This window comes from Notolepis coatsorum (assembly GCF_963971535.1).
Source record: "Notolepis coatsorum genome assembly, chromosome: 17".
Classification (NCBI taxonomy): Eukaryota; Metazoa; Chordata; class Actinopteri; order Aulopiformes; family Paralepididae; genus Notolepis; species Notolepis coatsorum.
In genome coordinates, this window is record NC_140181.1 from 110,908,700 (window position 1) to 110,980,788 (window position 72,089).

At 44.3% G+C, this 72,089-nt stretch overlaps 1 protein-coding gene across 1 annotated transcript; it reads left to right on the top strand.

The window, feature by feature from the left end:
* The first annotated feature begins 20,738 nt into the window (after positions 1–20,738).
* On the top strand, positions 20,739–45,797 carry LOC311244549 (uncharacterized protein). Its single transcript, XM_084334123.1, has 7 exons — positions 20,739–21,039; positions 22,117–22,182; positions 22,955–23,036; positions 23,134–23,212; positions 28,018–28,084; positions 36,106–36,254; positions 42,627–45,797. The coding sequence occupies exons 1-7, from the start codon at positions 20,929–20,931 to the stop codon at positions 44,053–44,055; spliced, it is 1,983 nt and encodes a 660-aa protein (XP_084190249.1). The 5' UTR covers positions 20,739–20,928; the 3' UTR covers positions 44,056–45,797.
* Positions 45,798–72,089: the final 26,292 nt, after the last annotated feature.

The following is a 72,089-nucleotide window of genomic DNA, read 5'->3' on the forward strand; positions in this document are numbered from 1 at the left end:
CCTAAATCAAATAAAATGGGGTCGTGGTATAAAACAGTTTGAGGAGCCCTGAGTCACAGCGTGGACAGTTCAACAGGTTCATCAGCCATCTTATCTGTAATTGTTCCACAATCTCCTTTCTCTCGTTCCCTTCTGGCTCTCTCTTTCACACACACACACACACACACACACACAAACACACACACGTGTACATCGACGCACAGAAAAGCTCTGTTCTCTGAGGCTGCAGTTATTATCCACTGCCATCAGCTCAACAGAGAGGTTTAGAAATATATATACATTTAAATAAATAAAAAACGTTTCGCCACGGGGACAGACACAGCTGCCCTCTGAGAGCTGGTGGAATGTCTGTTATTTACAACCATGCTGGAAAGAAGGACGATAGCACACACACATGCACACACACACACACACACACACACACACACACACACACACACACACACACACACACACACACACACACACACACACACACACACACACACACACACACACACACACACATTCTTCACACATAAGCCTGACACCCCATGTACACAAATCCATTACTGGCTTTCCTACAACAGCCATTTACAGGCAAATAAAGGGTATTAGTGTAAAGGCTTTCAAATCTGTCACACATCCAGTTAGATGGTCACAGCTCCAGAGAGGCATGAAAGAATCGATAAAGGCAAGAAAGAAAGTGAAAAAGGAGTGAGATTAGCCATGTAGCTCTGTGCACTCACTGGAACGCTATAGCAGGCTAATTGCTTGGAGACCAGAGCGCGGAGCAGGGATTGGGAGAGACATGGCGGCTGCTATCGATTGGCTGACGTCGTGGCGATGTACGCGGGGGACCCTGGTCCCCTCTTCTCCCGCATGAGTCACCTCTTATATGGATGTTCCGACTGAGGGCTGTCTTTGAACTAAAGAAATTCTTAGTCAACAAATAGCTAATCGATCAATTGAATAGACAAATCTCTAGATATGTGTGCAACAGTGTCAAAGGGCCTCTTTAGATTGTGTACTTGCCAGAGATGTGCTCATCATTTCTCAAGAAGTAACTCATTCAGCAGGGAAAGGAAACACAAGAATCGACTAAGTCTTGATTGGGTGACCAAATCGACCGGCGACAAGGAGGCAGCACTAGTTCTGACTGAGCGGGTGCTAATTGGTATCAGCCAGTGGTGGAAGAAGTACACAGTTCCTTAAGTAAAAGTAGATCCATTGACAAAGTGTGTGTGTGGTCCACTGATGCTCGCTCTGATTACGTGCTCTTGGCGTTGGTAGGCTTCAAGTTTGAAAGTGCATAATCCTTGTACATTCTTGCTATGTTTTCTATGCAAAATATTTGTCTTCAAATGGTAAATGGTGCATTTATATAGCAGCTTTTACCCAAAGCGCTTTACAATTTGTTCCTCGCATTTTACCCGTTCACTCACACATTCACACACGGCAGAGCTGACCATGCAAGGTGCCATCCTGCTCATCGGGAGCAGTTAGGGGGTTAAGTGTCTTGCTCAAGGACACTTTGACACGCTGCTCGGGAGGAGCGGGAATAGAACCGGAAACCTCCAGATTACCAGACGACTGCTCTACCTCCTAAGCCACTGTTGTCCTTTCAAAGTAAGTAGTATAAGTATAAATTTAGTGGAGTAAAAAGTACAATATTTCCTTTGAAAAGTACAAAGTTGCCTAAAATGAAAATACTTAGGTAAAGTACAAGTCTGTCTGTACATGTCTGTTGAATTTATGCTGTGCCGTTGTTACTGTAAAAATGTAATGATTGTGATGTTGTTATTATTAATGAGACGTTGAGCTGTATGTGTGTGTCGCTGGAATTTCCCCAAGGGGATTAATAAAGGAATATCTTATCTTATGTTATCTTTAAGTACGTCAACGTTGTACTTATGTGCAGAACTTGAGATAAAATGTTACTTTCCACCTGGTATCAGCAGATTATTAACTAGATATGAGGCTGTTGGTCATTGGTTTACTAGTGGGGGCGACGTCCACTCGGCCAGTGATAATTTTGGCAGCTATTTTTAATTTTAGTTTTAGTCTTAGTCATGTGTCAAATGCTCTTTTTCGTTTTCATCATATCTTCATCTATTTTTCGTTTAGTCAAGTTTGAGTCAACTACAGGTCTGAACATTTTAGTTTAAAACAAGCTAACTTTAGTCCTAGCTGGTTAGACTAACATTATTGCAATCTAAGCAATCTAACCTGGTTACATTCACCTGGATTTCCTTGTGGAAGGTCGTTTGAGATTAGTGGTGTTTTTACCCTTACCCTCTTAAGCCTGACTGGTCCGATAACGGGCCCAAGCCATAAATCAATCAAACTCCAGACTGTATGACATAATGTTGCGTTTTTTCTCCAAATGTAGCCAAGAGTAAAGACCCTAATCCTGTAAAAACAGCAGTCATAGTGTATATTTTCAACAATACGTTTGTCAGTGTTATTAATGAAATATCAGTTTGGAATTTTATTCATATGCAAGCTAATTTAGACCAGAAATAAATGCGAGCGGCCATCTTGTTGTAGTCATTATGATGAAGGAAAGACAGGGCTTTCAATGAGCGTCGGAATTTCGAAAAACGACATTACCCAGCTTGATTGATTGATTGATTGATTGAAAACTTTAATTAACAGATTGCAGAATGGGTACAGTACAGTACAGCTCAATACACACAATTGTTAAGGGGATGCAGACCAGAGAAAGACTTTCATCTTGTTTACATCAGGGTCCCCCATTTTCAATTCATAATGACATTTATGACATACACAATATACAGATATAAAAATCTAGCTTGTGCCAACTTCTGTCAATCAAATGACTTGTGGAATAACCTTTTTTATTTCTCTTATTTTTGGAGTTATCTACCACAAAACTGAACGTCATTGGCATAGTTAGTTTGTTAGTTTGTTCGTTTGTTAGCAGTTAGCAGTTAGTTTGTCTACCTTCTGTGAACGTTTAGCAAGAATCCGCGTTGCAATCCGTTGCAATGGCAGATCAGTTTCCATAATAGAAAATAACTGTATTTACAGTAAATTTCATTCACGGTTCTTGCTGCACGCCTGGTGATACTAAATCCAGATTAAACTCTGCCATTAAAAAGAGTAGATTTGGCCCGATCCATAGATATGCAATTTAAGGTAATTTATAGGCCTGATATTCTATATTCTATAATAATATTTCAAATTGCATGAGTCTGGATCGCAGAATTCAGTACTGTACCTACAAAACTTTCTGTTTAATCATCTGCCCTTTATTCATTTTGTGACAGACTCTGGGGTGTTCTGAGTTGTCACTAGATTGGATTTACCAAAATACACACAGCACACAGCAGAAGCAAGTTTAAAAGCAGTTTTAATGTTGTTTAGGGGGAAAGTGTTGATGATGTCTAGCACAGGGCTTGAAACACTATTAAACACTTAAAAAGCTGTAGGTACAGGATCAATGTCTGAGGTGGAGGAGTTACATTCTGAGACAGTTTTGCAGAGCACATCTAATGTGATTCATGTGAATCTTCTCATGGTTAGTGTTACGTGCCAGGCTGTCTGCCACTGATTTGATTTGATTTGATTTTATTAGGGATCCCCATTAGCTGGTGCGATAGCAACCAGCTAGTCTTCCTGGGGTCCACACACAAAAAACATACAAAAACAATTACTATTGCAAAAAACAAAATTATTAAAAGTCAGTACACACAATGCATAATGAACCTACTGTAACAATTAATATAGCTAAAATTACATTTGTGTAAAACAAAAACAAAAAATTACTTTACAGTGTTAAAAACAACTGATCAGACGTCTGTTTTGCTTTTCGCCTGCAGTTGTGCTGAGGTTCCAGATGCATGGCCTCTCTCCAGGGCTCTACGCTAACCTTTTTCACTAGGGGCACAGGTGTGTAGTTAGGAGCACACAAAGAAATTTAGGAGCACCCAAAAATATTTAGGAGCACAGTGAAAATATTTCAAGTAAAAGATTTTTTTTTTAATAAATGTATATTTGTACTGTGCGTGCATGTGTGTAAATTAGCTCTTGCTACAACCCTGCATGTTTACATTTTGTATTTTGTACTTTATGTTCATTAACATGTGTTGTCCCTATCAAATAAACTATCAAATCAAACTACTGCTACAAAAGTAACAGTCACTTAACTTTAGCTTTTGCCCCTTTTATGCATACAATGCCTATGTTTTGGCTGTGTTGCTCTTCTAGAGAAATAATCCTTTCAGGGTTGCCTATTGAAATACTGTACACCTCCAGTACAGAAACATTGTTTATGAGTTTGCGTGTCAGGTAGACCATTGATTGACAGTCGAGTCTGCCAATTACGTCACACCGCTTGCACTCCGGCCGTCCGGCGCTGCAGCTGGACCCTAACCTCGTTCCCAGCTTTATCTCGAGAGATAAAAGCTGGACCCTATTGCCCACCTCTGCTGTTCATAACGCTAGCCAAGTTAGCTGTACACACATACACAGTGGGCCAGTTACTTTGGTGTAGGGTGTTGTGTATGTGAATCACAACGGTGTTCACCGGGCCTTTAAGATGGCACGGTAATGTTGCGACACTGCTGTGATATACCGTAAAGCGTTGTGGTAACGGGAGATGGTGTGTGTGTGTTATGCACTGGTGGAGCGGATTAAATAAACCGTCAAACGTCAAGCCGCAGTCCGGTGCGTTATTTGAATACATAATGTTGGCGACGAGGATGGGATTATGGATTCCCTACTTGCACCTCTCTCTCCGTTCCTCGCCCTGCCTGGTGAGCCACCGGTTCCGTGGATTCACTGGCTGGAGGCGTTTAATACGTTCATAATAGCCGTCGGGCTCGCCGACGCTAACGCTGCTCGGAAGAGAGCCCTGCTCATTCACAACCTAGGAACCGAGGGACAACGGATCTTTAGGACTCTCGGAGCTGCACCGAGTTATGCGGACTGTGTCACACTGCTGTCGGGACATTTCGCTGCTCCACAAAACGTCATGCTCCGGAGGATCGTTTTCCGTCAGCGACGTCAACAAGTGGGTGAGTCGATCCACCACTATGTAGCTGACCTACGGGGGCTGGCTAGCCTCTGTAAATTTGGAGTGATGGAAGATGAACTGATACGGGATCAGCTAGCTGAACATACTAACAACCCTAAGCTCAGGGATAAGCTATTAATGATGCCAGATGAATTGACATTGACAAAGGCTGTTAATATTGCTTTCCATCTCGAGTCAGCAGCAGGTTTGGCAGCACAGCTAGCACCCTGTAATGTTTTCCCCAAACCTCTGATGTTGACTCAAACAGTGGCGCCGTCCGGGGAGTTTCCCGAACCGGTTTTCCCGGATGACAGCCTGGAGGTAAATTTCGCTGCACGCCGGGGTACGGCCGCGTCAACAGCACGCCGGGCCGTGTGTGGAAATTGTGGCTCCTCATCACACCCCAGCCGGGCTCCAGTTTGCCCTGCCAGGGGACAGAGGTGTCAACGCTGTGGCAGGCAGAACCATTTCGCCCGGGTCTGCCGCTCTGCTCCCGGTGCTGATAGCACGCCGCCACGCTCGCCACGTCCACCTACGCCGACAACCATCCATTCAGTGGACGCCACCTCTCGTGCATTTAAATGGTGCACGGTGGAACTGGACGGGGTGGTTCTCCCACTCCTGTTGGATACGGGGGCCTCCAAGTCACTTTTGAACATTTCCACGGTTCGTCGACTTTTCCCGCGCCGGACGCTCACCGCCAACGCAGAGGACCTGTATGGGTATGGACACTCTAAGATAGGAATGGCAGGCACAATCACCTTCACTGTGTGCTATGGGACCAAGGCCCTTCCCTCATTCACTTTCCAAGTGTCTCATCAGGGAGCCAACCTCATGGGCTACGATTTGTTTTGTGGGCTTGGGTTCTCCCTGGTGGACAATACAGGGGCTGACATTCTGTCTGTGGGTTCGCCCTGGCACCAGCGCTGGCCTGCTCTGTTTAGTGGCTTGGGCTGCCTCACTGCGTTTCACCACCAGCCTCTCCTCATCCCGGAGGTGCGTTCGGTGATCCAGCCGCTGCGCCGCCTGCCCCTCGCCCTACGCGACGATGTCACCGCCGAGCTGCAGAAGCTTTTGGATGCGGGCATCATCGAGCGCGTCGACGCTTCACCATGGGTTTCCAACCTGGTGATAGTAAAAAGGAAATTAGGGGGACTGCGTCCATGCGTCGACCTCAGGCAGGTGAACAAAGCGGTGATTCCGGATAAGTACCCATTGCCCACAGTGGAGGAACTGGCGGCACAGTTTTACGGCTCCTCAGTTTTCACCAAACTGGACCTTCGCCAGGGCTACCTGCAGGTTCCACTGCATCCTGACAGTCGCTACCTTACGGCTTTCGTGACACATGTCGGAGTGTTTAGGTATACCCGCATGCCTTTTGGTCTCAGCTCAGCCCCCAGCTGTTTTCAAAAAATAATGGCCACCATCTTCGCCGGCATCCCGGGCGTGGTCGTTTTTTTGGATGACATAGTGGTCCATGGTGCAACATCAGCCATCCACGACGAGCGCCTGGCGAGGGTGCTGGACGTCCTGTCCGGTCACAACCTCACGCTGAATGGGGACAAGTGCACCTTCTCTGTCCCAGTCATCGAATTTGTGGGGTTCCGCCTGTCTGCTGATGGCCTCAGCCCGCTCCAGTCTAACGTGGAGGCCGTGCTGCGCCTGCCTGAGCCGTCCTGCCCAGCGCAGCTCTCGTCATTTCTAGGGATGACAGCCTACTACCTTCGCTTCCTTCCCCAATACTCCACAACCACCACCCCGCTTCGGAGGCTCCTGAAACAGGACGCGGTCTGGGAGTGGACCCCAGCCTGCTCTATCGCTGTTCGCCAACTTAAAACGCAGCTCACCTCACCACCAGTGCTCGCGTTCTTCGATCTGGCGAGCCCGACGTTTGTCACCTGTGATGCGTCCAATACGGCGATCGGGGCTGCGCTGTCTCAGGTCCAGCGGGGCGTGGAGCGCCCAGTGGCGTTTGCATCCCGCGCTCTCTCCCCAGCGGAACAGAAGTACTCGGTGGGGGAGCGCGAGGCTCTGGCCTGTGTCTGGGCGTGTGAACATGTACGTGTACGGACGACATTTTACGCTGCGGACGGACCACCAGGCTCTTACCGCCCTGCTCGCTACATCCGGGTCGGGCCACAAGCCATTGAGGATTCACCGCTGGTCTGAGAGGCTCCAGCCATATAACTTCACCACAGTGTTTACTCCCGGCAGGGAGAATGTAGTGGCTGACCTGCTCTCCCGTGCCACCCCTGACCCGGCACCCAAAACGTGCCCGGATCCAATGGAACCGGAGCTTGTCCTTCAGCTTCACGGCCCGCTCCAGGCCACAGTCTCCCTGGAGGACCTTCAGCTTGCATCGGAGGGGGACTCCACGCTCGCCCAGCTCCGCACCTACATCAGGGGGGGGTGGCCCGTGAAGGTCCCGGAGGTGCTGGCGCCTTTTCATCGGGTCAAGGATGAGCTGTCCTGCTGGAGCAGTGTTTGTGTGGCTCGGGGGCTTCGCACAGTCATCCCCAGTGACCTCAGAGCACGCATATTGACCATGGCGCACGAGGGGCACCTGGGCATCGTGAGGGTGAAGCAGCGCTGCAGGGATCTGGTGTGGTGGCCGGGCATTGACCGGGATATAGAGACAATGGTGAGGGACTGCTCAGCCTGCCTTCTCAGCGGTAAGACGGGGCCGCCGACCCCAGCGCCGCTGCAGCCTTTGCCATGGCCACCCGCACCTTGGAAGCACATCCAGCTGGACATCTGTGGGGAGCTCCATGGTGTCCCACACCACCAGCGTTTCCTCCTGGTTGCCTATGACCTCCATTCCAAGTGGCCGGAGGTGGCCGCCTCGGGGTCTGTGACTACCCGTGTGGTCACGGATTTCCTCTCCGCCCTGTTCGCCCGGTGGGGAATTCCAGACACCCTCACTACGGACAATGGGCCGCAGTTTGTCTCTGCTGACTTTGCCACTTTCATGGAGGCCAGGGGGATTAACCACGTCCGTACAGCTTTCTACCACCCGGAGGCAAACGGGGGGGTGGAGAGGTTTAATCAGACATTGAAGAACGGCATCAGAGCGCACCTGACGGAGGGTCTGCCGTTCTCAGCCGCTTTACTCCGCACTCTGCTGCACTACAGGGCAACGCCGCACACAACTACGGGCAGTTCCCCAGCCCTCCTGATGATGGGACGCGAGTTGCAGCTTCCCCTGGATCGGCTGAGGGTCCCGGCAAGTATCGCGCCGGCAGTGATACCCTGCCAGGGCACCAGGGTCGCAGATGCTCAGCGTCGAATGAAGCAGCGGTTCGACAGGAGGCGGAGGGTGAAAGCGCCTTCCTTCACAGAAGGAGACTGGGTCCGGATTCGTCGTCCCCACCGGGACCACAAGCTGCTCTCCTTCTGGTCGGCACCGATACGGGTCACGGCCCGGCTGGGCCCGGCCACCTTTCGTCTGGCCGATGGATCACGGTGGCACGCAAACCGGCTTAAGAAGGTGGCAAACGACCCCATCTCGGACCCAGAGTCCAGGGAGGGTTCAGAGCTGGACATTGAGGACTGGGTTTTGCCAGATGAGCCGCAGCGGGGCCCGCCATTGCCGGCCGAGCCCCAGGTTCACCTGGAGGCCTCTCCAGACCGCGCCCAGCGGGGCTCACCATTGCCATTGCCAGTCGAGCCCCAGGTTCACCGGGACGCACGGCCAGTCCGCGTCCGGAATAGACCGGCCTACTTGAGAGACTATGTTACTTGAGAGATAGACTATTTATGTTACAGATTATTTATATTTATTCATTGACCGGTTTAGTCAGAGCATAGTCTGTTGCGTGGCAGAATAATCCACAAGACTATGTCGGTGACTGGCAGTCTACCCGGTTCACCTAGGTAGGCTGCAGGGACTGTTAGTATGAATTAAATATGAATTAAACTGTATGGGGATGTTCTTCGGGGTTCCCTGTGGGGGGGGGGAATATGTTGTGTATGTGAATCACAACGGTGTTCACCGGGCCTTTAAGATGGCACGGTAATGTTGCGACACTGCTGTGATATACCGTAAAGCGTTGTGGTAACGGGAGATGGTGTGTGTGTGTTATGCACTGGTGGAGCGGATTAAATAAACCGTCAAACGTCAAGCCGCAGTCCGGTGCGTTATTTGAATACATAATATAGGGGTGTAACAATGCATCGATCCTAAGGGGAAAATTCAACTGCATCGATTTGAAAATGTTAGAATCGATTATCGCAATTTGAATGTGTACACAGTATTATGTTGTTATCATGTCCGTTACAGTCAACACAACGGCATACGCTACTGCATCAACGTTATGATTAACAAAGCAAGGCATTCGTTTTGTTGCATTAACGTTATATTACTATTAGACGGTGGGCCGAAGGTCTCTAGAGGCTTCCGTTAATGAAATGATTGATCTGGTTAAACAGACTATATGTTATTGTAATATGAACTACATAATATACTATAATAACACATTTCCGTTTGTTGGCAACGGTTGTTGGGTCATATCTTTATGAAATGAATGTGTTGATAAGATAAAAACTACCTACGTTTGTGAAAAGGGGCGTTGCTGCGGAACCAATCAAAACGCGTTACAACGTCAGGTGACTTGATTTCTCCCAATGACATTCCTCAAGCTCCGGAAACTAGGAAGTAAATTTGCGACTTGTCTGTTGACAACACTGGATAGCTCTGCATCGGTAAGCTCTCAATACTCATATACATTACTATTGAAATGCATTTTTACTTAACTCTACAGCATTATTCAAACGTGATAGGAAGTTATGAGTCATCAGCTGTTTATATGCATCCGTTTTGACTTCCGATTACACATAGGAAAATATTGTAGCCAGCTCACAGACTAACGTTACGTTAGCATTTTAACTTTCTCAGATAGCAATCTAACATTACGTTAGTGTAAATCAAACAATATCGTTCTCTAACCCTCTAACCCAATACTAATAATAGTCACTTGTTTCACATTCTTGCTGTGTGTTACACTATGGTATAGCGGTATGTGTTGTTGCCTGTGACGTTGTACTGCTACATATCTATTTATGACATACCAGATTTGTAAATACAGTACTGTTTGTCACAAGACGTTGTCACAACAGTTACATATGTACAAAATATACTGTCTCATAAATATACTCTTCCAATATATAAATATACATATAAATATATTGTTTTAGATGCTGTTGTCACTATGAATTACAAATGGGGGGCCCTGATGTAAACAAGACAAACGTCTTTCTCTGGTCTGCATCCCCTTAACAATAGTTTGATATTGGATGGTCCCTGTGCTGTTGTTTACTGTCTATCTGTATGTCATGTATGTAATATGTTATGATGAATTGAAAATGGGGGACCCTGATGTAAACAAGATGAAAGTCTTTCTCTGGTCTGCATCCCATTAACAATTGTGTGTATTGAGCTGTACTGTACTGTACCCATTCTGCAATCTGTTAATATGATGAATAACGTTATCTATTGTAGTAACAATGTTCCAAAATGTATTGATTGTTTTTCTGTTTCCCCAGATGCTCAACCCTGGACCACACGACAGATATATTCTAGGCCTAATTAACCCTAGCCTGAGGGTTCTATAGTAATCAATCATGCAAGCTCAAAGATTGAGCTCTTGAGGTGATCAAGAACCATTATCAGAGTGGCAACTGCAGGACCTGTATTTCCCAAAACAATGAATATCATGATTGAATGAGAGGCCATGGTAAACAGCACAGTGAATAAACAATGTGCAGTCCCTTTATATATTGTTCTGGATACACTTACACTTTATATTTATTGATAAAGGATTTGCACTACAACTCGTACACCTACTGTGAATTGTACCTAAACTGCACCTCGTCCATTTATGCCTTGCACTATATAGTATTGTATATTAGTACACTGCACAGTATTGTATATTGGATGGTAACTACGTCTACGAACATTGTACATATGTCTAAACTGAACACTGTGACCTCTTTTTTTACTTCTAATTTTTACTATTTTTACTATGTTTTTATTTCATACTTATCTTGTCATGCACAGTCTCTGGAGCGCAACAGTAAGAAGCATTTTGTACAAAAGTATTCTGTACTTCTGTATGACAACTATTAAAGAAACTTGAACTTGAAACTTGAAAGTGGGGCCAGGATAATCTGCAAGAGCTCAACTTTTGAACAAGGATGGTCTCACATAAGCTGTCCGGGGACGACTCACACAGCTCTCTACTCTCTGGGCCCTGGACTGGACACCCCTCCACTGTACTAGTTACACATTACACACATACAAATGACAATAACACTATGTAACAACCATCAAATGCACTCACAGCACACACATCCACACGCACACACTCACTATTAAACAAACAACTGACTGCAGCACCCACTTTAGAACACCTAAACACGTTATATTTATTGGCAAAGAATTTGCACTACAACCCATACCTCATTACACCTTACTGTAAATTGTACCTCATCCCATTTCTGCATTGTACTGTATAGTATATTGTATTGTAACTCAGTTACTTTTCTACTCTGCATTGTACATTGTATGTATATATTGAACAATTGTCTACGTACTTGACTTCTATTTTATACTTATCTATTTTTATCTAGCACAATCTCTGGAGCAAAACAGAAAGAAGCATTTTATATAAAAGTATTCTGTACTTCTGTATGACAACTAATAAAGAAACTTGAACATCAAAAAATCAACATTCTGTTCTATATGCCAGGCTAGATCTGACCTTGACTCATGTTACAGGATTAATACACACTTTATACACAAATTGCATATAGCATTCTCTTTGGTAGCATTCATTCTGTTTATTGTGTCATACTGGGGAATAATATTAATATTATTATGTCCTATTGGGGACATAATTTAAAATTCTGAGCAATTCAATCGTTTTTTTTATGGAGAGGACGTCTGACATTAATTGAAAACTGTATTAACAGATTGCAGAATGGGTACAATACAGTACAGCTCAATACACACAATTGTTAAGGGGATGCAGACCAGAGAAAGACTTTCATCTTGTTTACATCAGGGTCCCCCATTTTCAATTCATCATAACATATATGACATACATGACATACAGATACAGTAGGCCTACTGCTACATCTATACATTTAATTATGACATACCAGATTTGCAAATACAGTACTGTTTATGATACAAAGAGTCCAGAAAACAATTGCAGATGGGATGCAGACCAGAGAAAGACGTTTGTCTTGTTTACATCAGGGTCCCTCATTTGTAATTCATAGTTACAACAGCATCTAAAACAATATATTTATATGTATATTTATATATTGGAAGAGTATATTTATGAGACAGTATATTTGCAGTCCAGAGAAAGACTTTCGTGAGAGACCAACAAAGTGAGGTATGTAAAAACTTGGAATCAAATTGTGGTCGTAGATCTAACGTTAATATCACGTTAACAATCTAATGGCTAGAAAGCTCACCTGACGTCGATATGGCTTAATACAGTGCGAAATACAATCTTATATTAAGAAACAAAACACAAGTTGAACATAGTTTTGAACGTTTTATTACAATAGTATTTAGGTCGGACCGTCGGATCTAACGTTAATATCACGTTAACCCTAAAGCTCATCTGTGACGTCGTTATGGTTAATACAGTGCAAAATACAATCTTATATAGTAACAAAACAATACACAAATTGAACATAGTTTTGAACGTTTTATTACAATAGTATTTACTGTCATGTTGCGATGTATAATACAGCTAGCGTTCCAGTCAGATTCTCCGTTCTTGTTGACAATTTTGGGGTCCGTACTTCCCGTTTCTGTATCCTGATTGGTTTATCAGCTAGAGGTGTCCCAAGATATGCATGAGCAAACATTGAATCTAAATGTAAGATTACGAACACCGATGACCAACAGACGGCTGGCCAACAAACGTATTTTGACTCAACATAATAATTAGATATTACACACAAAGAATTGTGTAGTCTGCCAACATGGATCAATCAAGTTCACTTTAGACTGACTCGGCCTCCCATCTATATTGCTATCGCTAAATCTAGGTGTTCTAAAATATATTGCTATTGGTAAGACTAGAAGTTACATGTCTCGGGGAAACTCTCACATATCGCAATGGTGGCGTTTCAGGAAGTAAACAAGCCAAATGAGAGCTTCCGATTGGTCATTTGCTTTCTTTCTCATGAAACCAGTCACGTCACTCTACTGTGATTGGACCATTGGCTTGAGTGCAATGTGGGACTTGTAGTTTTTTAACGATCTCGCAGCGGAGGAAAAAAAAGACGAGAGAGGCTATAATCTGTATTCGCACAGCGTGCGCGTAATTGATTTTTACGGTTCGCACACATATATTTTTAGGGGCATATGCGAGCAATTTGGTCGCACTGTAGAGCCCTGCTCTCATCTACTATGATCGACACAGGTGATACCATGGGCTGGAAGGGTTCTCTGTCAATTTCGTGAGTTGGAATGTTAAATCACTCAACCACCCAGTAAAGTGTAAGAAGGTACTTACACATTTAAAACAACTCAATGCAGACGTAGCGTTTTTACAGGAGACGCATTTAAAAACTGCGGACCATGCTCGACTGGGGGGGGGGGGGGGGGGGTGGGACAGATGTATCACTCCAACTTCCACACAAAGGCCAGAGGAGCAGCCATTTTGATAGATAAAAACACACCATTTACTATGTCAAGTGTAGAGGCCGACCCTGCAGGGCGCTATATTATATTAATTAATATATTAATATTATATATTATAGTCATTTTGGCTAATATCTACGCACCAAACAGGGACAACCCTACGTTCTTCACCAGCCTTTTCTCTCGCCTACCGGATATGACCTCGCACCATCTCATCCTTGGCGGCGATATGAATTGTGCACTCTCCCCGGTGCTGGACCGTAGCTCGTCCAGGAAGGCCCCCCAGTCTAGCTCGTACCGTGCAATCCGGCGCTTTCTTAAATCATATGGGGTAGCTGACGTGTGGCGGTTTCGTAATCCTACATCCAGAGGATACTCCTTCCCGGTCCATAATACCGTCTCGCGCATAGACAGCTTTCTCCTGGATAAGAGACTCCTTCCCCTCGTAACCAAATGCGAATACGGAGCGATAGTTATCTCAGACCATGGTCCCTTAGTTATGAAAATGAGTATCCCGAATACACGGCTCGGCCACCGCCAGTGGAGACTCAACCCGTTGCTCCTGTCGGAGGAAGCTTTCACAAGCTTCATCACATCGGGAATTACATTATTTCTCGACATTAATAAGACTCCGGGAATGTCTTCTTTAACCATTTGGGAATCACTGAAGGGGACAGGTGATTTCATATTGCGCCAACCAAAAGAAGATAAACACGGCACGCCTTAAGCAACTGACAAACGAGATTTTGGAGCTAGATAGACTACATAGCCACTCGCCATCAACCGACACGTTGAAAAAACGTATATCGCTGCGAACTGAGTTTGACCTCCTGTCAACGCGACAGGCTGAGTACCTCATTACCAAAACGCGACAGGGGTACTATGAACATGGGGAGAAGGCCGGACGGATACTTGCCCATCAGCTGCGACAAAGAACTGCCAACCAGTCCATCCCCACTATCAACGACGAGCGGGGCTCAAAAGCCACTGACAACCTTAAAATTAATAAAAGCTTTAAAACGTTCTACCAATCGTTATACACCTCGGACTCGCAAGTGGGGCCCTCCGCGCTAGACGATTTCTATAGGACCCTCCACGTCCCGACAGTCGACCCAGAGAGGGCCGCAGATCTGGAGGAGGAACTTACGGTTGCGGAGATTACGTCAGCGATTAGATCTATGCAGAGTGGCAAGTCCCCGGGGCCAGACGGTTACCCTACAGACTTCTACAAAAAATTCTCAACCCACTGCTGCTAGCCGTATTCAACGAATCATTCTCAACAAATTCTCTTCCTCCGACCATGCGCCAGGCGGTTATCTCTTTAATCCTTAAGAAAGACAAGAACCCCTGGAATGCGGCTCGTTCCGTCCAATTTCCCTCCTTAACGCCGATGTCAAGGTTCTCGCTAAGGTTCTGGCCCGTCGTCTGGAGGGGGTTCTCCCCTCAATTCTCTCGCCGGACCAAACAGGCTTCATCAAGAATCGGTACTCTTTCTTTAATATCAGACGCCACCTAAATATCCTGTATAGCCCCTCTCCACCCGGAACACCTGAGGTGGTCCTCTCCCTTGATGCGGAAAAAGCGTTTGATCGGGTGGAGTGGGACTATCTTTTTCACGCTCTGGAGAGGTTTGGGTTTGGCCCTAAGCTCATAACTTGGATTAAAATTCTATATACGTCTCCGATGGCTGCCGTTCGCACCAACAACAATCTATCCACCTACTTTGAACTCCATAGGGGCACGAGACAGGGATGTCCTTTATCTCCACTCCTTTTCGCGATCGCAATGGAGCCCCTTGCGCTGGCTCTGAGGCAGAACACCGATATCAAGGGGATCATGCGCGCAGGCTCGGAGCATAAAGTCTCGCTCTACGCGGACGACATGTTGTTGTATATATCACAACCCCAAACGAGTCTTCCTCGGTTGATGACCCTACTTGCGGACTTCGGCAAAATATCCGGATACAAAATCAACATTCAAAAAAGCGAACTGATGCCCGTCGGCACCTCGGCGGATCGGATACCTCTGAGCACATTCCCGTTTAAAATTAGCCCTAAAAAGTTCAAGTACCTCGGGATATGGATCACGCATGAACATAAGGACCTATATATGGCTAACTATCAACCTTTACTGTCCCAACCTTGAACGTTGGGACCCCCTGTCGCGATCCCTGGGTGGGAGAATCAACACAATAAAGATGAATGTATTGCCGAAATTTCTATATGTATTTCAGAGTCTTCCAGTCTTTCTGACCAAAACATTCTTCTCCAAGATAAACAACCAGATATCTTCCTTTATCTGGAACAAAAAAACACCCCGGATCAAAAGATCTATGCTGCAGAGACCCCGCGTAATGGGTGGGATGGCGCTTCCAAACTTTATTTACTACTACTGGGCAGCAAACATAAGATCGTTATTATACTGGGTAAGGGGGGAGGACACAGCCCCCTGGTGGACAGTACTGGAGAGTGCGTCGGTTAAATCCACCTCCCTATCTGCCTTGTTATGTGCTAAGCTCCCGTTCACACAGCCCATATCTAGCTTTACCTCGAACCCAGTTGTCATCCATTCGATAAAAGTGTGGAACCAATTTAGAAGAACCTTCTCCCACAGGGAACTATCACTGGCTGCTCCGATCACAAGAAATCACATGTTTGTCCCATCAACGATGGATAAGGCCTTCGACAGTTGGGCTGGGAGTGGAGTGATTACGCTGTCTGACCTCTATATAGACAGCAACTTTGCCTCCTTTGAACAGCTAGTACAGAAATACAAGATCCCTAGGTCACACTTCTATAGATACTTGCAACTCCGGAGCTTCGTAACTTTGAACTCAGACTGCTACCCAGTGTGTCCTCCTGCCTCCCTTTTAGACTCAATCTTGAACTGTAAACTGATCCAGAAACAAGCTATAAGCTGAATTTATGAACTACTTAATAGAAGCAACTCGACACCTTTAGACCTCCTCAGGGGCAGATGGGAGACTGACTTAGGTGAACCAATCACAGAGGTCACATGGGACAAGATAATACAGGGGATTTTCTCCTCTTCCATTTGCCTTAAACATGAGGTTATCCAATTTAAAATTGTACACCGACTGCATTGGTCTAAAGACAGGCTCTCTAAGATATATCCCGACATAGACCCTCTATGCGACCGCTGTAGACAGGCTCCAGCCACTCTGCTTCACATGTTCTGGACGTGCCCAAAGTTGCACACCTATTGGCAGACCATCTTTGACACCTTCTCTAAGATATTTGGAAAGGAAGTGGAGCCATCACCATATATTGCATTATTCGGAGTGGCCCCAGCGGACATCCACTTTAGATGGTGGGAATCTAGAATGCTAGCCTTCTGTTCACTTTTGGCCAGAAGGCTGATACTGTTCAAATGGAAGGACCCGGGTTCACCTGTCTATGGCCACTGGATGAGAGAGGTCATGTATCATATTAAACTGGAGAAGATCAGGTATACTATCAGAGGTTGTACCGAAAAATTCCACAATATTTGGGATCCTTTCCTAACTTTCTTTGATGGTATGGAAGCGGATAATGTGACGGAGGCGATCTGACTGGCTTCCCTGGTCTCTCAGCTTGTTACTGTTTATTTTTCATATTATGTTCTTACTTTTCTTCTTCTCTATCTGCAGAATACAATATACGATATGTGACTGCTGTCGGGTGATTTAAAAGCTAAAAGGAAAAACAATGATTAATAAACAATCTAAGATATTGTAGAATGATTTTGTCTGGTATAGGGGTGGGGGGAGGGAGGGAGGGAGGGCCTTACTTTATTTTTCTTTTCTTTTGGCCCATGTGGGACCGCCTGTAAAAACAAAATTTCAAATTAAAAAACCTTGATCAAAAAAAGATTATGTAAATATATTGGAAGACGTTGGTCCCGAGATGCAGAGTTCTGTGAGGATCAGAGGAACAGCAGACTGGGATTAGGGGGGAACAGGTCTTCCAATATGGCAGACTTCAAATGTCATTATGGCACTTTTATTCTCCACAGGGAGGTGCCTCCCTGGATCCCTGGACACAGGCAAAACGGTTAACCCTTTCACTGCGACAATACACAGAAGGTCAACCCTTTCACTGGCATACTACAGAAGATTAACCCTTTACTATCACACACTACCGGTAACCGTGTGATAGTAAAGGGTTAACCTTCTGTAGTGTGGCAGTGAAAGGGTTAATGTCATTTTATTTGTCTCCTATGGTTTCTCTTGTCTCTGTTTAGTGTGTGTGTGTGTGTGTGTGTGTGTGTGTGTGTGTGTGTGTGTGTGTGTGTGTGTGTGTGTGTGTGTGTGTGTGTGTGTGTGTGTGTGTGTGTGTGTGTGTGTGTGTGTGTGTGACCTAATTCAACTCACTCCAACCCAGCTGGGGGGCTCCGTCAGTAGGCAGGCATGCCCCCGCGGACCAGGTGCGGCCCCACATTGGTGCCCACTGCCCACAGAGATGCTGCCCCTTTTTCACAGGGTACTTGTACGCTACTTGTACTCTCGTTTTCGGGGACTATACTTTGACTCAACTGTTTAAAAATGAATGTTTGTACACAAAATGTGATGCATTCATGAAAATATTAGGCTACGCATCTTCAAATTGTGAGCCACCACCGCCGGCCCCTTGGTCGTTTTAGTTTGGACGTCATAGCCTAAATTGATTAATGCCAACATATGATGATGATGATAAAAATAATAAGAAGAAGAATAATCAAGTGTCACGTTTCAAGTTTAGTTTTATTTGTCACATACGAGGTACATTACAGAGAAATGCTTGGTTCTGTAAAAAGTAAAAAGAATAAAGACCCAACACTACAAAATATACAATATACAAACTAAAGTACAACCTAACGTACATAATTAAGTACAAAATGCAAACCTTTTAAAATGCTAAAATTAGGCGTATGGATGTAATGCAAATCTTTTTATAATAAATAGATACAAATATGGTGTAATATATCTAAGAATGTAAAGTAATATAACATCCCTGCTATTATATCAACATGACAGTCAATGTAAAGAGCTTTACTGTTACCAGCTCAGCTGCACCAGACCCTGCTGCAACCACAACGCAACCAGCACCACCCAAGCTGCTGCAACCACAACGCAACCAGCACCACCCAAGCTGCTGCAACCACAACGCAACCAGCACCACCCAAGCTGCTGCAACCACAACGCAACCAGCACCACCCAAGCTGCTGCAACCACAACGCAACCAGCACCACCCAAGCTGCTGCAACCACAACGCAACCAGCACCACCCAAGCTGCTGCAACCACAACGCAACCAGCACCACCAAGCTGCTGCAACCACAACACAACCAGCACCTCCCAAGCTGCTGCAAGCCTGCAACCACAACACAACCAGCACCTCCAAGCTGCTGCAACCACAACACAACCAGCACCTCCCAAGCTGCTGCAAGCCTGCAACCACAACGCAACCAGCACCACCCAAGCTGCTGCAAGCCTGCAACCACAACGCAACCAGCACCACCCAAGCTGCTGCAACCACAACACAACCAGCACCTCCCAAGCTGCTGCAAGCCTGCAACCACAACGCAACCAGCACCACCCAAGCTGCTGCAACCACAACGCAACCAGCACCACCCAAGCTGCTGCAACCACAACGCAACCAGCACCACCAAGCTGCTGCAAGCCTGCAACCACAACACAACCAGCACCTCCCAAGCTGCTGCAAGCCTGCAACCACAACGCAACCAGCACCACCCAAGCTGCTGCAACCACAACGCAACCAGCACCACCCAAGCTGCTGCAACCACAACGCAACCAGCACCACCCAAGCTGCTGCAACCACAACGCAACCAGCACCACCCAAGCTGCTGCAACCACAACACAACCAGCACCACCCAAGCTGCTGCAACCACAACGCAACCAGCACCACCCAAGCTGCTGCAACCACAACACAACCAGCACCACCCAAGCTGCTGCAACCACAACGCAACCAGCACCTCCAAGCTGCTGCAACCACAACGCAACCAGCACCACCCAAGCTGCTGCAACCACAATGCAACCAGCACCTCCAAGCTGCTGCAACCACAACGCAACCAGCACCACCCAAGCTGCTGCAACCACAACGCAACCAGCACCACCCAAGCTGCTGCAAGCCTGCAACCACAACACAACCAGGACCACCCAAGCTGCTGCAACCACAACGCAACCAGCACCACCCAAGCTGCTGCAAGCTGCAACCACAGCAGCACCCAGCAGCAGCAGCAGCACCCAGCAGCACCCAGCAGCAGCAGCAGCACCCAGCAGCACCCAGCAGCAGCAGCAGCACCCAGCAGCAGCACCGAGCAGCAGCACCCAGCAGCAGCAGCACCCAGCAGCAGCAGCACCCAGCAGCAGCAGCAGCACCCAGCAGCACCCAGCAGCACCCAGCAGCAGCAGCACCCAGCAGCACCCAGCAGCAGCAGCAGCACCCAGCAGCACCCAGCAGCACCCAGCAGCAGCAGCAGCACCCAGCAGCACCCAGCAGCACCCAGCAGCAGCACCCAGCAGCACCCAGCAGCAGCAGCACCCAGCAGCAGCAGCAGCACCCAGCAGCACCCAGCAGCAGCACCCAGCAGCAGCACCAGCAGCAGCAGCAGCACCCAGCAGCACCACCAGCACCAGCAGCAGCACCCAGCAGCACCCAGCAGCAGCAGCACCCAGCAGCACCCAGCAGCAGCAGCACCCAGCAGCAGCAGCAGCAGCACCCAGCAGCAGCAGCAGCACCCAGCAGCACCCAGCAGCAGCAGCAGCACCCAGCAGCACCCAGCAGCAGCAGCAGCAGCACCCAGCAGCACCCAGCAGCAGCAGCAGCAGCACCCAGCAGCAGCAGCAGCACCCAGCAGCAGCAGCAGCAGCACCCAGCAGCAGCAGCAGCAGCAGCACCCAGCAGCACCCAGCAGCAGCAGCAGCACCCAGCAGCACCCAACAGCAGCAGCAGCACCAGCAGCACCCAGCAGCAGCAGCAGCACCCAGCAGCAGCAGCACCCAGCAGCACCCAGCAGCAGCAGCACCAGCAGCAGTAACCCGTGACGATGTGAGCTTGTAGCAGCAGCAGGAGGACTCAGGAGGACGGGTGATGATTCACGGTCAGGGGCTCGTCCTCGTTGAACTTGAATCTAAACGTTGAATCTAACTCTGATGCCGGATGACAGCGACGAGCCGGGTGACCTGTTTGTTTCGCCTGATCTGACGCTGCCTCGGTGGTGACATATCTATAGAACAGTTTATTGATGATGGAGGACGACTGCCTGTGTGAGTACGACTCCACCTGGGACACGGAGAGTGATGGAGACGAGCCGGAGAGACGAGCCGGGCAGGACAAGAACAAGACCTGGACGCTGGTTCGTGCATCACTCCTCCTGTTCGATCCGTTATAATAATAACGTTAGTCACCGTCAGTGGGCGAGATATCAGCACTAGGCCAGGATCGATGACACCCAGTCTGAGGCTAGCTGCTGTTAGCTCGTGTTACCGTAGCAACTGGCGTTAACCTCGAGGTTTATTATGGGCTTCAACTAGCAAACATACGACCTGCAGTATACATGCATGTTCAAACGTATGACCTGCAGTATACATGCATGTTCAAACGTATGACCTGCAGTGTACATGCATGTTGAGTTTAGTGTTGCGTGGTTTGGGATCAGCAGGTTAGCTTGGCTTCATGTTGGCTAGCTTAGCTAGCATCGGTGGTTAGCTTGTTGGCTTCTAGCTTGTGTTGGTACCGTTACCATAGATACTGATCATAACTCATAATGTTGGTACCGTTACCATAGATACTGATCATAACTCATAATGTTGGTACCGTTACCATAGATACTGATCATAACTCATAATGTTGGTACCGTTACCATAGATACCGATCATAACTCATAATGTTGGTACTGTTACCATATATACTGATCATAACTCATAATGTTGGTACTGTTACCATAGATACTGATGCTGCACCATCATAACTCATAATGTTGGTACTGTTACCATAGATACTGATGCTGCACCATCATAATTCATAATGTTGGTACTGTTACCATAGATACTGATGCTGCACCATCATAACTCATAATGTTGGTACTGTTACCATAGATACTGATGCTGCACCATCATAACTCATAATGTTGGTACTGTTACCATAGATACTGATGCTGCACCATCATAACTCATAATGTTGGTACTGTTACCATAGATACTGATGCTGCACCATCATAACTCATAATGTTGGTACTGTTACCATAGATACCGATGCTGCACCCATCATAACTCATAATGTGACGTGTTGGCACATTTCCTGTTGTATTGGGATGTCTGATCAGGATGTATTGACTTGTATTCATAGCGATCTTAAACCAATATGTAGGCTGATGTTGTGAGTCTTATTTGCCATTCGAGGTATTCATTTAGGCTAAATTACTACTTTTCAGTTCCACCCCACACCCAGGAACATGAGGGCAGCCAAGGACATGCAGAACTACAGGCGATCTTATCCAGTAAGTGACAACTCCAAACACTATAATATTAAGGCTACGGTGTCTTATCAATCACACGTGAACACACACACACACACACACACACACACACACATCCTCATTTTGCACTCTCTCACACACAAACACACTACAAAAAAGGTCACTTTAAAAATACATAACTGTTTATTGTATATTATTAGTGATGCACGATATATCGGCCGCCGATATAATATCGGCCGATATGGCCGTTTTTTTACACATCGGTATCGGTCCGATATCAAGATAGGGCCGATATTATAATTTTTTTTTTTTTTTTTTTTTTTATCTTTTTTTTCTTCTTCTTACATGTTTTGGCCTTAAATAGTTTCAAAATATCAGTCATTTCTGAAAATAAGTTACAAAAGTAAAAAAAAATTATGCGTTTTGGAAAATAGCTCTTTATTTGATTATCATAAAAAAGTGTTTTCTATACAGAGATATCGACATCGGTAAATATCGGTATCGGCCAGAACAGCAATATTAATATCGGTTATCGGTATCGGCCACAATTTTCACATCGGTGCATCACTATATATTATTGTACATAGTGTGTTACAATGCTTCTTAGCTTAGCACTGTATTGTATTTTATTGTATTTTATTCTTATTACTTTATCATGTCTTTTATTATCTATTCTATCTTATTGTATTTTTGCACATGGCCACCTTCATTTCACTACATGTCTGGGTGTGTATGTGACAAATACATCTCTTGAACTAGAGTAACCTGAGGATTTGGTTTGTCCCCCCCACAGAATCTTACAGATGACGAGTGCTCGGAAGACAAAATGAATAATTTGAAATTCTATCTCAATCAGTTTCCCTCTGCTCCTGATGGTAAACCCGTTTGACTTTCTTTCCAGGTGTTTTCATTTTTGTCCAAAAGTATCTAGTGTATCTACTGACATGATGCCTCCTTGCTTATTTTGCATAGACGTCTACATCGAGTCATTTCATAAGGAATGGAAAACGGACTATAAAAGGCTGGAGAGGGTGCACTCCTACATCCAGTGGTATGTATCGTTCATGGTTCTGTCCTGAGGTGTTCAAAGCTGGAGGTGGTTGATCTGGAATGGCGTGATGACAGACATCAGAGCGGGCTACAGTAACTAAGTTAGCCTGGGTTTAGGAGGCAGTAACAAAGGTTCAGTTGGCTACAGTAACTAAGTTAGCCTGGGTTTAGGAGGCAGTAACAAAGGTTCAGTTGGCTACAGTAACTAAGTTAGCCTGGGTTTAGGAGGCAGTAACAAAGGTTCAGTTGGCTACAGTAACTAAGTTAGCCTGGGTTTAGGAGGCAGTAACAAAGGTTCAGTTGGCTACAGTAACTAAGTTAGCCTGGGTTTAGGAGGCAGTAACAAAGGTTCAGTTGGCTACAGTAACTAAGTTAGCCTGGGTTTAGGAGGCAGTAACAAAGGTTCAGTTGGCTACAGTAACTAAGTTAGCCTGGGTTTAGGAGGCAGTAACAAAGGTTCAGTTGGCTACAGTAACTAAGTTAGCCTGGGTTTAGGAGGCAGTAACAAAGGTTCAGTTGGCTACAGTAACTAAGTTAGCCTGGGTTTAGGAGGCAGTAACAAAGGTTCAGTTGGCTACAGTAACTAAGTTAGCCTGGGTTTAGGAGGCAGTAACAAAGGTTCAGTTGGGGATTTCTACTCAAATGTTAGTGGAATTTCAGAAGCTCTGACTAGGTTGCATTGTATTTGGTGATTTGTCAACATCGTTATTGAATGCTCTTGTATAGCTTTCCTTTGAGAGTCACAAAGTGATGTCATTTTCACACCTGGAATTCTAATAATTCTGTGTGAAATACTCTTATAATAAACGTAAGATGTAGAAATGCCTACCATCGAAGCAGCATCAATGTCAAAGATTGTTTTCAAAACTTTAGCCAATAAAACCAGAACATTCCGACTGTAGGCTATAAGGTGTTCCATAAAGCTTCCATGTCAGTTGGGTCATGTGACGAGTCCACAATGCAACACAGCTGGCCGTAACGTGGATGCCTTCTGGCCATCACCTCCTGTCTTTGTCAACACTGATGTCAGTTAATGCCGTTAGCTAGCTAGCTAGAAACTTCACGGCAATGTGTGATTTAGTTTTCCCCCCTCGAAATGCTGGAAGATGTGTGGCCCACGCTCTGACTGTAGAGACGCTCGGGCGTCATTACCAAGAGGGGAGGATGACGGCTGCAGGAGTGTATTGTATATCTCAAGCTTCGTTTCCTGTAAAGGAACACGCCAACTTCTTGGGAAATTAGCTTATTTGCCATCTACCCTGGAGTTAGACAAGCAGCTACATGTATACCCTTTTCTTCTCTGTGCATGCATTAGGCTTAGGGAACAGCCACACCGTTAGCCTAGCTTAGCGTCATTCACTGAAAGTAGGTCTGCCAGTGTAGCGTCGTTCCCAACAGTCACGAAATACACTCCAAATACAACTTTCCTGTAAACATGTTGTGACCTGTGTATTTACCTGGCAGCAGTGGTTCGGCACAAAAAGAAAAGTGAGTATATATCTGCTTAGAAAACGAAAATGTCTTATTTAAAAGAAAATCTCCACGTGGTAAATACACAGGTCACAACATGTTTACAGGAAAGTTTTTGGAGTTGTATTTGGAGTGTATTTTGTGACTGTTGGGAACGAGGCTACACTGGCACACCTACTTCCAGTGAATGACGCTAAGCTAGGCTAACAGTGCGGCTGTTCCCTAAAGGGTATGTATCTGCTTGTCTAACTCCAGAGTAGATGGCAAATAAGCAATATGTCCCAAAAGTACTGGGTGGAAGTAGTGGGGGAGGGGAGGGGGGGTTAGGGCTCATGACTCATCACCACAACATCCGCTCCGTGTCCTACATCATGCTAACCCTAACCCTAACCCTACATCATCATATGTATTGTTCTGTAGAAAACGTGCACACACTGAAGCTAACCGCAGTAACTACGCAAACCGTGACACTGAGAAAAATGGCTTTAACGTTATTTGACTATCCAGTGATTTTGTAGTTACTGCAATTCTTTATACCCCTTTTCTCTAGAACGGAGCAACTCTGTCACAAGATAAAACGGATATTGAGAGGTTTTTAGTTACTGCGGTTAACCAGGGTTTCCCATTAATTACCTAGACTGTGACGGCCCGCGGTCTAATTAGTCCTGCCACAGTTGTATGATGAACCAAAAAAAATATATAAAGTTTGCCAATAGGGATGTATCCGTAGTATTGGCAGTGGTAGTAGTCGTTAATAGTAATCCACTATATTTTTGTATTTTCTAAAAAATTAACCAGTTAAACACACGTAACCATTTTTGCTTCATTTCTTTGATGGCTCAAATGTCTGCTCTAGTCCAGTGGTTCCCAAACCTCTCCTCGAGACACCCCAGCCGGTCCATGTATTTGTTAAATTCCACCACCAGCACACCTTGATTCAACTAATAAAGGGCTAGTTAAGTTTAATCGGGTGTGCTGGTGGTGGAATTTAACAAATACATTGAACGGCTGGGGTGCTTCGAGGAGAGGATTGGGAACCACTGGTCTAGTCGATTTTGTGTTTTGAGCACAAAGTTCATCATAGATCTAGCCTCTTTATTTTGCTCTCAAAGTGCACCAGATTGATGCATTTAACTTTAAAATGTACACACAAAAAAAAGTTACGGGGGAGCATGCCCCCAGACCCCCCTAGAGGGCCGTAGGTTCACCCACCACAGTCTCACTGGGTTAACAGCTCTCCTACTGAGAAAACACATATCAAGGCTTGAGTGTTGCAGAACTGTAAAGAGCACAGAAAAGATTTACATAAAACGTGTCATACTCCCTGTGCAGTACCCCACTGGTCCCACTGGTAGGGCCCTACTCCCTGTGCAGTACCCCACTGGTCCCACTGGTAGGGCCCTACTCCCTGTGCAGTACCCCACTGGTCCCACTGGTAGGGCCCTACTCCCTGTGCAGTACCCCACTGGTCCCACTGGTAGGGCCCTACTCCCTGTGCAGTACCCCACTGGTCCCACTGGTAGGGCCCTACTCCCTGTGCAGTACCCCACTGGTAGGGCCCTACCCCCTGTGCAGTACCCCACTGGTCCCACTGGTAGGGCCCTACTCCCTGTGCAGTACCCCACTGGTCCCACTGGTAGGGCCCTATGGAATCTGCCATCGCGGAGGATTTCACGGAATTGAGATATTAACACGGAATTCTGAATTATCGCGGAATGGCGTGGAATTTGCTTAAATTATACATTGGTTTTCATATAAATCAATCTTCACTACGACTTTAAAGCGGTGGCACGGTCTACGGAGATGCAGAAATGACAATCACCAAATCCATTCTGAGACAATGGAACGCAGTGCAGCGCACGTCAGACTGAGTAGCCAAACGTTACACTATAAAAAACGAACTGGATAGTTGATTTAACTTTATTAGCTGAAATATTCTAAAATCATTAAGTCTGCTATAAGCCATAATTCATTCTCCCTATCTGTGTGGTGTGTGTGTGTTTGTGCGAGCACCCGTCCCATCTCTGGTCTTTGGAAAGACCAGATGAGGTCAGAGGAGTTTGATGGTATTTACTGAGGATGGCCATAAAACGTGTCATACTCCCTGGCCATCTCTTTGAAAGAAATTACATTTTTGCAGTTTCTTTTTCTTTAACAAATTATTATTTTGTATTTAACTATTTAATCATTATTTAGTTATTATTGCACTGGCAGTTGAACTGCATTGAACTGAACTGGCACTGAACATTGAAATGCACTGGCACTGTTTGCAAATGTACTGTTATTAAAGTTAAGTTAAAAACATAATTTTGTAATGTTTTTTTTTTTTTGGTTAAATGCAAAGGAAAAAATATTAAATCAGAGAAATCTGAAAACGTATTTCATAGGGCCATGCACTGGGGACTGTTTGTGTGTCCATCCATACCGCCAATGAAATCTTTTAGCCTAATTTATATTCATATGTGTTTCAGAACAAGGCATGACTCAATAACTTTATTGTGGCCTACTTTTGTTTTCAAATATTTTTCGATAGTCTAAACCTTATCTTTCCAATTAATATCAATACATCCTGTTGGCTATATAATATGTGAAGGCACACATTGGATATATCACATGTGAAGGCACACATTGGATATATCACATGTGAAGGCACACATTGGATATATATCACATGTGAAGGCACACATTGGATATATCACATGTGAAGGCACACATTGGATATATCACATGTGAAGGCACACATTGGATATATCACATGTGAAGGCACACATTGGATATATCACATGTGAAGGCACACATTGGATATATCACATGTGAAGGCACACATTGGATATATCACATGTGAAGGCACACATTGGATATATCACATGTGAAGGCACACAGTGGATATATCACATGTGAAGGCACACATTGGCTAAGGCAGTTGTCAGTTAAGGCCATGGGTAGGTAGGGAATTTATTTTATTTTTTATTTTATTTTTTCCCACGGATAGGAATTTCTTTATTTAATTCAAATGTTCACGACAACATGGATGCATGTACTATGTTTAATAATCCATAATACTAAAGGTTTGACTAAGATTTTTATGAAAATCTATTGTAAACATTTTTATTTTAAAATTTTAATATATATTTTTTTAAACTCATAAAATAAATTGGGTCGCACCTAAATCGGCAGGGACGGTCGGCCAAACAATTTTTTTCTTTTAGGCCTAATTACATTGCTGCAATTCTTATAATTTTACCAGGAAAAGGAAATCCAAATTTATATACTGGCAAGGAAGAGTTGACTGTTCGTTGGTTTAATACATTTCTTTCTCTGATCTGTGGTTTTCAGGCTATTTCCGCTGCGGGAACCCGGTGTCAACTACATGGCTTCAGAACTCACCAAGAAGGAGATCGAGGTGAGGCCACAGACCTCCACCGTGTCTCTGACTGAGGCCACAGACCTCCACCGTGTCTCTGACTGAGGCCACAGACCTCCACCGTGTCTCTGACTGAGGCCACAGACCTCCACCGTGTCTCTGACTGAGGCCACAGACCTCCACCGTGTCTCTGACTGAGGCCACAGACCTCCACCGTGTCTCTGACTGAGGCCACAGACCTCCACCGTGTCTCTGACTGAGGCCACAGACCTCCACCGTGTCTCTGACTGAGGCCACAGACCTCCACCGTGTCTCTGACTGAGGCCACAGACCTCCACCGTGTCTCTGACTGAGGCCACAGACCTCCACCGTGTCTCTGACTGAGGCCACAGACCTCCACCGTGTCTCTGACTGAGGCCACAGACCTCCACCGTGTCTCTGACTGAGGCCACAGACAAATAGTTTTTCAATATCAAAAGCAAAATTCGCATGTGGTGTACCGTGTAATCCTCTTCCAGCTGCTGAGGTGTTGTGTGATGTGGTGTATCTTCCAGCTGCTGAGGTGTTGTGTGATGTGGTGTATCTTCCAGCTGCTGAGGTGTTGTGTGATGTGGTGTATCTTCCAGCTGCTGAGGTGTTGTGTGATGTGGTGTATCTTCCAGCTGCTGAGGTGTTGTGTGATGTGGTGTATCTTCCAGCTGCTGAGGTGTTGTGTGATGTGGTGTATCTTCCAGCTGCTGAGGTGTTGTGTGATGTGGTGTATCTTCCAGCTGCTGAGGTGTTGTGTGATGTGGTGTATCTTCCAGCTGCTGAGGTGTTGTGTGATGTGGTGTATCTTCCAGCTGCTGAGGTGTTGTGTGGTGATGTTTGATCTCATGGTGTGGTGCCAGTGTTTCCCCCGCGGTGCTGTGCTGCGCGCGTGCCGCCGGAATCCATATTAGCGCATGCTGCCGGAGAAATAACTTATAACTACCTCAGAATAGGTTATCATGTTCATGTTCATGGAGTCATGTGAATCTTCTAGGATGTTGTTGGTGTCCGCTGACACTAGAAGTGCTCTGGAGGCCCAGGTAGCTGACACTAGAAGTGCTCTGGAGGCCCAGGTAGCTGACACTAGAAGTGCTCTGGAGGCCCAGGTAGCTGACACTAGAAGTGCTCTGGAGGCCCAGGTAGCTGACACTAGAAGTGCTCTGGAGGCCCAGGTAGCTGACACTAGAAGTGCTCTGGAGGCCCAGGTAGCTGACACTAGAAGTGCTCTGGAGGCCCAGGTAGCTGCATATTTGTACACTGCAAAAAAAAAAATCTTATCAAGTGAAAATATCTTGTATTTGGTACAATAAGTCCAATATTGAGTAGAATTATCTTGAATTATCTTATTCCACAGATAATTTAGCTTATTTTTTTCTTGATTTTGGTCAATTTAATCTTGTTTTAAGAAAATGTTAATCTTGTTTTCTTAAAACAAGATAAAATTGACAAATCAGAAAAAAGCTAAATGATCTTCCAGTGGGATAAGATAATTCTACTCAATATACTTATTGTACCAAATACAAGATATGTTCACTTGATAAGATAATTTTTTTTTGCCGTGTAGTTGTAATCAAAGTAAATGTCAAGATTAACACTTTCAGTGCCAGCAGGGGGCGCACGATTTAGTGCTTGAATGCCCACCATCCACTTCAATGTTAGCGTTAATAACGCCTAATCTATGTTTTAAATTATGGCTATGTGTCTAATCTGCCCGTCGCTTATCAATGACTCGTTTTGCAGTCAACATTGTCGAAGCGGATTGTTTTTTTATCGGTTCATTTCCGTTTTATAGCATTTTGAAAAGCCCTCATTTTCAAGGAAAATAAAAAGATTCCATGATAAACAGACGTTTACTGGAATATTCTAGAATACACAAAAACTTTGTAATTTTTCGGCCTATTTATGAATCGTTTTCAAATAAACGCTAGATTATCGATAGTATTATGTGTACGTATGCATGCTGGGGCCGCAAGCTTAAAATCGATTCTCTGATTTCCTCAAAGCGATCGTGCACACACACACACACACACACACACAGGGAACAAACTTAACTTTTTGACTTACCAGCCATTTGGTTTAAAAACTACCAGCCAGGCAGATTTTTTACCAGCCAAAAATTAAAAATTGCTTTTTAGTATATCGCCATGTGTTATTATTACTATATAATACTCTCATATGCTATTTTCAATTAATATCATAAACAACATAAGGAATATTAGCATAATTTTGAGTGGACTGAAGGAATGAGTCAGCGTTAATAGTTTTAAATGCAAATAATTTATTGAAACATAGAAGTGGGGTCGGGGACACACACACTGTTTCAACTTACCACCCCCACATCATATTGTAGTCTAGTCTGTCTTCAAACTTCCACTCCTCTCGAAACCTTTTTATATTTGAATATCAACATTATCTGTGCATCCTCAGTAATCCTCAGTTTACTACAATATACTCCTCTCCTGAGTCCTGACTAGTGACTTCATCGTCTTTCCAAACGCACGCACACACACAGAGAAAGGGAGAGTGCCCCCCCCCCATTTCCCTTTCCCCAGTCCACACTGTCTGCTGTTCTCTATGGCTCTGCCGCTGATCAGGATTAGCTTGTTAGCTTACGCTAACATAACGTTCATTTCGGGCGATGTGGGCATAAAGGAATGGCGACGATGCAGTGCATGTTAGATGCATTTGACCCGTTGTGAGAAGAAGAAAAAACCACAGACTTATTTTGGCTCGCAAAATAGGCGCACTGCTGTGTAGCTCTGCTCTCAGGGAACAAACTTAACTTTTTGACTTACCAGCCATTTGGCTGGTAGATTTAAAAAACTACCAGCCAGGCAGATTTTTTACCAGCCATTGGCGGTTGGCTGGTACTTATTTTGTTCCCTGCACACACACATAGGGGACACGTTGATATCTCAGCGAATACAACTCTGATTATCCCAAGACTGGTCAAATAGATTCCTTACCTCAGATCAGATGTTCTCCAAAAAGATCATTCCAATTCCTGATCGCCATTCCAAAAATCGATCACTACTGTCTACTATCCCTGATTCCCGTCCCGCGATGACTTCCATGTTCATCAGACTTCTTGCCAGCACAAGGAACCAGCTGGCTCCGCCTCTACATATCACTGATCCCAGGTCACTCTAAGCGACTGACGTGCAGTTACTCAGGGATAGACGATAAGGGGGCGCTTTTTTCCATTCTGAGCTCCTGATGGGGCTGGTGTACCAACGGGAGACTCGGTTGAAATATGATTTCAGATCGCTAATAAAACAATAAAACGATATTTGTTGTCGTGGGCATTCAGGCATTGGGCTGATAAAACGTCATATGACGTGATGGGCACTGAAAGTGTTAATGACATGCCTCAACACTTGTACACTATTTGTATTGAACATAGATATCAGGGCTGTCCCCGACTAAGGATTTGGATAGTCGACTATGATTGGCCAAAATTTGCCGTTAGTCGACTATTTAGTCAAAGAAAAAAAAGTATTATATATTAGTGCTGTCACGCGATTAAAAAAATGTATCTAATTAATTACAGGATTTGTAATTCATTAATCTAATTAATCGCATTTTAATCGCATAACCATTTTATGCCTGATATTCTATATTCTATAATCATAGTTCAGTACTGTATCTACAAAATGTTCTGTTTAATCATCTTCCATCTATTAATTTGCTTCGATTTTTCAGGTATGGTCAATTTGAGCATGGTGTTATTCACAGTCAAAGATTAAAAAAAATGTATTGATATTCTCATTTGGTTAATTACAATTTACTCAAGCCTAGTAACAGACACAGTATTTCTGACACTGAGAATACATTCCCTGAAATCCATATATTTCCCTAGAATCAGATACCAAGAACATTTAATGGACCATATTAAAAAAAAGTCTGTAAATGTGTATTCTACGTTCTTATGGAATGAATGAGATAAAAAAAGAAATTGTAATTAATTTTGAGTTAATTTTCATAACGCTGTGTAATTAATTTATCTAATTAACGTGATAAACTGACAGCCCTGTTGACATTACACACACTTTTGCAGTCAACTGTCAACCTGAATTAACATTCAGTATTCAATATGGTCTGATATTAACTAGGGGTGGGAATCACCAGTTTCATCACGATACGATATCGATTCTTTGGACAACGATACGATATTATCCGATATCACAGTCTGCCACGATACGATAGGATTCAGGTGCCTGCGATCGATATGAGATGATATTATATGCCCATTTAACACAATCAGTAACATTTAAATCAACAAAAAAAAAGGCAATGGAAATATCATTTGACATTTTTATTTTTGAGCTCTTCCAGACATTTAAATGAAAAACAATCTATTGTTTTTAATACAAATAGACCTCCTGTTCACTGTTTTTGGTTCGTTTTTCTTTTTTTCTTCTCGATATTAATATCCTATTCACTGTCACAGAGCTGTATTTTGGCTGGAAAAGGCATATTGGGAGTCCCAAGGTGCAGTACCGGCCAGATCCTGTTAGTGGGGCTATCCCGAGAATGCACCCTCCTTCCCAGTCTCTCTGCCTATGGCTCTGGGTTAGCTTGTTAGCTTACGCTAACGTAACGTTATCTTCGATCTTTAACGCGACGTGGGCATAATGGAGTGGCGAGGATTGCAAAGAAGGTTAGATGCATTTGACCCGTTGCGGAATAAAACAGCAGGGACATGTTTTGGGTCACAGAATAGGCACACTAGTCTTGCTCTAGTGACGCTCTAGACACTACTGCTGTGTGCTGTTGATGTTAAACGGAGTTTCACAACACTGGGAGCGGGGCGATGACGTCGCCGGATTTTCTAAATAAGAGTATCGCAATATGAATCGATCTTTTTACGTTGCATCGATCCTATTTGATTATTGATAATAGATCGATATATCGATCTGGATCGATGTATCGTCCCACCCCTAATATTAACATTCAGTATTCAATATTGTCTGATTCAATATTAACATTCAGTATTCAAGTAGAACAGCTAGCTAGCCGTTGTGGACACTCACCTTTCCACAGCAAAACGGTCGGCAAGGCACCTTGGTTGAGAAATGCAGGTTTCAGTCTGTGTTGTTTGAGAATTGTTGAATATATATAGAACACAAATGTTCTAGAATGTTCTATTATGACATCGTACTGTGACCACAAATATTCTAGAATGTTCTATTATGACATCATACTGTGACATCACAAATGTTCTAGAATGTTCTATTATGACATCATACTGTGACATCACAAATGTTCTATTATGACATCATACTGTGACATCACAAATGTTCTAGAATGATCTATTATGACATCATACTGTGCCATCACAACGTGAGTTCCATTTTAATAATATAAATAATATAATAATATGGTAAGGCTGTCCCCGAAGCCTGTTTTTGGGATTCAAACTTCGTCAGGGTTCTTCGAACGACGTTCGAACCTTTATTTATTACCTTTATAGAACCTTTATAGTTACTTATTCTTTTTTTAATTATTTTTATTATATATCCTCAAACTAATCCTCAATTTGAAGTCTGTAAATGTGTATTCTACGTTATTATGGAATGAATGAGATAAAAAAAAATAAAAGTATAAAAAAAATATATATATTTTGTAATTAATTTTGAGTTCATTTTCATAATGCGATAATTTGCTGTGTAATTAATTAATCTAATTAACGCGATAAACTGACAGCCCTAATATATATATATATATATATTTTTTTTTTTATTTTTTTTTTATCATTCCATTTTGGCTGTGGGGGTGCTTAATGTCTGAAGGAGTCGACTGAAGGCTTCTTGTCCTCTGCAAAAGCATGCAATTGGTCCACTGATGGATACATCTTGATTTTGTCTAGTCTAGTGTGTTCATTAAATGGGTGAAATCCTCTTTCAGTGCCTCTGTGCCTGTTTTGTAGGCAGTTAGCCTCTGGTATGCGTGCCATTAGCGTTAGCCACGCTTCTAGGCCTCTTTTCTTTTGGAAAGAATGATAAAAAAATACAAATAATAAAATAAAAATTTATAAAATGTTTTTATTTATTTTTTACTAAGAGGTTGGCAGTCGACTACGGCTCCTTTCGACCGACTAATCGACTAATAGGGGTCAGCCCTAATAGATATAGATAACACTACAACAGCACTTTACACCTAAGAAGTCTCAGTGGCATAGGCTACATTCTGCCTTAGAGCATTTAATTTTCCTGGGCTTTTGAAAGAAAAGCTCCAGGGCTCTTTGGTGGGGAATTCACTGGTAGGTTGATGCTGAGACGCATACAAGCGGCCAGATGTTCTCCCTGCAGCCTGTTCCTCGGGTCAGTATTTTACATTAAGCACCCCCCACAGCCCAAATGAAATGGTAAAAAAAAGATTAATAAAAAAAAAATTATAGTGTAGTTCATAGCAGCGGCGGTCCTAATTCAGCAGCGGTGCAGCGCCACTGCTGAATGCATATAAGGGAAACACTGGGTGTATCTTCCAGCTGCTGAGGTGTTGTGTGATGTGGTGTATCTTCCAGCTGCTGAGGTGTTGTGTGATGTGGTGTATCTTCCAGCTGCTGAGGTGTTGTGTGATGTGGTGTATCTTCCAGCTGCTGAGGTGTTGTGTGATGTGGTGTATCTTCCAGCTGCTGAGGTGTTGTGTGATGTGGTGTATCTTCCAGCTGCTGAGGTGTTGTGTGATGTGGTGTATCTTCCAGCTGCTGAGGTGTTGTGTGATGTGGTGTATCTTCCAGCTGCTGAGGTGTTGTGTGATGTGGTGTATCTTCCAGCTGCTGAGGTGTTGTGTGATGTGGTGTATCTTCCAGCTGCTGAGGTGTTGTGTGATGTGGTGTATCTTCCAGCTGCTGAGGTGTTGTGTGATGTTGTGTATCTTCCAGCTGCTGAGGTGTTGTGTGGTGGTGTTTGATCTCATGGTGTGCTCTCTGCTTCCAGCTGCTGAGGTGTTGTGTGGTGGTGTTTGATCTCATGGTGTGCTCTCTGCTTCCAGCTGCTGAGGTGTTGTGTGTTGTGTGATGTGGTGTTTGATCTCATGGTGTGCTCTCTGCTTCCAGCTGCTGAGGTGTTGTGTGATGTGGTGTTTGATCTCATGGTGTGCTCTCTGCTTCCAGCTGCTGAGGTGTTGTGTGATGTGGTGTTTGATCTCATGGTGTGCTCTCTGCTTCCAGCTGCTGAGGTGTTGTGTGATGTGGTGTTTGATCTCATGGTGTGCTCTCTGCTTCCAGCTGCTGAGGTGTTGTGTGATGTGGTGTTTGATCTCATGGTGTGCTCTCTGCTTCCAGCTGCTGAGGTGTTGTGTGATGGTGTTTGATCTCATGGTGTGCTCTCTGCTTCCAGCTGCTGAGGTGTTGTGTGATGTGGTGTTTGATCTCATGGTGTGCTCTCTGCTTCCAGCTGCTGAGGTGTTGTGTGATGGTGTTTGATCTCATGGTGTGCTCTCTGCTTCCAGCTGCTGAGGTGTTGTGTGGTGGTGTTTGATCTCATGGTGTGCTCTCTGCTTCCAGCTGCTGAGGTGTTGTGTGATGTGGTGTTTGATCTCATGGTGTGCTCTCTGCTTCCAGCTGCTGAGGTGTTGTGTGGTGGTGTTTGATCTCATGGTGTGCTCTCTGCTTCCAGCTGCTGAGGTGTTGTGTGATGTGGTGTTTGATCTCATGGTGTGCTCTCTGCTTCCAGCTGCTGAGGTGTTGTGTGATGTGGTGTTTGATCTCATGGTGTGCTCTCTGCTTCCAGCTGCTGAGGTGTTGTGTGATGTGGTGTTTGATCTCATGGTGTGCTCTCTGCTTCCAGCTGCTGAGGTGTTGTGTGATGTGGTGTTTGATCTCATGGTGTGCTCTCTGCTTCCAGCTGCTGAGGTGTTGTGTGATGTGTGATGTGGTGTTTGATCTCATGGTGTGCTCTCTGCTTCCAGCTGCTGAGGTGTTGTGTGATGTGGTGTTTGATCTCATGGTGTGCTCTCTGCTTCCAGCTGCTGAGGTGTTGTGTGATGTGGTGTTTGATCTCATGGTGTGCTCTCTGCTTCCTCAGGCCTTCAAGAAGAGCGAGGAGGCCGGCCGCCGCCTGGTGGAGTCCTACGAGCTCATGCTCGGCTTCTACGGCATGCAGCTGGTCAACCGGGACACTGGGGAGGTGAGGCGCGCCGAGAACTGGAAGGAACGCTTCGGAAACCTGGAGCGGTGAGTAGGGTTGGGCATTGTTTGGATTTGAACGATTCCGATTCTCCATTTCGATTCCTGTTCTAAACGATTCTCGATTCCGATCATTTGAGGGTCACAGCTTATTTCGCAGGAGAAAACATTTATTTGAAAAATCCTTTTTTCGTACTATTCACATTGTCAGTTGACTTGATACAGTTGAATTTGGTTGCTGTACTGTAACTAGGGTATTCAATTACGTAACTTCAAACTTCAATAACTGTAAAACTGAAAAGGCACATATGTACATGAAACTCTTAACTTAATACTTTTGACACTTTATTATAGTTTGATATACCCATATTTATCATATTGTAATATTATTTGGGCCAGTACTTTTCCTACATCTCTTCATAAACTTTTTATATTGCAAAATAAATTCACAAGGCTTGCCACTACTTCTAATCACCATGAACCATCTGCTCCTCTTTTTAAGCAACTTAAAATACTATCAATCGTTGATATTAATGTATACCAGATATGTATTTTTATGTTTTAACTGCACTTTTAATTTAGATTTATTTCCTCTTGTTTTCCATAATCTTTTCATATCAAACTCCAGTATTCATTCATATCCAACAAGCAGGGAACAAACTTAACTTTTTGACTTACCAGCCATTTGGCTGGTAGATTTTAAAAACTACCAGCCAGGCAGATTTTTTACCAGCCAAAAATTATAAATAGCTTTTTAGTATATCGCCATGTGTTATTATTACTATATAATACTCTCATATGCTATTTTCAATTAATATCATAAACAACATAAGGAATATTAGCATAATTTTGAGTGGACTGAAGGAATGAGTCAGCGTTAATAGTTTTAAATGCAAATAATTTATTGAAACATAGAAGTGGGGTCGGGACACACACACACACACTGTTTCAACTCACCACCCCAGCATCATATTGTAGTTGTCTTCAAACTTCCACTCTCGAAACTTTTTTATATTTGAATATCAACTGTGATCAATTAGAAAGCGGCCATTAGTGACAACACACTACAACCACAATGTGAATATGCACCACAGACAGTAAGTATCCCTCCACCATGTGAAAGTAATACGTAACAGTTGTTTTTGTTATTATTATTATTACTTTGATTATTATTGTTATCATTATTATTATCTTCTTATTATCTTAATATTATGAAAATTGTTTTATGAACTTATTTCACTTGACTTTGGTTTTTGTGTTTATTTTTTTTAATCTAATGATTTAATGAGTTGAGGCCACGTATAGGCCCATCTGGGTCTCTTGCCTCTACTCGGCACCTTTATACACTTTCTGTCATGGTCAATGTGTTTACTGTTTTGCTGAAATGGTGTGAAATAAATAAATTAAATACAAATTTAAAATAAACTGAAACCTGCTGTCATGTACAGAGGTCTAACGACCATACAGGATAGTAACTGGGCAGGTGGTACATGAGCAGAAACAACCCCCTCAGTAGAAAAATGCTTCTCAAAACAGTCCCGGGTAGGCAGATAGTAAACAAAGACGTTTTTCAAATGGTAAATTATGTTTATTGTAATGTGGGGCTTCCAACCCACGGCCTTTTCCCAAAGGGAAAAGGGATGTTGTCAGTGGGGATTTCAACCCACAACACACACAAAGGAAAAGGGTAAGGGGAGAACAAACAAGGTGAAAACAATAATAAACAAGGCAAACCCTAACCACACAACCACATGCCACGTGGTTGGCAATCTGGGACCGAAGGAACACCACTCTAACCATGTAGTTTACAGTGTAGGACGAATCTAATATGGCCAACAATATACCTACCCCCCACAGGGTTTGGTCCACGCAGGCAGCACATAATCAAAAGTCCACACACCGTGGCAATTGGCATAAACCAGCAAAATAATAATAACTACACAAACAGTGGCAACCAGAGGCAACCTCACTCCACTTGGTCACTGGCAAAATGAAACAGTGAGTCGCCCCGACGTGTGTGTGCTGTCAGCTACTTGTGCACCCGTCCCTCTTGATGTGATTGCCATCAGCTGTCCCTCATTAGGCAATCAGCACCCTTCAGTATAGGGACGGGCAGCACCTGATAGGAAGAGAAGAAGAGATATCATTAGCTCTCATGTTCACACACACACACACACACATACAAACGATACTAATCTGATGTTCACATGGTCTTCCAAATACAGTAATAATGATAATGACCAACCCACGTACGTCACACCTCCCCCCATAAGAGCGAACCCGCAGGGTTAGCAAAACATTATCACTTATTATCAACCAACATCCGATTAGCACCAACAGAACAAAAATAAATAGAAATCACACTCCATATAGGCCACATGCCCCTATTTTGGGCCCACACGGTCAACCACCACCTCACCCAATACCAGATGCATCAGCCGTCGGACGTGGCTGGCACATTCCTCATACCGAGGCCATGACGGTATGCTGTAGTCAACCATACGCGAATTGCTCAATGGTGTTCGCACTCCCAACATCAACCCTGTGCGTCCTGTAAGGCACATTAGAACACAACACAGCATGTGAAACAACAGTCCTGTCACATCTCAACTCCGACGAGACGCGGGCAGGACTTTTCATTAGCCTATTCACATGACACCAGCGTGTCCTCCTCCGCCGCCCGAGCGTATGCAACATATACTTAGTGGCAGACACCTTTCCTCTTACCACATAAGGTCCTGAGAACCGGGCAGTGAGCACCGTACTAGGCATGGGCAGCACAATAAACACCTCATCCCCCGCCTCAAAATGCTGCGTCACCGCCAACTTGCAAAACTCACCACAGACAGAGTCACCCAACGCTAGACCTTGGTCTCGCTTCCGCTCCTGTGCCCTAGAGACAGCACAAATAGAAGGGACATTGGGGTGATTATCAATCAATGCATCACACAATAAGTTAGTAAATGGAGCGTCTCCAACCTCCAACACAGGGACGACCTTACCCCCAGCGATATCATTCCCCATGACGAAATCCACGCCCTTTACGGGAAAACATGGGCGAACCGCGACCGGAAAGCAACCTGTGATCAGTGCAGACTGTACATGCACCTTATGCAACGGCACACGCACACACCCCATGTCAATACCTCTCACCAATCCGCTCGACCGACAGGAGTCCACATCCAATGGTAATACATCAGCCAGGATGAACGATTGAGAGGCTCCTGTATCACGGAGTATTCTCACCCGTTGGTAGTCCCCAACTTTACCCGACAGGGACACACAACCATCAAACAAAAAGGGCTCAAAAGAGCTATGCTGGTCAGGACATGACATTGTACCAATCAACCCCACCCCTTTCGGTTCCTGGGCTGACTCCCTGGTCTCCTGTCGATCCCTTAGCGCATGACAGTCCTTCACAAAATGCCCTTCTTTTTTACAATAATGACACACCTTTTCAGACGGCGGTGAGCGTGGTCGGAATGCTCGCTCGTCACCCAAGGCATTTCGAGACGGCGGTGAGCGAGGTCGGAATGGTCGCTCGTCACCTCTGCGATACGGCGACCCCGACGGAGAAAACGCGCCCCCTCCTACATACACACCATTTCGTACAGAAACATTTTTGTGGATCATTGCTAACTCGTCACACAAAACTGCAGCTTCCTGGAGGGTAGAAACCTTCCGCTCCTCTAAATGTATAATCATGTGTTCGGGCACACATTTTTTTAATTGTTCAATGAGGATTAACTCGCTCAAAGCCTCGACCCCATCCACCTTACATGCTTCACACCAACGAGTGAACATCGTCCGTTGTTCATGGGAAAATGCCACATGTGTTTGCGAGGGAGCTTTACTTAGTGCCCTAAACCGTTGCCTATACGCTTCCGGCACCAGTTCATATACGCGCAAGACAGCACCCTTCACTTTCTCATATACCATGCTGTCCTCCTTCGATAATAACTGGCATGCGTCCTGAGCCCTACCCGTGAGCCTATATTGCAATAATAGTGCCCACTGGTCCTTCGGCCAATGCGAAGCCCACGCTACCCGCTCAAAATTAGAAAAATATGTCTCCACCTCAGACTCTCGAAACAAAGGAACCATAGAAATATGCTGCCCAATATTAAAAATGCCCTGGTAACCTTCAGATGAGGGAGAAGAAGAGCCACCCCTCTCCAACTCCATCCTCCTTATTGTAATCTGGAGCTCTCTATCCTTCTCCTCTTTCTCCCCCTGGAGCACTCTCTCCTCCCTTCTCTCTTCTCTGTCTCTCTCCTCTTTTCTCTCCTCTTTTCTCTCCTGTCTGTCTCTCTCCTCTTTTCTCTCCTGTCTGTCTCTCTCCTCCCTTCTCTCTTCCTTGTCACGCATAGCAGCTCTTTCCTCTGAAACAGAGGCACGTCCTGAGTGTACAGAATTATCACTGTCAATCTCCTCAGCCTTGGCACCGCTACCCCTCCGTTCCTGTATAGCACCACCTGTTCCCTCACTGGACTCACCAGACGCCTCGTCATGCGTGACGTCCTCCGAGTCATTTCCCCCGGCTACGGGCAAACTTAATATCTCCCTATCAACCAACCCAGTGAGCACAATTGCTTTCACCTCCTCTTTACTTCTTGAACTTTGGACCGCAATGCCATAATGCTTGGCGACCCCACACAATTCAGCTTTCGTGCAGTCATCAATCTGATCCCTCGTAGGATCCGCCACAAACAAATCCAAAGTAAAAGCCGCCCCAGCCATAGTCCCTACAGAATATGACTACACCACAAATAACCTACGCAAAATAACACAATAATAATAAACGAATCACAGGTGACAAGAAAATACCCCCTCACCAACTCCACAATATCCGGGCGTAACACATTTAATCATTACATTCCGTAGTATACAGCTCAACCACTCTGATCTACTGCCCACATCTACCATCTATGAAAACAATAAATAAATGCAGGTCTAACCACCTAACTAGGATCACCCACGTCACTCTAGCATACCCCAGCTAAACTACTCCCCTGCCGGGATGAGGCTACACATATCTTCAGTCGCTTACCGATTTCATTGCGCACTCCACCGGAATTACGACGCGTGCCCCCCACCCGCTAACCAAGTAGGCGATCCCCCTGTTACCTATGTGGCAGAAAAAACAGATTAGTTCAAGCGTATCACATACAACAATGGTTTACATCAATCAAACTGTGTAGCACGGACAATGGAACCACACTAACTTACCCATTAGAAAACGCTATCTTATCTCACCTGACATGCTTCAATCGACAAGTCACCCCGTTATTTTACCAACAAGGAACCATACAATTGCGCAAACTAACGAGCCCCCATGTCATGTACAGAGGTCTAACGACCATACAGGATAGTAACTGGGCAGGTGGTACATGAGCAGAAACAACCCCCTCAGTAGAAAAATGCTTCTCAAAACAGTCCCGGGTAGGCAGATAGTAAACAAAGACGTTTTTCAAATGGTAAATTATGTTTATTGTAATGTGGGGCTTCCAACCCACGGCCTTTTCCCAAAGGGAAAAGGGATGTTGTCGGTGGGGATTTCAACCCACAACACACACAAAGGAAAAGGGTAAGGGGAGAACAAACAAGGTGAAAACAATAATAAACAAGGCAAACCCTAACCACACAACCACATGCCACGTGGTTGGCAATCTGGGACCGAAGGAACACCACTCTAACCATGTAGTTTACAGTGTAGGACGAATCTAATATGGCCAACAATATACCTACCCCCCACAGGGTTTGGTCCACGCAGGCAGCACATAATCAAAAGTCCACACACCGTGGCAATTGGCATAAACCAGCAAAATAATAATAACTACACAAACAGTGGCAACCAGAGGCAACCTCACTCCACTTGGTCACTGGCAAAATGACACAGTGAGTCGCCCCGACGTGTGTGTGCTGTCAGCTACTTGTGCACCCGTCCCTCTTGATGTGATTGCCATCAGCTGTCCCTCATTAGGCAATCAGCACCCTTCAGTATAGGGACGGGCAGCACCTGACAGGAAGAGATATCATTAGCTCTCATGTTCACACACACACACACATACAAACGATACTAATCTGATGTTCACATGGTCTTCCAAATACAGTAATAATGATAATGACCAACCCACGTACGTCACACCTGCTGAAATAACATTGCAAATTGGCAGCAGTCTAAAAAACAAAGAGCTGCAGCCCAGGTGGGTGTTGAGATATGAAACTAAATATGTGACAAATTAATAAAAAAAATATATATATATATAAGATACCGGAAGTTGGAACCGGTTCCTATTGGAACCGGTTCTCGGTGCCCAACCCTAGCGGTGAGTCACCGGCAGTATTTTCATATCTGCCGCTTCCGAGATATTCCTTTTTTTGTTTCTTCTTTTAACTCTGAACTCTCGCCTCTCCCAGGAATATGCACAACAACCTGCGCATCACCCGCATCCTGAAGAGCCTGGGAGAGCTGGGCTTGGAGCACTATCAAGCCCCGCTCGTCCACTTCTTCCTGGAGGAGACTCTGGTGAAGAAGACTCTGGGCAGCGTGAAGCGCAGCGTGCTCGACTACTTCCTGTTCGCCGTGCGGGACAAGCAGGAGCGGCAGGAGCTGCTGCGCTTTGCCTACCTCCATTTTGAACCGAAGGACAAGTTTGTGTGGTGCCCCAGGAAGATCCAGAAACAGCTCAAGAGAGCTGAGAAGAGGGCGGAGGCCGCGGGGAACGCAGATGGAAGGGACGACGTTACTCTGCGGGCTAAAGGCAAAGATGGAGAGGCTGGGGCGCCACCCAAAGATGAGATGGGCGTAGTGGACACTTCCCCAGAGGCTCGGAAGGAAACCGATAAAGCGGCAAGTGGAAACAAAGACAAACACTCCGAGGGTTCATCTGAACCAAAGCCAGATGCTGGGACTATTGGAAATGGTAACGCAGAGGCTGAATCTGAAGAAGAACCTCTGGAAGACGGTAGCGGTTGTGAAGGCAGTGAAGATGTTGAGGAGATGGACCGGTCCAGTCCGGAGACCATGCAGACGAAGCCTGAGGCTAATATCGATGGAGGAGATTCTGCCAAATCCAAGGACCCGAATCAGGACCCGGTGAAATCCGCAAAACCCGACGGGGAGGCGGAGTCGGAAAAACCACAGAAGAAGAAACGGGAGGATGACGACGAGGTGTTGCCTGGCAACAGTAGTCTCGCCGTGGATCTGGTCAACGGGCAGACGGAGGAGAGCGTCCCGGATAACAACCCCTCCGGACCGACGGCCCCATTGGCGTCGACGCCCCTCAAGACCAAGCCGGAAGGGTCCTCTAAACACTTAGCCTCCCCTTCCTCTGGACGGAAGATCGCAAGGACTGACTTTATTCATGTGCTAGATAACGGAAAGGAAGGCCGAGAGTTGGCACAGGACACGCGTGTCGACCAACAGGAAGGCGCTTCGGCCCCGAGCAGGGCACCAACGAGCGCCGACCACGACCAACAGGAAGGCGCTTCGGCCCCGAGCAGGGCACCAACGAGCGCCGACCACGACCAACAGGAAGGCGCTTCGGCCCCGAGCAGGGCACCAACGAGCGCCGACACGCGTGTCGACCAACAGGAAGGCGCTTCGGCCCCGAGCAGGGCACCAACGAGCACCGACACGCGTGTCGACCAACAGGAAGGCGATTCGGCCCCGAGCAGGGCACCAACGAGCGCCGACACGCGTGTCGACCAACAGGAAGGCGCTTCGGCCCCGAGCAGGGCACCAACGAGCGCCGACTACGACCAACAGGCCAACGGAAAGGACTCTGAGGAGATGGATGTGGAATCGAGCCTCCCAACCTCTAACCAGGACACAGGGGATTCATGAACATATGACAGCAGGGACTTTGACGGTGAAAAACTAAAGAGTTATTGGTTGTAATTTGAAAACTGAAGGGCAGAGTATGTGTTTCCAGGCCTTATTGTTTCTTTTACCCTCTTTTATGTTTTAGGGATTACTTTTAAGACTGAATCAATTCATGAACTTACACTATGGTGAACTGGGGTTAGTTGAACTAACTGATATTTTTCTATACATGGTTAAAGCTGCTCTATGTAGTTTTAGGAATTAAACATGGACCTCTGAAATGGCAATAAAGCTAGTGATGGTGTGTAGCTTTAAAGCTAGTGATGGCGTGTAGCTTTAAAGCTAGTGATGGCGTGTAGCTTTAAAGCTAGTGATGGCGTGTAGCTTTAAAGCTAGTGATGGCGTGTAGCTTTAAAGCTAGTGATGGTGTGTAGCTTTAAAGCTAGTGATGGCGTGTAGCTTTAAAGCTAGTGATGGCGTGTAGCTTTATTAGAGAATAGTGTTGCAAGAGGATGACTGGACCCTCGGAACAACCAGCTAGAGAGTAACTGGTGTTTGTATTCCTGTCATCCTGCCACATTTGCAAAGAAGCCTCTTCTATGTTCACTTTTCATTCACTTGGCTTCAAAATGTTTAGTTTTCTTTTTTAATGTCATGAGATTTTAATTAAGTTTGTAGTACTTACAAGAGCTTATCGTCCAACTCGCAACACTACATAATGCAGCTTTAATCCTACAAATATCTAGGTTAAAGGAATACGTCCCCCCCTAAATGATTTCTGTATCAATTACCCGCCAGCGTTGCCTGGAATTCCTGAAGAAAAGGTTTTCACTCGTGCCTTTGACTGGAGGACGGAGACTCCGGAAATGGTATCCATTTCTGATGTAATAAAGTTGAATGGAGATTGTTTTTACAAACCGCAAAATTATATCAAATTATTTAGCATTTTAAGCCATTTGTACCATGGCTGAGCATCAATGAGCAAGTCTGAAGGGTCTTCGTGACGCATGAGTTGTCCAGGTGCGTGATGTGATTGTGCATGAGAGGATTTTCCACCAAGTGGTTTATTTAGCAAAGATACATGTGTTTGGGAAGTACTGTGCATACGACTGGATACCTGAGACTTAGATTATACTGCATGGGTAGAGTGAGCGTTTGTAAATGGACCTTCTATTGTTTTGCTGCTGTTAAAAAAGAATCCCCATTCAACTTTATTGTATGGCTACCATTTTCGGAATCTCTTCATCCTGAAAGCATGCGAATAAAAACTTGGAATTCCAGATAAGAATTATAGTTTATTTGGTAAAGTATTCCTTTAAAGGGGAATGCCACCCATTTTAAGAATTTATTTAAGTTCTTCCTGTGCCCCAGGACAGTTCAGTCAGTATGTTCTTCCTGTGCCCCAGGACAGTTCAGTCAGTATGTTCTTCTTGTGCCCCAGGACAGTTCAGTCAGTATGTTCTTCCTGTGCCCCAGGACAGTTCAGTCAGTATGTTCTTCCTGAGGACAGTTCAGTCAGTATGTTCTTCCTGAGCCCCAGGACAGTTCAGTCAGTATGCTCTTCCTGTGCCCCAGGACAGTTCAGTCAGTATGTTCTTCCTGAGGACAGTTCAGTCAGTATGTTCTTCCTGTGTCCCAGGACAGTTCAGTCAGTATGTTCTTCCTGTGCCCCAGGACAGTTCAGTCAGTATGTTCTTCTTGTGCCCCAGGACAGTTCAGTCAGTATGTTCTTCCTGTGCCCCAGGACAGTTCAGTCAGTATGTTCTTCCTGTGCCCCAGGACAGTTCAGTCAGTATGTTCTTCCTGTGCCCCAGGGCAGTTCAGTCAGTATTTGTGAAAACCTTCTCCCCAAAAACTAGAAATCGGAGAAAGAACTCCAAATGCCTTAAATGTTTATACGAGCTCTTACACCTAAATGTTTATATGAGGTCTTACACCTAAATGTTTATATGAGCTCTTACACCTAAATGAGGTTTATATTCTAGCATTGCTAGAAGGTCTTAACCAGACTTTAAACATAATTTGGATGTAAGAGCTATACAAACATGTTGTGGCTTCATTAAGTCGGAGCCCCAACCTCTACATCCCAAATATATTAGATTGGAGGATTCTCTCAGATTTTTAGCTCCTGGGGAGAGTGGCTACTTGCTTCCTTAGGGCTAGATCCACAAAGAATGGATTGCACGGTGCTAATTGCACCCTTACTTACAATTCATTATGAATTGTAAATGGGGGACCCTGATGTAAACAAGACGAAAGTCTTTCTCTGGTCTGCATCCCCTTAACAATTGTGTGTATTGAGCCATACTGTATTGTACCCATTCGGCAATCTGTTAATACAATTTTCAATCAATCAATCACAGTGGCATTTTCAATTCATAATGAATTGTACGGGTGCAATTAGCACCGTGCAATCAATTCTTTGTGGATCCCGCCCTTAGTCTTCATTCCCTGTGGAACATAAGGCTGCGACTATCTGCTTCCATCTGGTCCTATCCTCTACATCTGTTCCTATCCTTTACATCTGGTCCTATCCTCTACATCTGGTCCTATCCTCTACATCTGGTCCTATCCTCTACATCTGGTCTGTGGCAGCCACAGAGAGCGCGCGCTGATTGGCGGAAAGTACGGAAGTTTCTTTTAACACTTTCAGTGCCCAGCAGGGGGCGCACATTTAGTGCTTGAATGCCCACCATCCACTTCAATGTTAGCATTAATATTGCCTAATCCAGTGGTTCCCAAAGTCGGGGTCGCGACCCAAAGGTGGGCCGCGAGCAGCCACGGGTGGGCCGCGAGATGATTAAAAAAAAATATTTTTTTTATTTTTATTTTTTTATTTTTATTTTTATTTATTTTTGTCAGGCCACTGAACTTAGAAGCAGGCCAGGACAGTGTTTCTAGTTGTATTCTAAAATTATATTCTATTGTATTCTAAAATGTGACTATATGGTTTTATATTAACTTAATAAATAAACAAAAACGAAAAATCTACTTATTTCAACGAACATTTCAAACTAAATAACAGATTATGCACATAAAACGCTGAAAACAACCGAAGCAACAATAGTATTTTAATGAGGCTATTATTATTATCATTATTATTTTGCAACAAGTTAGCCCTCTCATAAATAGCACATATAAATGAATAACTAACTTGAACTAACTTAATAGGATTGAAGTGATATTTGGCTTAAAAAATCGGTCGCCTGGCAAAAAAAAAAAAGAAAAGCCCGACGATGTGCATTGGGCCGCGGCTCTCTGACGCCTTATTTTCTGGGCCCTGGCCTGAAAAGTTTGGGAACCCCTGGCCTAATCTATGTTTTCAATTATGGCTATGTGTCTAATCTGCCCGTTGCTTATCAATGACTCATTTCCAGTCAACATTGTCGAAGCGGATTGTTTTTTTATCAGTTCATTTCCGTTTTATAGCATTTTGAAAAGCCCTCGTTTTCAAGAAAAAAAAATTCCATGATAATGTAATATTGTAATACTGTAATATTCTAGAACGCTGTCATTTTTCGGCCTATTTATGAATCGTTTTCAAATAAACGCTAGATTATCGATAGTATATGTGTACGTGTACACGCTGGAATGATCGATCTTACAGTCAAACAGCCATATCACATTATAGGGGAAAAGCTTATATCTCTGTGAAAACAGGTCTGTTTATCCTAAGACTGGTCAAATAGATTCCTTACCTGAGATCAGATGGTATCCAAATGGATTATTCCAATTCCTGATCGCCATTCCAAAAGTCGATCCTTTTATTGATCCCACGCGTATACTGTAAAACACATACATGCTGTACTGAGGGTCCAGAATGAATCTGATCGGCTCCGGTTACATGCGTGAGAAGTAAAATGTGGATTCCGGAGTTTTTTTTTCTCAGCCATTTTCATTGAGTCTAATCCAAAAGGGTGCATTACCATCTGGGAGACGATAGGGGGCGCTTTTTTCACATCTGAGCGCCTGGCGGGGCAGGTTTACCAACGGTACACTCGGTTGATGAAATATGAATTCAGATCGTTAATAAAAAAAATAAAACGAGAATTCTCGTGATGGGCATTCAACCCGCGGGCTGATAACCCGAGATATCTCGTGATGGGCATTCAAAGTGTTAAGGGTTAGGTTTAGGCCCTCTTCTAAGAGAGGTTAAGGTTAGAGTGACAGTCAGGGCTGGTAATCCTTCCTGTAACAAAGCAACATAGGCCCTCAACCATAAAGGTTAGGGTTGGGGAAGTATTTTACTGTACTGTACCCATTCTGCAATCTGTTAATAAAGTTTTCAATCAATCAATTCCTGGCCGCGACCCTCTCTCCAACCACACGTCTCAACCGAGCTTGGTCAAGGGGGAGGGGCTAGGCCCAATGTGGAGTGACGTCCCCTCCCCTCTCCGCCAATCAGTGCGCGCTCTCTGTGGTAGAGAAACTTCCGTACTCCGCCAATCAGCGCTAACTTCCGTACTCTCCGCCAATCAGCGCGTGCTCTCTGTGGTAGAGAAACTTCCGTACTCCGCCAATCAGCGCTAACTTCCGTACTCTCCGCCAATCAGCGCGTGCTCTCTGTGGCTGCCACAGCGTCTAGTGAGGGGATCGCTCCGGAGCTGCAGCTGGACGCTACTCGTCCATCTTGAGGCTACTTTAGGAAGCTATCCTTGTCCGCTCTGAGGACCGAGCCAAATGGAGCTGTGGATGTCCAGTAGAGAGAGGTGTGAGCTGTGGATGTGAGGGCGGTGTGAGCTGTGGATGTGTAATGTCCAGTAGAGAGAGGTGTGAGCTGTGGATGTGTAATGTCCAGTAGAGAGAGGTGTGAGCTGTGGATGTGTAATGTCCAGTAGAGAGAGGTGTGAGCTGTGGATGTGTAATGTCCAGTAGAGGGCGGTGTGAGCTGTGGATGTGTAATGTCCAGTAGAGAGAGGTGTGAGCTGTGGATGTGTAATGTCCAGTAGAGGGCGGTGTGAGCTGTGGATGTGTAATGTCCAGTAGAGGGCGGTGTGAGCTGTGGATGTGTAATGTCCAGTAGAGAGAGGTGTGAGCTGTGGATGTGTAATGTCCAGTAGAGGGCGGTGTGAGCTGTGGATGTGTAATGTCCAGTAGAGGGCGGTGTGAGCTGTGGAGGATGTGTAATGTCCAGTAGAGGGCGGTGTGAGCTGTGGATGTGTAATGTCCAGTAGAGGGCGGTGCGTGTTCACAAATACTGACTGAACTAAGAACAAGATCATTGAATTCTTAAAATGGGTGGCGTTCCCCTTTAGGAAGGCTGTCCACCACCACTATGAAGCTCATTCAATTTCCCAACGGAATACATTGAAATTGAAGTTTAATGTAGTTCACTATGAAACGGTTCTAAATGAAATGCTTTATTCAACATGTTGACCTTTGACCTTTCATTATGTTCACAAACTGCAGTTGGTTTTTATTTTGCACTGAAACATTTATAATTGATAGAACTGTATTTAATGTTTTGTTTTGTTGAGGAAAAAAAGAAACCTGTTGCAAATTGGTCTGTATTTTACTGGGCCCACTGTGAAATGGGATTATGATCGAATGTCGTTAGTTTCTTTCACGAATGTTGAAACAATCTGTGTATTTCGGTGCAGAGTTGGGTGAAGTGTGAACGACTGGAGAATATTGACCATATTCACACGGTGGTCATTTTGCTCTCATGTCACGCTCGTGTTGGGAGCAAAATGGCCACCATGGGAATATGGTCAATTGCCAAAAATATAGACTGGTTGATTGTATGTCTCTGCAGTATTGATATATAATGTAACTGAATTGTTCAAACTATTGGACGAGGTCTGGGAGGTGTATGTGAGCATATTCAAGCCAGGATGATGTGTTGGTTTTGCAATTGGTGATTTTTTTTTTTTGGTATTGTTTGTTTTCGTTTTTTTTTACATTTGCACTTAATTTTCGGTACTAATTATCGAAGTTATTTATCGTACATGGTTAATGATATTTACACTACAATATGGTAATAAGGTAATAACATTACAGTAGTGTTGAATTCTATTAAGTACCTTTTTACCATGTATTTCCCAAATAAATACCTGTTGGTACCGCAAAATAAAGTGCTATTTTCTGATAATTTATATGGAATTAGTTTGTGTTTGTTTAGCCCACATCCGACCCCCACCCCCCACTAGTCAATTGAAGTGCCATGAATCTTCATGGTAGAGGAGACTTATTTCTGGTTGTGTTCAGTGTCTTCCCTCTCCAGCAGCGTGGTTGTAATGTCAACGGCACTCTGGTAGAGAGACTAACGTTGGACTGTGATTATGGAGACATCACTCTTTTTTTAATAAATTTTTTTTTAATCCTCTTTTTCTCCGCCTGATTTTTCTATTTTTCTCCCCATCCCAATTTAGTCACTATGCCAATTCCCCCCCCTCCCCTACCTGGTTGTTGTGCGCATGTTCCTCCTACTGGTCGGTACAAGGGAACCCTGAAGTCCACCACATGCTTCCTCCGACACATGTGGAGACAGCCAGTGGCTCTCTTTTCACCTGGCAGCGAGGACTCTCATTGGTGAAGCGTAACGCGTGGGAGGTCACGCTGCCTTCACCATTTCCTGCCTTTCGCTGAGCAGGCGCCCAGACCTGACCTGTAGGCGTTGCTGTCCACAACGCCAGATTACCACCCACGGCTTCCCTCCCCCTAACTCAGCCAAACGAGTTAGTATGACGACCGGCCCAAGCCAAGGCAATGCTGACTCCGGGAGTCGAGACCGCAGCCTCTTGCATTGGTGACGAGCGCAATCTCCGCTACGCCACCCGACCGCAGACATCACTCTTGAAGATGTGAGCGGCGCTCACCAGGGAGTAGGGGTGTAACGGTTCGGTACGCACCTCGGTTTTGAAGTCAAGGTTCGGTACGGGTTTTCGGTACAGTGGGGGAAAGTTTGGCTTTCCATGTTCCACTCGGGTGATCTAGTGTGCAGTAACTAATTGTACTTGTAGGGCTGTCAACGAATATTCTATATTTAAATTAATAATCGACTTGTAAAAATATATATATATAATAATAATTATATTAGATTGTGAAAAAAACAGCTAGTTTTTGATAAGGGGTTTATTTGCCCTTGATACTTAATTCAATATCCAAATCAGACTGAAATCTACCCATTTCCAGTTTAATTATTATAAATAAATAAAAAATAATATTCAGTTAATACATTTTGTTTCTTTATTTTGAGCTTGAGTAGATGTAGTTGGGGAGTGATAGGCTTACAAAACGACAAGTTGGATGATATCCACATATTTTTATTTACATAAAAATTGGGATGATGGTTGACATTTATTTAAAAAGAAAATACAAGGTCACCTGGTCCACTCTGGTAGATCATAGAGCTGTAGATCATAGAGCTGCAACACCTCCCTCTGGTAGATCATAGAGCTGCAACACCTCCCTCTGGTAGATCATAGAGCTGCAACACCTCCCTCTGGTAGATCATAGAGCTGTAGATCATAGAGCTGCAACACCTCCCTCTGGTAGATCATAGAGCTGCAACACCTCCCTCTGGAAGATCATAGAGCTGTAGATCATAGAGCTGCAACACCTCCCGCTGGTAGATCATAGAGCTGTAGATCATAGAGCTGCAACACCTCCCTCTGGTAGATCATAGAGCTGTAGATCATAGAGCTGCAACACCTCCCTCTGGTAGATCATAGAGCTGTAGATCATAGAGCTGCAACACCTCCCTCTGGTAGATCATAGAGCTGTAGATCATAGAGCTGTAGATCATAGAGCTGCAACACCTCCCTCTGGTAGATCATAGAGCTGTAGATCATAGAGCTGCAACACCTCCCTCTGGTAGATCATAGAGCTGTAGATCATAGAGCTGCAACACCTCCGGTATTTTGAGTTCATGGAGATCGGGGGAAAGGGAGTGCAGGGGGATACAACCAATGAATGTTGATTAGAGCCATGGTGTAAGTAGCTACAGCTAGATGGATGAATGTTGATTAGAGCCATGGTGTAAGTAGCTACAGCTAGATGGATGAATGTTGATTAGAGCCATGGTGTAAGTAGCTACAGCTAGATGGATGAATGTTGATTAGAGCCATGGTGTAAGTAGCTACAGCTAGATGGATGAATGTTGATTAGAGCCATGGTGTAAGTAGCTACAGCTAGATGGATGAATGTTGATTAGAGCCATGATGTAAGTAGCTACGGCTAGATGGATGAATGTTGATTAGAGCCATGGTGTAAGTAGCTACAGCTAGATGGATGAATGTTGATTAGAGCCATGATGTAAGTAGCTACAGCTAGATGGATGAATGTTGATTACAGCCATGATGTAAGTAGCTACAGCTAGATGGATGAATGTTGATTAGAGCCATGATGTAAGTAGCTACAGCTAGATGGATGAATGTTGATTAGAGCCATGGTGTAAGTAGCTACAGCTAGATGGATGAATGTTGATTAGAGCCATGGTGTAAGTAGCTACAGCTAGATGGATGAATGTTGATTAGAGCCATGGTGTAAGTAGCTACAGCTAGATGGATGAATGTTGATTAGAGCCATGGTGTAAGTAGCTACAGCTAGATGGATGAATGTTGATTAGAGCCATGGTGTAAGTAGCTACAGCTAGATGGATGAATGTTGATTAGAGCCATGATGTAAGTAGCTACGGCTAGATGGATGAATGTTGATTAGAGCCATGACGTAAGTGTAGCTACAGCTAGATGGATGAATGTTGATTAGAGCCATGATGTAAGTAGCTACAGCTAGATGGATGAATGTTGATTACAGCCATGATGTAAGTAGCTACAGCTAGATGGATGAATGTTGATTAGAGCCATGATGTAAGTAGCTACAGCTAGATGGATGAATGTTGATTAGAGCCATGATGTAAGTAGCTACAGCTAGATGGATGAATGTTGATTAGAGCCATGGTGTAAGTAGCTACAGCTAGATGGATGAATGTTGATTAGAGCCATGACGTAAGTAGCTACAGCTAGATGGATGAATGTTGATTAGAGCCATGGTGTAAGTAGCTACAGCTAGATGGATGAATGTTGATTAGAGCCATGACGTAAGTAGCTACAGCTAGATGGATGAATGTTGATTAGAGCCATGATGTAAGTAGCTACAGCTAGATGGATGAATGTTGATTACAGCCATGATGTAAGTAGCTACAGCTAGATGGATGAATGTTGATTAGAGCCATGACGTAAGTAGCTACAGCTAGATGGATGAATGTTGATTAGAGCCATGATGTAAGTAGCTACAGCTAGATGGATGAATGTTGATTACAGCCATGATGTAAGTAGCTACAGCTAGATGGATGAATGTTGATTAGAGCCATGGTGTAAGTAGCTACAGCTAGATGGATGAATGTTGATTACAGCCATGATGTAAGTAGCTACAGCTAGATGGATGAATGTTGATTAGAGCCATGATGTAAGTAGCTACAGCTAGATGGATGAATGTTGATTAGAGCCATGACGTAAGTAGCTACAGCTAGATGGATGAATGTTGATTAGAGCCATGATGTAAGTAGCTACAGCTAGATGGATGAATGTTGATTAGAGCCATGATGTAAGTAGCTACAGCTAGATGGATGAATGTTGATTAGAGCCATGATGTAAGTAGCTACAGCTAGATGGATGAATGTTGATTAGAGCCATGGTGTAAGTAGCTACAGCTAGATGGATGAATGTTGATTAGAGCCATGGTGTAAGTAGCTACAGCTAGATGGATGAATGTTGATTAGAGCCATGGTGTAAGTAGCTACAGCTAGATGGATGAATGTTGATTAGAGCCATGGTGTAAGTAGCTACAGCTAGATGGATGAATGTTGATTACAGCCATGGTGTAAGTAGCTACAGCTAGATGGATGAATGTTGATTAGAGCCATGGTGTAAGTAGCTACGGCTAGATGGATGAATGTTGATTAGAGCCATGGTGTAAGTAGCTACAGCTAGATGGATGAATGTTGATTAGAGCCATGATGTAAGTAGCTACAGCTAGATGGATGAATGTTGATTAGAGCCATGGTGTAAGTAGCTACAGCTAGATGGATGAATGTTGATTAGAGCCATGATGTAAGTAGCTACAGCTAGATGGATGAATGTTGATTAGAGCCATGGTGTAAGTAGCTACAGCTAGATGGATGAATGTTGATTAGAGCCATGGTGTAAGTAGCTACAGCTAGATGGATGAATGTTGATTACAACCATGACGTAAGTAGCTACAGCTAGATGGATGAATGTTGATTAGAGCCATGGTGTAAGTAGCTACAGCTAGATGGATGAATGTTGATTACAGCCATGGTGTAAGTAGCTACAGCTAGATGGATGAATGTTGATTAGAGCCATGATGTAAGTAGCTACAGCTAGATGGATGAATGTTGATTAGAGCCATGATGTAAGTAGCTACAGCTAGATGGATGAATGTTGATTAGAGCCATGGTGTAAGTAGCTACAGCTAGATGGATGAATGTTGATTAGAGCCATGATGTAAGTAGCTACAGCTAGATGGATGAATGTTGATTAGAGCCATGGTGTAAGTAGCTACAGCTAGATGGATGAATGTTGATTAGAGCCATGGTGTAAGTAGCTACGGCTAGATGGATGAATGTTGATTAGAGCCATGATGTAAGTAGCTACAGCTAGATGGATGAATGTTGATTAGAGCCATGGTGTAAGTAGCTACAGCTAGATGGATGAATGTTGATTAGAGCCATGATGTAAGTAGCTACGGCTAGATGGATGAATGTTGATTAGAGCCATGGTGTAAGTAGCTACAGCTAGATGGATGAATGTTGATTACAGCCATGGTGTAAGTAGCTACAGCTAGATGGATGAATGTTGATTAGAGCCATGATGTAAGTAGCTACGGCTAGATGGATGAATGTTGATTAGAGCCATGGTGTAAGTAGCTACAGCTAGATGGATGAATGTTGATTACAGCCATGGTGTAAGTAGCTACAGCTAGATGGATGAATGTTGATTAGAGCCATGGTGTAAGTAGCTACAGCTAGATGGATGAATGTTGATTAGAGCCATGATGTAAGTAGCTACAGCTAGATGGATGAATGTTGATTAGAGCCATGGTGTAAGTAGCTACAGCTAGATGGATGAATGTTGATTAGAGCCATGGTGTAAGTAGCTACAGCTAGATGGATGAATGTTGATTACAACCATGACGTAAGTAGCTACAGCTAGATGGATGAATGTTGATTAGAGCCATGGTGTAAGTAGCTACAGCTAGATGGATGAATGTTGATTACAGCCATGGTGTAAGTAGCTACAGCTAGATGGATGAATGTTGATTAGAGCCATGATGTAAGTAGCTACAGCTAGATGGATGAATGTTGATTAGAGCCATGATGTAAGTAGCTACAGCTAGATGGATGAATGTTGATTAGAGTCATGGTGTAAGTAGCTACAGCTAGATGGATGAATGTTGATTAGAGCCATGATGTAAGTAGCTACAGCTAGATGGATGAATGTTGATTAGAGCCATGGTGTAAGTAGCTACAGCTAGATGGATGAATGTTGATTAGAGCCATGGTGTAAGTAGCTACGGCTAGATGGATGAATGTTGATTAGAGCCATGATGTAAGTAGCTACAGCTAGATGGATGAATGTTGATTAGAGCCATGGTGTAAGTAGCTACAGCTAGATGGATGAATGTTGATTAGAGCCATGATGTAAGTAGCTACGGCTAGATGGATGAATGTTGATTAGAGCCATGGTGTAAGTAGCTACAGCTAGATGGATGAATGTTGATTACAGCCATGGTGTAAGTAGCTACAGCTAGATGGATGAATGTTGATTAGAGCCATGATGTAAGTAGCTACGGCTAGATGGATGAATGTTGATTAGAGCCATGGTGTAAGTAGCTACAGCTAGATGGATGAATGTTGATTAGAGCCATGGTGTAAGTAGCTACAGCTAGATGGATGAATGTTGATTAGAGCCATGATGTAAGTAGCTACAGCTAGATGGATGAATGTTGATTAGAGCCATGGTGTAAGTAGCTACAGCTAGATGGATGAATGTTGATTAGAGCCATGATGTAAGTAACTACAGCTAGATGGATGAATGTTGATTAGAGCCATGGTGTAAGTAGCTACAGCTAGATGGATGAATGTTGATTAGAGCCATGGTGTAAGTAGCTACGGCTAGATGGATGAATGTTGATTAGAGCCATGGTGTAAGTAGCTACAGCTAGATGGATGAATGTTGATTAGAGCCATGACGTAAGTAGCTACAGCTAGATGGATGAATGTTGATTAGAGCCATGGTGTAAGTAGCTACAGCTAGATGGATGAATGTTGATTAGAGCCATGGTGTAAGTAGCTACAGCTAGATGGATGAATGTTGATTAGAGCCATGGTGTAAGTAGCTACAGCTAGATGGATGAATGTTGATTAGAGCCATGGTGTAAGTAGCTACAGCTAGATGGATGAATGTTGATTAGAGCCATGGTGTAAGTAGCTACAGCTAGATGGATGAATGTTGATTAGAGCCATGGTGTAAGTAGCTACAGCTAGATGGATGAATGTTGATTAGAGCCATGGTGTAAGTAGCTACAGCTAGATGGATGAATGTTGATTAGAGCCATGGTGTAAGTAGCTACAGCTAGATGGATGAATGTTGATTAGAGCCATGGTGTAAGTAGCTACAGCTAGATGGATGAATGTTGATTAGAGCCATGGTGTAAGTAGCTACAGCTAGATGGATGAATGTTGATTAGAGCCATGGTGTAAGTAGCTACAGCTAGATGGATGAATGTTGATTAGAGCCATGATGTAAGTAGCTACAGCTAGATGGATGAATGTTGATTAGAGCCATGATTCATTCATTGTATCCCCCCCCCCCACGCTCCACCCCCCCCCCCCCCCCCCCTCACGAGCTCCATGTAACAGGAAGTGCAGTGGTTTATGCTGTACCTTGCAATTAGGGATGTCCCGATCACGTTTTTTTGCTCCCGATCCGATCCCGATCATGTGATTTTGAGTATCTACCGATACTGATATTTCCCGATCCGATAAAAAAATATATATACATATATATATATTTTTTTTTCTTTTTTTTTTCTTTATACAATCATCTTTTATTATACAAATATTTTGACACGGTTGAAACTTAAATAATCAAAATGAATACAATTATTCTGTTACAGCAGCTGAGCTATATATAGCTCATCTCCATGTGTTAATGGTGTGTTATCTCTCCACCCCACGCTATGTTAGTGATTGTGTCAGCAGCACAGGAGATAAGATTATTTATAAATGTAAATCAATATCTTGCTTTTGAATAGAAATAGGCTCAGGGATCAGGATGTGTAAAGCTAATTAGCCTATAGTCCACGTCAAAGGGAGGAGCCTATAGCAAATATACACAAACAACACACACACACACACTGCTCCAGTGACTTGTCTACTCTGCTGACAGGGTTCAAGCACAAGGTCCTTGAAGAAGTGCTTAAAGTGCTTGATTTTTTTCTTTTTCTTTTTTTTTCTTTTTTTTGTATTTTTTTTTGTATTATTTTTTAAACAAACACATAAACAAACATGACAACACACGATTAGATATACAAGCAGTGTACAGCAAGTAAAACAGTGTACATCATTTAACTCATCGTTTGGATAAATGTCTTATACAAGATATGCCCCTAATACCTGCTATCTATTCCCCTACACACATATGCTCCTGCTCGCACCCCCCGCCCTGGACCCCCCCATGGATAATCCATCCATTATCCTTCGCTCCTAACCAAACACTACCATTAAATGCTAGCTTTTATTCTCTCCACCACTTCTAACCACATTGTCAATTTGGATTCATTGAGACCCAAAGTTCTTGCTGTAGATATTTCTAGATAAATCACATCGAGATATGTAAGAATCCAGACCTTTCGGCAATTTTTTTCCGGTTGAAACCATCGTGATGCTATCAGTTTTTTAGCCACTGTAATACCAGCTAAAACCAATCTCTTTTGTTGTATAGGTACTGCGTATTCAAAAACATCATTCAGCAGTAATATAGAGGGGTGTACAGGTATATTCAGAATTAAGAGATTTGATAATTGCTGGGTCACTTCTTCCCAGAATATCTTAACTGGTGGGCAGTCCCAGTATATGTGCATAAATGTCCCCTCGTCCCCATTTGTACATAAGGAGCATTTGGAGTCTTGTTTAAGACCCATTCTGTTCAGTCTTATAGGAGTCAAGTATGTCCTATGAATATAGTTAAGATTGATTTGTTGATGGTCCGGGTTCCTTGATGCAAGTCGAACATTTGCCCAGGCTTCTTGCCAATCAAAATCTTTTTCTAGGTCTGGTATATCCCTCCTCCAAACAGAGTCTAGGTGGAGGGTTTCATACGAAGCCGTTAGTAATTGATGATAAAAATCTGATACAAAACCTCTCGATGTCTCTCTTTCATAGAAAAAATTGTGGTATCTGTGGTGTGCAATTGGTGTCTTTAATGGAACACCGTGAGTCTTCAAACATAACAATAATTGTGCGTAAAAAAGAAATGTGGAACCGGTGAGATTAAACTTTTTTTCTATTTCATCATAGCTACAAATACCCTGTTTGTTGAAAACATCTCCTAATGTGTGTATGCCTTGCTTTTCCCATCTAGGGAATCTTATAGGTCGTTTTCTAATCAGGAGTGCATTGTTATTGAATAAGGGAGTATGATTATGCCATTTATGTGGATTCGAATATTTTTTTTGTGTTTCACGCCATATCCGGATCGCATGTGTAATTATGGGGCCAAATTTCAGTTCGCATTGCTTAATTGATATTTTGGTGTATACTATGTCCTGCAGTCTCTGTGGTGCTACTATATTTACTTCTAAATTTCTCCAGGATACTGATGCTTGGGGTTCAAACCAGGTTGTCAGTGGTCTTAAAGTGTACGCCTTAAAATAGTGGAAAAAATTTGGGATTGCCATCCCTCCGTCGGCTTTGTTTCTCTGTGCGGTGGATCTTTTTATACGTGGTGGTTTGTTATTCCAAATAAATTTATATGCGGAAGAGTGTAATTCTTTCCAGTAACCATCTGGAGGGGGTAACGGAAGCATTGAGCTGATGAAGTTGATTCTAGGTAAGACATCCATCTTAACTATTGAAACCCGTGCCTGTACTGAGTTTTTAAGTTTTGACCACCTGTCAAGGTCGCATTTTATTTTATTTTGGATTTCTGTGTAATTGTGTTTCACCGTTTGGCTTATGGTAGGGAATATTTCAACTCCCAAGCATCTAAAGTGTTTAACCATTGGTATTTCCCCTGGAAGACTTGTATTCTCTGCAGGGGCGTTCAGTGGAAGGAAAGCCGACTTTGGCCAGTTTATTTTAAATCCCGATAGGTCGCCAAAGTCATTAATCAACTTGAGAAGATAAGGCATTGCGGTGTTAGGGTTTTGCATGAACAGTATTACGTCGTCCGCATATAGACTAATTTTGTGTTGTGTGCCCTTGATTACGATTGGTTCTATGAGTTGGGATTGTCTTATATATTGTGCTAAAGGTTCTAGTGATAAATCGAATAGTCCGGGACTAAGAGGGCAACCCTGTCTAGAAGAGCGTGATACCGGAAATATTCCGGAGGTGATTATACCTGTTGTAATCATGGCCGATGGGTCTTTGTATAATACTTTAATCATATCAATGAATCCTTTTCCTAACCCCATCCTTTCTAATACCGCCCATAGATACGACCATTCCAGCCTATCAAAAGCTTTCATTGCATCCAGGGACAGCATCGCCTTGGGTGTGGTGTCGTCCTTGCTGGCATCTATTACGTATAGTAATCGTCTTATGTTGTCAGTGATCAAACAGTTTCTTATGAAGCCAGTTTGATCCGGATGAACTAAAGACGTCATATGCTTTTGAAGTCTGATGGCTAATACCTTAGAGAACAGTTTGATATCGGTTCCGAGGAGGCTTACGGGTCTATAACTACCGCACTCTGTGGGGTCTTTGTCTTTTTTAAGGAGGACTGTTATGAGTGTAATATTGTCGTTCTTATGAAAGTTCCCCTCCTTGACTGAGTATAAAATCATATTAAGTAATAGGGGTCCAATTATGTCCCAACATGAGAGGTACATTTCTGGTGGGATACCGTCTCTTCCAGGAGCCCTACCACTTTGCATTTCGGATATGGCCTTCCTGAGTTCCTCTAGTGTGATTGGTGTTTCTAACTGTTTAGCATCATCCTCTGAAAGTTTGGGGAGGTTAATTTGATTAAGATATGTGTCCATTTTGTTTTGATCGAAGGTCGTTTCTGATTTATACAAGTTGGAGTAGAATTATTTGAATGTTGTGTTTATTTCTTTGGTGTCTGTTACAAGTCTTTGTTGTGCTCTAATAGAGGTTATATCTGCAAATTTTGCGTTAACTCTTAATCACGTAGCTAGTAGGTGACTTGGTTTGGAACCTTGAGAGTAATGCTGTTGTCTTGTGCTACGTATTTGTACTTCAGATTGTTGTCTGTAAATGGCGTTAATCTCTATTTTTAGTAAATTAACTTGAGATTCCAGTCGAGCCGAGTCGTTATATTGTAAAGAAGTAAATAATGTAGAGTAGAGCGTTTCTAATTCCGCCAGTTTTGAGCATCGATTCTTGCGTATTTTGGATGAAAAGCTATCCGTGAAATCCTTGATCATTCCCTTTACCGACATCCATAATATTCTAGGGTCCGGCACCGAGTTCACATTCTCTGGTAGGAATACTGAAAGAGCTTCTTTGAGTTGTGTAATGAATTCCTTGTTATTCAGCAGTGTTGTGTTAAAGCGCCATCTTGGGGCTCGGGATGATAGTACACCAAATGATCCTTTTAGGAGTAAATAACAATGATCTGATAATGCATTGGGTACCATCTCCACTTCATAGTTATCAAATAGTCTCGGTGTTGCGAAAACATAATCTATTCTGGATAGTGTTTTATGTCTTGCTGATCGACAAGAGTACTTCCGGGTCGTGGGGTTGAGTGATCGCCATAGATCGTTTACACCTGTATTCTTTGCCCAATCCTTTAACGCATTAGATGACTTTTTTGTTCGTTGGAAAAGTTGGGATTAGATTTATCCAACCCACGGTCCCAAATGGCATTAAAATCCGCACCAATTATAAATGAGTATTCTGGAAGGTTTAACATTTCCCTAGTGAGTGCAGTGTAGAAATTATTTTCGTATAGATTTGGGGCATATACCGATATATATATATATTTTATTTTTTTATTTTTATTTTTTTATTCAACAAACATGATCATGTTCACATCTTAAACTCATACTGATGCCTTAGTTTTGGTTTTAAATTGCATATCATCATTCATTTATTTATTGTCACACAGAGCAGAAGAATTTTGCCAAAACAAACCAATAGTATCCAGCTGCAGAACGGCAGACCAGCCACACTCGCAGACCCAAACGCATTTCCTTTGATTTTATTTTACCTTTATTTTACCAGGTAGTCACTTGAGATCAAAGATCTCTTTTTCGAGCAAGACCTGGCCCATCAAACATCAAATACATCAAATGATTTATGTCAAGGATTGCAATGCCTCACTTGAATGAAGTTAACTTTTCACCTGGATAACGTCAACATTCAGGGTGAATGTAATGTGAGAAATTGGCATTAAAAAAAAAAAATTATAATTTTTTGGGTCTGAGAGTGTGGCTGGTCTGTCGTTCTGCAGCTGGATACTATTGGTTTGTTTTGGCAAAATTCTTCTGCTCTTCCTTTTTCTTTTTTTTTTTTTTTTTTGTCGATCCCGATCTTCGGAAAATCACGTGATCGGATTGGGACATCCCTACTTGCAATTAAATGGTTTGATGGGTATAAGCCTGAGCGATATGAGCTCACCCTCCACCGACATGTACTTACACCCATAGATAGATATATAAAGACTAGATGACTCACCCACGCTGCAGGCCAACGGAGACCGACGTTGCCACATGGCGGCCATCTTGCTACAGGGTAGCACGCCCACTCATAACATGAATGAGTGCATGTACTATTGAAATAACCATAGCTTGCTAAATTTTCAACCGTTTGGTTTGTTAAAAACATCAGAGATGTAGTTATCATACTGCATACTTATAATGGACTTTCATATAAAAATAAAAAATTGTTTAATACAAATTCTTCCAAGCAGGAATCATAGCCACGTTAATAACGTTTGTAATAAACCAAACCGTTTGTAAATCCGTCAAGATTTCAGCGAGTTAAGAGTATTTTTGTTTGTGCAGATCACTCACCTTAAAACAGTAGCCCCGTAGCAAGATGGCCGCCGGTGAACTATGCAGGAGACTCCGCCTTGCGCCATCTAGTCTAGTGTTTATATATATATATCTATGCTTACACCCATCCCTACACAACCTAGTTTCTAATTGGTCAGAATCCTGCCCCACAGATTACCATGAAACCTTTTGGTGCCGCCCACTTGAAGCACCCGTCTTCAAGGCCTTCAGTAGGTTTTCTGATCTCCACGGTTTCAGCCAGCTAATCACCCAACCCACAAGGGTATGTGATTCAACACAAACCACCATTGACCTCTGACAAGTCCATGATCTCCAACAAATGAGTGATAGCATGCGGGTTAAGTGATCATTATATGATATTCTGTACCCACAAAAAGCTAAAACAAAAGGCCGGCTGTCACAAAACAGTCACATCTAGGGACCTCAAAACCTACTCTAGAGAGGCTTTTAACCAAGAACTGGAGAGTCTGGACTGGTCAGATGAGCTCAGTGGTACACAGGTTGAAGAAACATGGCTTGGATTCAAAACCAAATTCACAACAATACTTAACAACATGGCCCCCTTAAGAACCACCAGGGTTAAAAATCGCGCTGAGCCATGGATGCACGCTGAAATACTGACCGCTATGAGTATGAGAGACAAAAAATTCTCTGAACTTCATAAAAGTCAGACAAAGCTTACCAAAAGCTCAAACGGTGAACTCCAAGCCCACGTGGTTGAACAAAAAATTCAAAGAAACAGACTAAGAAATGACGTAAACACCATGATCAAAATTGCATCAATGACAAAACTGAGGAAAACAAAAACAAACCCTGCGAACTCTGGAAATTACTCAACAACCAACTAGGCTGCAGCAAAAAACTAAAAACCAGATTTACAAACATAAAGACAGAAAACACGCAGACAAACTGGATGTGGCCAAATACCTAAACATATTCTTTACAAACATAGCCACAACACTGGTTAATAAACTACCCTCCCACTCAGGGCATTTTGGTGTAGAACACATACTAGCCTACTACAAAAACCTAGGGGTCTGCAAAGACGACTTCAAACTTGAAATGGTAACAACAGATGAGGTACTCAAAAAATGTAGCACCCTTCAACCAAACAAGGCCACTGGCCATGACAACATCCCCTCCAAATTCCTCAGAGACTCAGCAGCCGCCATCACCCCAGTCATCACACACATAATAAACCTCTCCATAAAACAGGGACACGTCCCCAAGGACTTCAAAATCGCGAGAGTGACCCCTCTGCACAAAAAGGGCAGCAAATTAGACCCAGGCAGCTACCACCCTGTTTCTATTCTTACCTCCATTGATTGATTGATTGAAAATGTTATGAACAGATTGCAGAATGGGTACAATACAGTACAGCTCAATACACACAATTGTTAAGGGGATGCAGACCAGAGAAAGACTTTTGTCTTGTTTACATCAGGGTCCCCCATTTTCAATTCATCATAACATATATGACATATGTAGCCCATGCTATTTTCTTGTCTAGCTGAAACATTCATTATTGACTGTGAATTGGGTGACGCTCCCTGGAAGAGTGTAATTTGTTGACGCTCCCCTGAGATTACGTGGTACAGCCCTGCTTGTGAGCAGCGTGTGGAAAACTGTTCCTGGCTGCAAGCATTTGATAAGCAATCAATGGAGAGACAGAATATTGGAGCAGTTGGAGAATATTAGAGAAGTGACAGAAAACGGTATACTTGAACAGAAAACTACTTGGACAGAAGATGAAATATAGAAGATAAAGAGAGGATTCCGTGCTGGAACTGGACAAGGAAGAGAGAAGAAAAGACTAGCTGACTTGAAGACCGAATTGGAGGAGAAACCATTGCCAATTGAAAGACTGATAAACAAATGGAAGAATCCTGATTGGTTTTTGTTACCCCCTTCAGTGAACACGGATCTGCATCAACTGAAGTGGTCTTCTTCATTGACCTTCTCCACTCACCATCACCCAACGGTCGGCTGGTGAACTTTAACTTGGCCCCTGGTGGTAGGAACAGAATATCCGTTCCCTTTTTGTTTAATTGAGTGCACTCAAAACAGACTTTATTGGGTACCTTTTTTATTTCATTTATTATTTTCTATAAATGTGGACCATTGCATGGAAGCTATGATGTTGTAATATGTACTGAACCTGGTGAACCCCTTTAAGTTATATAAAAGGTAAAACGTAGATCACGGTGCCTGTGTATTTTTTCTTAGAGCCAGTCTCCTTGAACCTATAGTTGATAGTTGTACCACTGCAGAAATAACTGATAGTGTTGAATTACAGTAGGTTACATAAAGTGGCGAGCCAGCCAGGAGACTGGTAATACAAAATGGAATATTGTAACCATTATAAAATGCATGAGCAGGGCTGCCTTTTTGTCTCCAATATCGATGATAAGTATTTAGAAATTGACATTGCTAATGTCTTTAAGACACATGGAGAAGTAGTGAAATGTGTACGAGTCCCTAATGAACCAGGTAAACCTAAAGGCAAGGCTCTGGTCCAATATAAAGATGAAAGAGTAATAGCTTGTATGGATCCAGCGTTCTTCACTGAACCATTCATTTCTGATGATGCCACATGGTACATCACCACCATACAAGACGAGACAGTTCAGGAAACAGAAGAACAAGAAAACGTTGATGAACAAAAGTTTGCTGCAGCAGTAGCAGGTCTAAGCAAGACCAGTCAAATCCAGATGCTCCAAACTTATCTTTCTAAACTTCAGATGACTGATAGTGACACAGCAGGTAAAGAGACAATTGAAACTCTGGCGCCTGAGTCCCCTCGAACACCGCCATGTCTGGATGAGAGCCTCATCAACCCCCCCAGTGTTCAGAAAGTAGTTGTGGAGCATGTAATAAAAACTGAACATCAATCTTCACATGTCAGCAAAATCCGCACCTTCTCAGGAAGAACACCAAAACCCAGTGGAGAAGTTGATTATGAGACGTGGCACACTCAAGTTGAACTGTTACTCAGTGATCCTTCCAGCTCGGATACTCAGAAGGTCAGAAGGATTTTAGAGAGCTTACTGAGCCCAGCAAGTGACCTAGTCAAAAGCCTTGGTATTGACTCCTCGCCCTCACAGTATCTCAATCAGCTTGACGCAGCTTTTGGGGCAGTAGCAGATGGAGAAGAGCTATATGCAGCATTCCTGGGTGCAAATCAAAATGCCGGAGAGAAATCCTCAGATTACTTGAATCGCCTACACCTGATGCTGGAGAAAGCTGTTACTGGAGGAGGGGTGTCTGCTGAAAATTCCCAGAAGCAACTTCTCAGGCAGTTTTGTAGGGGTTGCTGGGACCAGGCCATGCTCATTGAGCTCCAGCTTGAGGAAAAGAAGGCCAATCCCCCATCCTTCCCTGAGCTACTACTGCTATTGAGGAAACAGGAGGATAGACGACAAACAAAATTCAACAGGATGAAGAAACACCTTGGGAGCAATAAAGCTATGTCACATATGCATACAGTCTATGGCCTGCCCCAATGTGAAGAGCTGGAAGAGACAGAACCTGTTGCAAGCGAGAAGGAAGTGAAAAAACATCTCACGGAGACCCAAAGGCTCGCTCAGGAAGTGGCGGAGCTAAAGAAGCAGCTTGCTTTAAGAGCAGTTGGACCCCAGAATGTAAACAACCCCGGTGGCGAGAATGCGGTTAGGGGGAACTGTATGGCCTCTAATGCGACAAGCCGCAAGATGAACAGGAACACCTCCGACATGCCCCGAGCATGGTTCTGTTTTAGATGTGGAGAAGACGGCCACATTGCTGCCCAATGTTCGAATGAGCCAAACTCTGCCGCTGTACGGCAAAAGAACTTTTAACTCAGAGAAAGGCGTGAGCGGTGGAACATGCAGCACCAGGGCCAGCCCGAGTTCCCTTTAAACATGTAGTGGCCCCTGTTGTGGGGCAATCAGGAGCCATGAACCCCCCTTTATCTAGTCCCATGCAAGACTTAGAAGTTAATGTAGTTAGGGCCACAAACTATGCTCAGAATGGCCCACCCTGTAACTATAGACCCTTACCCAGTGGTCTTGTGGGGCCATGTTGCACCTTGACTGTGCTTGTTGAAGGCCTCCCATGTAAATGTCTTCTAGATACTGGATCACAGGTTAGTACAGTCTCAGAGACCTATTACTCAGAACACCTCTCATCATTCCCTGTTGAACCCATTAATGCACTACTTGAGATTACAGGCGCAGGGGGTCAGCTAGTCCCTTACATAGGCTACACCCAGGTCTTTTTAACTCTCCCTAAGAGTGTTACTGGCATAGAAGAAAATGTGTCATCCCTAGTTCTCATTGTACCCGACTGTGACCTAAGCCGTGAGATCCCTCTGTTGATAGGGACAAATGTACTTAATAGATTGTACGAAAAAGGAGTTACCTGAGAAGGGCAGAAATTCCTACAGGGGTGTGAACTAAGTGCTGAGTGTGTCATGCTATTTCAGCACATTGCTCAGACTCACAATCAAAAAGTAGGAACACAGACCGGTGAAGTTGATTGGGCGTCACCCGGTCATCGTTCCAGCTGGACAGAAAGTGCGTGTGCTAGGAGGCGTTAGGATGGACGCATCCTCAGATCAAACCTCATGTGCAGTAGAGGCTCCAATGTACTCCCCTCTGCCCGGTGGCATCTTCGTAGTACCAACACTACTGGATGTTCCTTATCAGTCCTTCAGCAAAGTTCCTGTTCTTCTCTGCAATATGAGTGCACACGACATCACACTACACCCAAACCGTGTGATAGCAGAAATGACGGCAGCTCAGTGTGTGATACCTATGAAATCCGATGATCTTCAGATGTTTGACACAGAAACCCCCCTGAGTGACAAAGTAACATGTAGCCTAGCAGACTCTCCCATTCCAGCCGATTGGAAGAAACGCATCATGGACAAGTTGAATGCCCTACCTGAAGTGTTCGCAGTTGACGACTTAACCCATGGGCGTACCTCTGCTGTCAAACACAGGATAAGACTAAAAGATGAAACCCCCTTCAAGGAGAGGTCCCGACCAATTCATCCATGTGATAGGGAAGCTGTGAAGCAACATATTAGGGAGTTGCTGGAGGCTGGGATCATCAGAGAATCGGAGAGTCCATTTGCTTCCCCTATAGTTGTTGTGAAAAAGAAAAACGGAAAGATCCGACTATGCGTGGACTATCGAAAACTGAACCTGCACACTGTTAAAGATGCCTATGCCCTCCCCAACATCGAGGAAACCTTTTCGGCTCTTAGTGGAGCTAGATGGTTCTCTGTGATGGACCTTAAGTCAGGTTACTATCAGGTTGAAATGGCTGAAGAAGACAAACACAAGACCGCGTTCACATGCCCGCTGGGTTTTTGGGAATTTAACCGCATGCCACAGGGCATTACTAATGCACCCTCAACATTTCAGCGATTGATGGAGAAGTGCGTCGGAGACTTGCACCTGAATGAAGTCTTGGTTTTTCTGGATGACCTGATAGTCTTCTCAGATACCTTGGAAGAGCAAGAAACCAGACTGATGAAGGTTTTGAACAGACTCAAGGACTACGGGCTGAAGTTGTCCCCTGACAAATGTCACTTTTTTCAGTCCTCCGTAAGATACCTGGGCCACATTGTAGACGCTAGCGGTGTCCATACTGATCCCGAAAAGATCTCAGCCTTAAAAGACTGGCCAAGGCCCACCAATCGCAAAGAGCTTAAGTGCTTTTTGGGATTTGCGGGGTACTACCGCCGTTTCGTGCAAGGCTACTCAAAGATAGCAAAGCCATTGAATGCCCTCACAGCTGGCTACGTGGCTCCAAGGAAAAGAGGGAAGGACTATAGTAGGCCGAAACCTCAGATGTCAGTGAGCCCCAGTCAGTCTTTTGGAAGTGAGTGGACACAGGACTGTGAAACCGCTTTCAGAATGCTCATTGACAAGTTAACATCAGCACCTGTCTTGGCTTTTGCCAACCCCAACCTCCCTTACATTCTCCACACGGATGCCTGCGGAGAGGGCCTTGGTGCAGCCCTTTACCAAGAGCAAGAAGGGAAACTAAGGGCCATAGCCTACGCCAGTCGAGGGCTGTCCAAGAGCGAACGAAACTATCCAACACACAAGCTTGAATACTTAGCACTGAAGTGGGCTGTGTGTGAGAAGTTCCATGATTATCTTTATGGAGCAGAATTCACAGTTCTTACAGATAATAACCCTCTCACTTATGTGTTGACCTCTGCAAAACTCGATGCGGCAGGCCACCGCTGGCTAGCAGCCCTGTCAACATACCGATTTGAGATAAAGTATCGGCCTGGTAATACAAACCAAGATGCAGATGGGTTGTCAAGGCGCCCTCAGGAACCCTCACCAGAAGACCATGCTTTTCTCGAGGAAAGAGAAAGGATCCGCGAGCTCCGTCAACGTGTGCTGGATGGAGATCACAAAGTGCTTTCAAAGGACACCTTCACTGCCCTTTGCCAAAGACACGCAGTGCGGATGGAGCCCTGTGAATACTTCCAGGAAACCATCGTTTTAGCAGAATCCCTAGCGGTGACCCCCTCTGCCATTCCCCCAAGTTACACCTGCCTCGCCCAAGGAACAGTTCCAGGGATGTCTCAAGCGGACTGGTATAAGTCTCAGAGGGCAGACCCACCCATAAGGCGCATCATTGAACTCATAGAGAGAGAAGCTAAACCCTCGTACAGAGAGGCTAAGTTAGAGCTACCGGAGGTGAGGTGCTTCCTCAGAGAATGGAACCGACTTGAACTCAAGGAGGGAGTTCTGTTCAGGAGATATGTGGACAGAGGAACAGAGGGCTACCAGTTAGTCTTACCTGAGAAATACAGAGCCAAAGCACTAGAAGGGGTGCATGATGAAGTTGGCCACCTTGGGTTTGAGTGCGCCCTTAACTTGGCCCGCACCCGATTCTACTGGCCAAAGATGGCTCAAGCGATTGATGTGAAGTGTCACACATGCGAGAGGTGCTTCAGAAGGAAAGCAAATCCCGAGAGGGCTGCTCCCATGATGAACATCAGTACAAGTTACCCCCTTGAGTTGGTTTGTATGGACTATTTGTCCATTTAACCCGACAGCAGAGATACACAAAATGTATTAGTGATTACAGACCATTTCACTAAATTTGCTGTGGCTGTTCCCACAAGGGATCAAAAAGCAAAGACCGTAGCCAAGGCACTCTGGGAGAACTTCATTGTTCACTACGGGTTCCCTGCTCGCCTTCACAGTGATCAGGGGAGGGATTTTGAAAGTCACACCATCAAAGAGCTGTGTTCCCTGATGGGAGCAAAAAAAGTGAGGACTACCCCGTACCACCCCCGCGGGAACCCAGTTGAAAGATTTAACAGAACCCTGCTTGGCATGCTTGGAACACTGGAGGACAAAGATAAGTACCACTGGAGAGACTTTGTAAAACCACTCGTTCATGCATACAATTGCACGAGGAACAACACTACTGGATACTCTCCTTATGAACTGATGTTCGGCAGGCAACCGACTCTTCCCATTGACCTTGTCCTGGGACTCCAGCCACAGGGGAATCCTGCCAGGACTCACTCTGAGTATGTAAAGGCCCTTCGAGAGAAGCTTCGGGAAAGCTATGCTCTAGCTGCAGAGAGTGCACGGGAGATGGGGGAAAAGAACAAGACAAGGTTCAACTCCAAGGTCAGAGCTGCAGAACTAAGGGCAGGTGACAGAGTCTTGGTACAGAACGTAAACATCAGAGGAAAGCACAAGCTGGCGGACAGATGGGAGAGAGAGATTTATGTAGTGGAGAAGAGGATGGGAGATGGACCAATGTACGTTGTGAAGCCAGAAAAGGGGATTGGGCCTGTACGCACCCTCCACAGAGACCTCCTCTTACCGTGTGGGTTCCTACCCATCACAGAGGAGAAGGAAACCGAACAAAAAAGGTCCACTAAGAGGATGAAGTTGAGATCCCGGGAGCAGCCGGTGATGGATACAGGAGGCAACACGCTGAGCCATGAAGAGGATGATGTCTGTAGCAGCTGCGACGAAGAGGAATATACAGTTGTCTACAGGCCCAAAGTCACTGTGATGGAACCTCTCATCGAAACTCTGGAGATGGGAGCCAAGAGGAGCCCCTCCAGACAAGAAACAGACATAGATCAGACTCCTACGACCCTAGAAGCTGATGTTGACAGTGTCTGCAGTGACCAACGTCATTCACTCCAAGGTGACTGTCAGGAACATGCAATGGAACCTCTTACCAATGCTGAGCCTGTGGACGAAGATCAACATGAACGGAATGAAAGATCAGACCACTCAGCCGTAGAAGATGTGGCAGCAGCCATCGATCCTGTGTCTCAAGCTGAACAGTCAGGCAACCTAGAGCCACAAGCTGAAGTCAGAAGGTCAAGTAGATCACGGCAACAGCCTGATAGACTACACTATGAGAGTCTTGGGAGACCCCTGATTCTGGCAATTGTTGCATTCGGCAAGAGTTTGGAAGGCCTCCTCCCAGAACCTGAGAGGTGGTAAGCGCATGAAGGGACTCAAGCGTTCTAGGGGGGCAGTATGTAGCCCATGCTATTTTCTTGTCTAGCTGAAACATTCATTATGGACTGTGAATTGGGTGACGCTCCCTGGAAGAGTGTAATTTGTTGACGCTCCCTGGAAGAGTGTAATTGGTTGACGCTCCCCTGAGATTACGTGGTACAGCCCTGCTTGTGAGCAGCGTGTGGAAAACTGTTCCTGGCTGCAAGCATTTGATAAGCAATCAATGGAGAGACAGAATATTGGAGCAGTTGGAGAATATTAGAGAAGTGACAGAAAACGGTATACTTGAACAGAAAACTACTTGGACAGAAGATGAAATATAGAAGATAAAGAGAGGATTCCGTGCTGGAACTGGACAAGGAAGAGAGAAGAAAAGACTAGCTGACTTGAAGACCGAATTGGAGGAGAAACCATTGCCAATTGAAAGACTGATAAACAAATGGAAGAATCCTGATTGGTTTTTGTTACCCCCTTCAGTGAACACGGATCTGCATCAACTGAAGTGGTCTTCTTCATTGACCTTCTCCACTCACCATCACCCAACGGTCGGCTGGTGAACTTTAACTTGGCCCCTGGTGGTAGGAACAGAATATCCGTTCCCTTTTTGTTTAATTGAGTGCACTCAAAACAGACTTTATTGGGTACCTTTTTTATTTCATTTATTATTTTCTATAAATGTGGACCATTGCATGGAAGCTATGATGTTGTAATATGTACTGAACCTGGTGAACCCCTTTAAGTTATATAAAAGGTAAAACGTAGATCACGGTGCCTGTGTATTTTTTCTTAGAGCCAGTCTCCTTGAACCTATAGTTGATAGTTGTACCACTGCAGAAATAACTGATAGTGTTGAATTACAGTAGGTTACACATACATGACATACAGATAGACAGTACTGCTACATCTATACATTTATGACATACCAGATTTACAAATACAGTACTGTTTGTGATACAAGAAGAGTCTAAAAAAAGAGTATACATTTGACGAAGAAACTGTACATTGGAGGAGGTTGGTAGGTAAGAGGTTGGTAGGTGGGGTGGGGGGGGGAACTGTACATTGGAGGTGGTGGGGGGGGGGGGGGGGTTGGGTAGGCGTGGTGGGGGGGGTAACTGTACATTGGATTATCGACGAAACCTTACTTGGTCCCAAGAAGAGGGTCTCGTGTATTATTGAGTTTAATAGGACATTTATTGTACATTGGAGGGTGTTGCGTTTTACAGGGGCCAATTTCGAATTGCAGTCTCTCGTAGGTGCTCTTTGAGAGTGGTTTTGAAAGTGGGTAGTGATTCACATTCCTTTACAGCTGTGGGTAGG

What these genes read in the sequence shown, in the direction of transcription:
- LOC311244549 (XM_084334123.1), top strand. Translation starts at nt 20,929, where the DNA reads ATGATGGAGGACGACTGCCTGTGTGAGTACGACTCCACCTGGGACACG. An exon ending in GTTTCCCTCTGCTCCTGATG is followed by an intron (nt 23,037 to 23,133) that starts GTAAACCCGTTT and finishes TATTTTGCATAG; the next exon opens with ACGTCTACATCGAGTCATTT. An exon ending in GTGCACTCCTACATCCAGTG is followed by an intron (nt 23,213 to 28,017) that starts GTATGTATCGTT and finishes TGTGGTTTTCAG; the next exon opens with GCTATTTCCGCTGCGGGAAC.